The sequence below is a fragment of the Tachypleus tridentatus genome, chromosome 12, assembly GCF_004210375.1.
Source record: "Tachypleus tridentatus isolate NWPU-2018 chromosome 12, ASM421037v1, whole genome shotgun sequence".
NCBI lineage: Eukaryota > Metazoa > Arthropoda > Merostomata > Xiphosura > Limulidae > Tachypleus > Tachypleus tridentatus.
In genome coordinates this window covers 25,129,529-25,201,617 of record NC_134836.1, presented here as the reverse complement: position 1 = coordinate 25,201,617, position 72,089 = coordinate 25,129,529, and the positions used below count along the sequence as shown (strand labels likewise).

The following is a 72,089-nucleotide window of genomic DNA, read 5'->3' as shown; positions in this document are numbered from 1 at the left end:
TACCTATTGTATTACAATTTTTAATAAAGTTTGTTATATTGTTCTCTCGTGCGTCTTTCTTTGATCTACAAGTTTCAAGTTAGCATAGGACTTAATATGTAGTATTTTCTCTCTCCGCACGTCTTGCCATTATCAGACCTTTCCGAGTCCACACGTCCTTGATCAACTGTTTACCTGATGACGAGAAACCCACTTGAAATAAAAATGTTAATACCCATACCAGCCGTTCTGAGATACATGTTTATTTCAAGTGGATTTCTCGTCCGTCATCAAGAATTATTACAACACACCGATTATACGAGAAGTGTAAGTCATTTGTGTTTCTTTGTGTACTATGTTATCTGTTTAAACTCCATTATGCCTGAACTTACCTACATTACGCCATTGTCAACCGTACAACCTGAAGATGTTCTGTCCTTATCAATAAAAGTGTTAAAACCCATACCAGCCGTTCTGAGACACGTGGTCAGCTGTTTTGTTTCGAATAATAGTTTCTTTAATACTGGAGCCTGGTGTTCATATTCTAATAATCGCGTGATTGGAAAAGTGGAATGGATACCTTTAGTAGATTAACCTTTGTCTTCGAAAGTATTAATTCAATGCTTTTGTTTGTGTTTTTTCAGCCGACTAATTAGGTTTTCTGCGATTGAAGGCGGACATGAAAGGTTGTATGATTTTACACAGTGGGCAATTTGATTGTCATTTTGTCCTACTTGTAGTCCTGATTCCCAACTTGCCTGATGATCTCTACACATTCTGCTTTCTCAGCGACAGAAATGCCTACAACTTAAAAAATTTCCGATTCTATTTCTGTGCACCAGTAGTAGCATTATCTCCTCTAAGCTCTCTACTTTTTTTACACACTATTTTACTCCTTCAATTTTCCCTACTTCATGCCCTAAATTAACACTTGGTGTTTTCGACTGGATCAAAGTTTCAAATTCCGAAAACTTTATGTCCATGTTTGCTATTTTTTGCCTTCATATCTTTATTTCCATTATCTTCAAAATCTGTATAACTTGGAGCTTGATGTTTGGTAAATCTAGTTAACTTTTCTTTGCACCAAGAGTGACTAAATTCTCCACCGTTTTGATTCTAGTATATTTTGTACAAAAGTATTTAAAATAGTCCATACATTGTGTTATTTCTTTCGGTTTTTTTTAAACTCGTTTTCACACGAAAAACACTTTAAGACATCATTCGTAAGAAATTTAATTTTCAGAAAAATACAGTATTTAGGTGGGTGGGAAAAATAAATTTGTTACAACATAGCAAATATCACAAATGTAAGCCGAAAGAAAAAAACAGCAGTTTGAATAGTACATTATAATTATGAACTATAAACAAATGAACACATAACAAGTACGTGGAACCCATACGATATTAGGCTATATATTAACTAAGTAAGTAAATGTTTTACTACGCACTAAGTACATCGTGTTTTCTAGAGTCTGCCTCACATTTTAGAACACAAGGTTTTCTTAAAATTGTTACTGACGGAATCGATCAAATTCTGAAAATTTAGATTATAAGGCATCAAATCTTTCATTCAGCCATCTTTATACAAATGAATAGCATGGAATTATAAAAAGTGAAGTGGTACTTAAAATTTGTTAGCCTGGACGATATAGCACCTATCAATCACTGTCAATAAGTGTGGGTGACAGTGATTTGGGGTTCATTTATAGAAATACCTCCAGTGGAACAACAGACTTACATCGCTAAAAACCGGTTTTCGATATCTGTGGTGGAAGGAGCATAGATAGCCGTTTGTGTAGTTTTGTGCTAAATTACAAACAAAACAAAACATCATTTATAAAGAAAGACACACTGACGTATGAAAAGTCCACATCAACAGCCATACTCACTACAAAAAAATATTTATACCTCACTTACGATATAAATTCAGTTTCACCGAACTTCTGCTATCTTACATCTAGCCAGATTTTTATTCAGTGATCCAAACTATCCTTCATACATATAGAGATGTTTCAAACTAGTCTTATGTAGCATCTTGTCAAATATTTTGAAAATCTATATATACCATATTCACAAACACACTTTCGTCTACATAAGCAGTGACATTCTTCAAAGAATGTCAAAATATTAATGAAACAAGGTTTTCCCTTAGTTAAACGATGCTAACTAGTCGATACAATCTTAAACTTTGTTAAAATCATCTTTTATCACATTTTAAAAATCTTTTCCCACCAATAACGTGAATCTAATTGACAAATAATTACCAAGACAATTTTATCACCTCCATTGAAAAGAGAGGTACTATTACCCAGCTTCCGATCTTGTGGAACCTGCCTACTATTCAAGGACTTAGAAAATAGTAGCAAATGGCTCACGTATAAAATCCTTAACTTTTTTCAAACTGAGAATTAATGCAACCTTCGTCAGTCTTGTTCTAACCAATCAAGTGTTGAAAATGAGAGATATTACTTAAATCTTCATTAGTAAAACTTAATAAAAAGAATTTATTAACCTAGACAACCCATAGTCATCAAATATTAACTTTCCTTTAGACATTCTACTCCAACTCCAATTTCTTTATCCTTAATATATGACCAAACATGTTCGTCCTTTCAGCCGTGTGGGCATTATAATGTGACAGTCAATCCCACTATTCGTTGGTAAAAGAGTAGCCCAAGAGTTGGCGGTGGGTGATGATGACTAGCTGCCTTCCCTCTGGTGTTACACTGCTAAATTAGGGACGGCTAGCGCGTATAGCCCTCGAGTAGCTTTGCGCGAAATTCAAAAACAATCGCCTAGTTACTGCATGTACATAAAAATAGTCATACCTGATGAGTGCATTTCAATTTTCAGTTCCATAGGTCTACTACTTAGGTATCATCTAGAAAAATAACACCTTTTCATTTTTTAAAACTAAGATTAAATATTAGAGTAATTATTATATTTTCAAAAACTGTATTGAAATAATTTTTAGATCCTGATAGATCTCTGCTTAAATTTCAGGTGTACTTCAAGAAATATATTAAGAACGGAAATTGTATAGTTAGGAGTAAAAGTTTGTCAAGTGTGGCTTATCAATAAGTTTAAAATTTATAATGTTGAAAATCTGGATCGATAAATGCGGTGATTAAAGCTTACCCCAATGTTCACCCTTTACAACAAACATATTTTTCAACGTGAAATTTCCCAAGGGAATAGGTTTTTAATACTATTACAAGAGAGTTACAAAACCGTGCAAAAATCAGAAATTACAAATTGTAAAATCGAGACAATCATCATCAACGTTTGTTTACATTCCTCAGAATGTAATACAGTTTAAAATTCAAGTGACATAGGTAGCGTGGCAAACAAAATTTACATACATTGAGACTTAAATAAAATCTATGCTCAATCAAATTAGATGTTATCAGCATAGTAAAATAGATATTTTCAATTATGTTTATATATTATAGGGAGAAAAATAGTCACAAATTAGGCTTATCAGAATATCAGTATTTATTAAAAGTAACTTAAATAAGTGAAGAATATTGTCATAAAGAATTGGCTTAGTGTCGATTATTTCGTTTCCAAATATCTGTAATAAAATATTGGTTTGTTTTTGTCATACATTTTCCACAACATAAACTATTTTGGAAATTGTGTGAGCTTTAAGCGCCATTTTGGACCAAAACTATGCAATGAAATTGGGTAGCATATGTTGTCATCTGTTAAAGCAAAAACTATTTCGCGTAACTAGTTGTTTGTTGTTATTTTATGCTATGATAATTGTTGATAAATCACTTTCGTTTGTTTTTCTTCATTTAGTTAAACATATACACAAGAAAAGAAAGGTTGTAATCAAACTATTATTCTAAGAAATAATCAACTCAATTTTTTTTCGAAAAAAGATGAAAAGCCTTGTTTGTTTTAATTTTGCGCAAAGCTACTCGAGGGCTATCTGCGCTAGCCGTCCCTAATTTAGCAGTGTAAGACCAGAGGGAAGGCAGCTAGTCATCACCACCGACCGCCATCTCTTGGGCTATTTTTTTACCAACGAATAGTGGGTTTGACTGTCAAATTATAACGCCCCTACGGCTGAAAGGGCGAGCATGTTTGGTGCGATGGGGATTCGAACACGCGACCCTCAGATTACGATTCGAACGCCTTAACACGCTTGGCCATGCCGGGCCAGATGGAAAGCAATATTTAGAGTTTCATACAGAAATTTTTATTATTTTGCCAACTGTTGTCCATAAACACAATTATTTTATTCATTTTAATATAGTTTGATATTCAATTATTTCCAAATTACGATTACAGACGATACTACAAGGTAATTGTTATAACTTTCAATTAAATGCAAAACGTAACACTAATGATTTATATTCTGAATTAAAGTCTTGTGCCAAAACAATATAACTTCAGAAATATACTTCTCAAAAAAAGAAACGCAAAAGGCCAAATTTGAGACAGATTGTTAACAAGTTTATTCCGGGTAGTTCTGTATGACATGTGTGAAACTTTGCACATTCACTGCTGAACATCCAAAGTCTGCAAAGGCGAAGTCCACGCTCACTAGTTAAAGTTTAACGTCACTCAACGTCAATAACGAGTATGCCCCCCATGAGCATCAATAACTGCTTGGCATCTCCTGCCCATGGAACCCATGAGATAACGAATCACATCCTGTGGAATGGCTGTCCACTCAGCCTGCAAAGCTGCTGCAAGCTGAGGTAGAGTCCGCGGTTGAGGTTGTCGCCGTCGCAGACGTCGGTCCAACTCGTCCCAAAGATGTTCGATGGGGTTTAAATCTGGTGATCTGGAGAGCCAGGGAAGAACGTTGATGTTTTGGTGTCTCAAGAAGACAGTGGTGAGTCGAGCTGTGTGAGGACGGGTGTTGTCATGTTGAAAAACGTCGTTGACGTTCACCATGATGAGTTGCACATGGGGCCTAAGAATCTCGTCGACGGTTGCGTAGGTCTGATCGGAAATCCTACGCAGCCCTGGTATGGTTGAGGCAGTAGACGTCGCAGTGGTGGTCCTATCCCGAAGGTGACGTAACCGGATGTAGCGATCTTGGACAGTCACGAGTTGATCCATGTTGTTGGTGACGATTCCATAGCCTTGTTATGGTGCTTGGGTGGACATTCACAGTTCTGGCAACATCTGATCGAGATTCGCCTGCTTCCAAGCGACCAATGGCGTTGTTGCGTTGTGCTTCAGTCAGTCTTGGCGTAACTGTATTGCGTGTCGGTGGCTTAACACTGAGCTATGGAAACCTAGAACCCGTCACTTTTATAGGGATTTTGCACATGTTGTACTTCGAGAACATGCAGATCTCTCAAATAAATTTATTGGACACGCATGCGTTTTGGCGAAAAATCCGATGTTTTCCTCCGTTTTCAAAGTGCACAACGTTTATTGTCATTTTGGTCTGACAATCAGTGCCTTAACACGTGTAACATCACATACTCTGAGCTTGTAACGTTATTACATATATTTCTCTTTAAAATGACAAAAATATCCCTTTTCCGTTTCTTTTTTTTGAAGAGTATAGTACTTGTTTAAAACTTAAACTGTACCAAAATGCTTGCACAATAGTTTTATATTACGATTATTTGTGCTAAATAAATTGAACTTCAACAGTATTATTCTACGTCAAATATTAAAAACGTAAGTGACATATGAAAAAGCAGTAGTATTTTAATAAGTGAGATTAGTAAGCAGTTTTTTACCTACAGTTGAAAAAATATTTTTTTATATTTTTATCCTTCGAAAATGTGATCCCGATTAAATGAAGAAGATAAAATCAATTATATTCAATTGTGTAAAATACAAATTGTTTTAAAATGATTTTATATAAATAAATAGATTTTAATTTAACTTTACTTTCATCAGAAAATTGACATATAAATAGATAATCTGTATTATATATAAGCTCAATGTACAATTTTATTACTCTTATTAAATCGCAATTATATTTTCTGAAAAATATTAAAGACCGAAATTATATAATTAATTAGCAGTGAAAAATTTGCACGATATGGCTCCACGGTAAACCTTAAAGCTTTTAACGTTAAACACCGAGGCTTAATATTTGTGATGAGTGAAACATTGGTAGCCAAAGCTTTGCGCTTCACAACTAACATATAATTTGTTCAATGAGAAATTTGAGATGGAAAAATTTTAATACAAATGCAAAGGAGTTACGAAATAATTTACATAATGTCTCTTATTTACCGTACCAAAAATTACAAATTGTAAAATCCGGACAATTATCGTCACTGTAAAGTTCACTCATTCCTTGGAAGGTAATTGAATTTTTAATTTAATTTAAACTGAAATAGGTGACGTTCTAAACGAAAGTGGTATAGACGTCAACCTGAAAGCTTATTTTGAATAAAAGTCGATATTTCGTTATCAGCGTTATAAAATAAATATTTATAACTGTTTATAAATTATGAAAAAGTGCTAAATAATTAAGAGTTGAGATTAGTTCTCAAAATTAGAATTTATAAAAAGTATTTTAAGTAAATACAAAATAGCTTTATGGAATGTAATACAATTTTAATTATTACTGAATTATGTTTCATTATCAGTTTAAAAGAAATATTTACAATTTTGTTTATATATTACAAAATATTTGTTTGCATGTAGATCTGAAGAACGGTGGTAGCCTCAAATGTTATCTTTTAATAAATGATTTTGGCAAAATACAAACCGTTTGTGGCATTTATAATAGGCGAGGACTCGGATTCCGTTTTGATTCCATCAGATACATGTATCAGTGGACTCGGCAGATGGCCCGATGTAGCTTTGCTATAAGAAAAATAAGAAAACACACACACGCACAGATACATTTAATAAATTAGAAGTTATAATTAAATTGTTATTTGAAAATATAGACTGCACGTAAATTTTTAAAGCAAAGAAACTATATTAGTGTGTGTGTGTTTTTGTATAGCAAAGGCACATCAAGCAATCTGCTGAATCCAGCGAGGGGAGTCCAACCCCTGATTTTAGTATTGTAAATCCATAAACTTACCGCTGTACCAGCAGGGAACATAAGAAAAAGAGTAATATTTGAAGTAATTTTATTTTGAGATTGCCACTCGAGGAAAAAAAATTAAAATGTCAGTAAAAAGTGTTTAAACGTTTAACATTTGAAATTTAAAACTTAAAAATTCCAGTTCCTTAATATAAATATTGTACACATAAATCTTTTCTGTTCCCAATGCACAAAGTCTTAATTCGTCCAGATAAAGTTGCATCTTCTTAATCAGTCAGAATGTAGTGGTGAATCTTCAACTAAGAAACGACCAGCGGAAACACAAGACAAACAACCACCATTACCTCAGGTTACTTCAGCTATTTATATATCATTTATAATTAAAATTAAAAATACATCACTTCCATAATTTTAAATTATAAATATTTATTATATGCTATATTCGTTCTGTTGGAACACATTAAAGCTGGATATTGTACATTAAATGTTCACACTTTTAAATTATTCATTAGAAAAATACACACAATGTCTACTGGTTTACCAGCAGTCTCTGTTCACTGTCTAATGTCGTACAATTATTCAAGATCTATTCTTCAAACATTTCATCAAAACGTATTTCATATTACTGGATTACAAAGATGCATTTGATCTGGGATTTTCAAAACTGAACTATTTTCGCAAAACACTCGATACTTAAGCCTCGATTTGTCTTGAATATTCCAGTTTGCTTCAATTTTATTTTACTTCTGAAGAAGAGATAAACAATAAAATGACTTCAAAAATAGTAATTTTCAATCAAAATGCATTAGAATATGATATCATTGCGCCTTCTTTTCAAATTTAATTTACTTTGCATCTTAGAAAAGAGAAAACTGATATTTTTAGCTTTGGAAGCGACATAAAAGTTTCTACCAAAGTCCCGATGTTTCATTATGGAATTTCTCTACTAAGCAAACACAATCGCATATTTTTCACGTAATTATACTTAAAATACACAGTTTTTTAGGTGTTTCAAAACATTATTTTTATCAAAAGTGCCAACGTTATACACTTTGTATTTTTTAAAATTTAGTGTTATTTAACTGAAAAAATCACTTGATGTATACTTTTCAAAATGGAATTATTTTTATCAAAACTCTCAAGTTTTAAGCTTCAATTTATCTTGAATATTTCAGTTCGCTTCAATTTTACTTTACTTATGAAGACATTATAAAAACAGAAAGACTTCAAAAACAGGCATTATCAGTCTAAATTCCTAAATCTAGGAGATTGTTATGTCTGATGATTAGAGCGCTCGTCTCGTACTCTACGGGTCACATGTTCGAATCCCCGCCACTCAAAAAACATGCTCGACCTTTCTGCAGTGAGGTCTTATAATATGACGGTCAATCCCACTATTCGTTGGTAAAAGAGTGGCCCAAAAGTTGCCAGTGGGTGGTGATGACTAGTTACCTTCCCTCTAGTCTTTCACTGCTGAATTATGGACGGCTAGAGTAGATAGCTCTTACGAAGCTTTGCACAAAATTCAAATCAAAGTAAATTAAAAATTCGCGTATAGCTACACAAGCTCCAGCCATGCTCATTTTTCAAGTGAAAGGCAGTTATTTAACAAGACCCAAAGATACCTCTTAGACTCCTCTAATGGAATATGGTTATTAATCAACAAGACCCAACGACAACTCTTATTTATTGGTCAACAATCTTATAACGTACCTACAATTTCAAACTAAAGAGAGTATTTTTATGGAAAAGGGATCTCTCCAATTTACAGACCAGCGCTAACTGCTAGGCCAAATCCAAACTTTGTGATAATTGTCTCGATTTTTGCACATTGATAATTTTTGTGGTTAGTATATTAGTGACAATGCTCACGCCCTAGTCTTTAATAAAACTATTTATATTGATTATGTGATTTTTAAGCCTGACGACCCGCAGTAGAACAATCAAAACGTCGCTTTAGTAAAGCGGCGTTTCTAACTAAAGCAAAATTATTTTATGTCAATGACAAGGAATTTGTTACTCATTTAAATCTGCAGTTTCTTTTGATTGTGAAATATAAGTTCTTTTAGCTCTTGGTTCATTGAAATGCTTCAAAATTCTTAAACTAATTAAAACGTCTTCTAATTGGTAAATATTCAATCTGAAATTCACCACTAGAGAGAATTAATATCTTTTATTAGAATAATAATAATTAAATTGCTGAAAGATAATACTGATTCCTAATAATTACATTACAAACCACTAGATGGCACGAGAGTAATAACTCGCCACCAGCTGAAGAAATTTCTTTACCTTGTCGCTATACACGAATACACAAAAATATATAATAAATGTACAATCATTCTTTATGATGGATTTACTAGTTCTATGGTAACTTTAAAAACAAGTAAACATCTCTATCTTGATTCGCGAATTAATAAAACAAGTTTATATAAAATTAAAGTACAATATACATGTTTGTTTTGGAATTTCGCACAAAGCTACTCGAGGGCTTTCTGTGCTAGCCGTCCTTAATTTAGCAGTGTAAGACTAGATGGAAGGCAGCTAGGTCTCTCTCAACGTGCCATCGCTTGTGAGATTGGGCGTAGTAAAACTGCTGTTTTAAATTTCTTAAAGGATCATGAGTGATATGGAACGAGAATTTCAAGTGGTTGGCTCAAGAAAATTTCACCGGCGTTGAGCAGGAGGATTCGACGGGTTGTCCGGCAAGACACCAGCCGATCGTCGAACCAAATTTAGGCCCTTACGGACGCATAATGCAGCTCAAAAACAAAAAGACGGCATCCACGAGAGAAAGGCTTTAAAAACCGTAAACGTCTTCAAAGGCCATGCCTCTTTTCACACCACGAAACACCTCGGTTAAACTTTGCTGAGTAGCACCAAACATGGGACGTAGAAAAGTAAACAAAGGTTTTGTTCTTTGATGAGAAAAAAATTAACCTTGATGGTCCAGATGGCTTCTAAGGTTACTGGCACGATAAGGATATCCCACCGGAGACATTTTCTACACAACACAGTGGAGGAGCTTCCATCATGATCTGGGGTTCTTTCTCCTTCCATAGCCTTCCATGGAACAATGGAGCTTCAGGGTATATAGGGGCATCAAACAGTATCTGGCTACATTGGCATGTCGGAGAGAGCATCCTTATTGACTGAAGGCCCTCGCTTGTGTGGAAATGACTGGATCTTTCAGCAGGACAATGCTATAATCCACAATGCCCGCAGGACAAAGGACTTTTTCATGGCGAATAACGTGATTCTTTTGGACCATCCAGCGTGTTCGCCCGAACTGAACCCCATTGAAAATGTTTGGTGGTGAATGGCAAGGGAAGTCTATAGAAATGGACGTCAATTCCAAACAGTGCATGATCTTCGTGAAGCCATCTTCACCGCTTGGAATAACATTCCAACCAGCCATGCCAAAGCAAATGTTTGAAGTTATTCGTAATGACGGCCGTGCAACTCACTACTGAGACCTCTTGTTGGGCATTTCCTACCCTGTTTAGAATTCTTTTGTTGTGGTCTTAATCTTTTGACCAGCTGTTATTTAAGCTAATTTCATAGTGTTCACATTTTTCCTATTAAATGCTAAAAAGTTTTTATTTTTATTTTCCCTTTTCTTATTTTCATCTTTCGAAGCTTTACTCAAATAAGTGGTTGAGTTTAACATCGCAAAATGCATATTTTTTCTTTATGTTCACTGGCCTTAAGATTTTGACCAGCAGTGTATAAAGTTAATAATACGTCTGTACCGAAACTTGTATAAGTTAATATAATACAACATTATCCTGATATTATAAAACAGGATTTTCTGACTTCTTTGTCTATATGTTTGATGTCTATATATCGTCTATAAGTCCGAAATAACAGAATTATAAAAACACCCACAAAAAATAAACGAATCGCTACTTTTTATGTCTTTCATACGTAATGTACTTGTGTTTTAGTGTTTATCCTTAACAAGAGCTCTGAGAATATGCAACTATTTTAAGTAAGGTAATACATAATTATAGGAATCGACAAGGATTCTTAATAATTCATGCGCCGAAAAACCACCCTATTGAATTCCTTAGCGAAAAGCCGATCATTCACAGTATTGGTCACGATATATTATGAGCATATATACTAATATTACGCCGAATAGGTTTCTCCAAATTACTGGACTGGTCTGTAGGTATGTGCTTTTGACATTACGATACAAATCTATATATATACATACACACAGGTATAATATAAATGGGCACGGCAATGCCAAGGCGTGCGACTCGTAATCTGAGTGTCGAGCCAAACATGCTCGCCCTTTCAGCCGTGGGGGCTTTATAATGTAACGATCAATCCCACTATTCATTGGTAAAAGAGTAGCCCAAGAGTTTGCGGTGGGTGATGATGACTAGCTGCCTTCCCTCTAGTCTTACACTGCTAAATTAAGGACGGCTAGCACAGATGGCCCTCGAGTAGCTTTGTGCGAAATTCAAAAAACAAACAAACAAACAAACATAATATAAATGGTAGACATATGATACACGTATTTATAGGTTAATTACCCGGCTATGCTAAGCCTAGATAAATAAAATACTTCAGCAAGATAATTATAATCTTGATATCTATGCTACCATAGTTTTGAGCTTTGAAAAAGAATTAAATTCGAACATTTATTAATTTATGATAATTATTTTATAAACTGCTAAATGGCACTACAGGTGTCCGAGCGATCGAATTTTCTTTTATTTTAACTTTATGAGAATACACCGAAACCTATTTCTTTACTTTTTTTGTCTGTCTGTTTTAAGAGCAAAGTCACATTGGGTTGTGTCCATCGCGGAGAATTGAACTCCGGACTTTAGCGTAAGCTTACTGTTCAACCACTGGGGAACCTGACACTAATATAGAAACGTTTTCACAATGTAACGGATTTACTGATGTTTATTTATTTTGATATGGAGGTTTGTTTCAGCTAAAAATATATTTAGAAATGCACGTGACGTATAATGTTAAATGTGTACCTACTCGATCGTAAGCAGCAACAATATCTAGGTACATGTTATACTAATGCTTGGCAGTATTGTAACCAAGTGAACTGCCCAGAACGTCTTCTAAAAGTTTATAAATCGATGCTTCAAGAGGAAGTTTTTACATATTGTTGAGTCTTTACAGACGGTATGCTATAAATCTGGAAAGCTGTAATCGTAACAAGCGCTTATTAATCAGAAAACTACAGATATTTGACAAAGAACGTTTATGTGTTTCGACCATAACAACCGTTTAGTTTCAGTGAATTAACTTCCGGCGTTAAAATTACTATGAGGACATTTGGTATCACCATCGGTAAAAAGTGAGTTTGTAAACCACGTTAGACCAAACAAGAATAGAGCTTGCTGGCATTCCCGTCAAGCGAAGCGTGTCGGCGTATCAACGTAAGTTATTTGCGCCTCATGAACCTTCGACAACGTATTCAATTTCAAACCAGATAGAGGACTTAATATGTTTGTAAAGCTTTTGCGTATAAATTAGAAATAATTTGCTCTCCTTGACCCGGCTATAAAATATTTTGTTCCAGACCATATAGAAAACTCGTTATTGTTTGGAAGTTTGTAAAACTTTTGAAAATAAATCGTTATTTGTAATAACCGTTATTATAAATTGTATTGTTGTTTCTATATATCAAAAGCCCAGCATAGCCAGGCGGTTAAGGATTGAGGGTCGCGGTTCGAATCCTTGTCACACCGAATATGCTCGTCCTTTCAGCCGTGGGGCGTTATAATGTTACGGTCAATCCCACTATTCATTGGTAAAAGAGTAGCCCAAGAATTGGCTGTGGATGGTGACAGTTAGCTCAGATAACCCTCTAGTAGCTTTGTGCAAAAATTAAAACAAATTATATTAAAACATATTTATGTTACGAAAGAAAATTATGTGTATCAATTTTGTTGGCAAATATTACACAGCTGACGTTCAGTTAAATTTCAAATTTCAGTTACTATTTATTTGAAATTGTAATATGTAACATAATAAATCAGAGGCTCGTCCGAGATAAATTATAATACGAGACAACAAATATTCATCTTACTGATAAACTGAAGCCATTAGAAGTTTATGCCCAAATGTATGATCTGTTACTTCTAGTGTTCCAGAAATCTCAATAGATAATTATTGTTTGTAGTCTAGGTGTACATTTTGGCGTACTGGGTCGATAAAATCCTGATTCAAACCATACTATTTGGCTTGTTTTAAATTTCGCGCAAAAGCTACACGATGGTGCTAACCATCCCTAATTTAATAATGTAAGACTAGAGGGAAGGCAGCTAGTCATTGCCATCCACCGCCAACTCTTCAGCTGCTCTTTTACCAACGAGTGGTGGCACTAGGCGAACATTATAGCGTCTCCACAGCTGAAAGAACGAGCATGTTTGGTGTGACGGGGATTCAAACCCGCGACCCTCAAATTAAGAGTTGAGCGTGTTCACTGATCGTACGGTTTAGTGTTTTGAGGGTTACTTGGGGATTAATCGTCTTAACATATTATGAAATATATTGAATATAATAGACGAGAAATGACAGAATAAAAACGAATTGGATATAAGGTCCTAGTGTAGCAGATATAATTATTTTGAAATATGAGTTCCTTGATAAATGTTCCATTGTTTTGGTTTTGTTTGCTGAAAGGTTTACAATATACCATTAAAACAAGAAGAATAGAAAAGATCACGTTTATAATTCATCTAAACGATCTCAATCTGTCTTCAAATAAACTAAACAGTTGAATGATGCCCTTTAACATCTTTATTACGAACAACGATTCTTCACTTAAATATTCTGTTAAACGTGCTTACAAGTGAGCAACATCCTATACGAGTAGGACTTTTCTGAAGGCCCGGCATGGCTAGGTGGTTAAGGCACTCGACTCGTAATCTGAGGGTCGCGAGTTCGAATGCCCGTTACACCAAACATGTTCGCTCTTTGAGCCGTGGGGACGTTATAAAGTTACAGTCAATCCCACTCTTCGTTGGTAAAAGAGAAACTTAAAAGTTGGCGGTGGGTGATGATGACTAGCTGCCTTCCCTCTAGTCAATCTTACACTGTTAAATTAGGGACGGCTAGCACAGATAGCCCTCAAGTAGCTTTGCGCGAAATTCAAAGCAAACCAAACCTTTTCTTTAAATGGAAAATATACACAAATATATTTTATACGCTTTTCGCTAAGCAATGACTTTGGTCTCTCACACAAAAATTGAAATTCTAATTTTTCAATTAAAAGCATTATTTGTCATATTGCCATCTATAGATAGCAAATAAAGTTACTAAAATTTGAAGTATACTAAGCGATCGTTTGTGTAACTGTTTATGAACATGTAAGATCAGTAGCACAGTAGTGTCGTATTGTTTTATGTTTGTTTGTTTGTTTTGAAATTCGCACAAAGCTACTCGAGGGCTATCTGTGCTAGCCGTCCCTAATTTAGTAGTTTGAGTAAGAAAATACAAGTGTAAGACTAGAGGAAGGCAGCTAGTCATCACCACCCACCGCCAACTCTTGGGCTACTCTTTTACCAACGAAAAGTGGGATTGACCGTCACATTATAACGCCCCCACGGCTGGGAGAGCGAGCATGTTTAGCGCGACTCGGATGCGAACCCGCGACCCTCAGATTACGAGCGCATGCCAATGCGTTTTAACTATTATAAGTATAACTATAATATTAAGTGTATTCATAAGTAGGATTTTTTTTCTGATCTCTTAGGTAGCCTGTTTTCATCAGAACATCATATGATATTACGACAAACTAAGACGTTGAAATATGAAATATTTCTTCGTAGTAAGGTGTTATTAAAAATATGTACGTATTCATTAAGAATTAATATACTCGTAACCACGTTCTTTTACGTTTTGGAGCTAATTTCTTCACCGAATTCATGAACAGTCTCTAATGTGTAACTAACTGAACCAGAATAATGTATTGTAGGCGATAAGTCTTGCTGCTTACTGTCTCAAGTGTTTAAATATAGCAAAGTAAGGGCTGGGATCAGTGTTCCGTGGTGTTTGTGATTTCCACACAGTAGTCTACTTAAGAAACATCATGGCTCATCAGAGGACCCGAGGACTTACAACACTAAATTTCGAGGCTCGACCCGTGTGATGGAAACAAGGCTAATTGAACAAACACGTCTCCTAGCTCTTTTTTGCACTATTAATCGTATCTCGCCAAACGCGATGAACGACTTGATGCAGGAAATAGCGACGTCACCACCATGACTGAAGGTGAGCTTCGTGTGAATACTAGTTACAAGCGTGTATTGAGCTACGTGTCCTTCTGTCACGTGATAACTCGCCTATACCTCCTAGCGGTTTCCTTAGCAACACGCGGCGTTTCGCGGCCAAGAAGCTCATGCCACTTCTGACGACCTTCTTTCGCCGACTGTCCAGGTGCAGCACAGACACCACGGCGTCGCGGGATTCTTTCTAAACCAACGAGACCGATAGTATCGCCGTCACGTGCTCGGCTCCCTGACCTCTCACCCTCGATTAGCTGGACTTCTAGAGACCTGAAACATACAATCCACCATACTTGGTGACCCAGAACAGCCATGTTAGCTGAAGCTCTAGAAAGAATCCTCTTTCCTGCAAGTTAAACTCAAGACAACGTTAGGAGGTTTCACCACATTCAACTCTTCCTCAACACCAGAGGTCATTGTTATAGAACCAGTTTGAAAATAAATTTCATGACTACAGATGAAACACTTACATTTTACTCAAATATCCTAACTTGGGAAGCTTTGTTGTGGGAGCTATAAGTACCTTTTCATGTGTATCTGCTGACAAAAAGTACTATTAACTCTTTTATTTGTATATTGTAACAACCAGAACTGTTATTATGCACAAAGCTTCACAAAGAGCTATTTTTTGCCAACCACAAGTATCGAAACCTGGTTTCTATCAGTATAAATCCGCAGGCATACCACTGTGCCACTGGGGAGGTCAACCAGAACTGATAAATAACCCACTCGACAAAGACAACTTGTAGGAAGGAATATATATATGATGAGTGATGACGAGAAAACCCACTTGTAGAGAAATATGTATGTAAAAACGGCTGGTATGGGTTGAGAAAATTAATGTAGAGGAGCGAACAACGTTTCGACCCTCTTTGGTCATCGTCAGGTTCACATAAACAATTTTCTCAATCCAAACCAGTCGTTTTTACATATGAATATATATGTGGTTGAATTTCTGTGTCTGTCTGTATGTATAAGGCCTGGGAATCTGAGGGTCGTGGGTTTTAAGGTACCAAAACATTACAATCAATACTTAAACAATACTTGCATTGTTTTAAGGCCTCAGATTATTATCTTCTTTTATATGTTCCCGAATACTTTTTACTGTAGAATCGATATAAACGCCCTCACGCACTGGGCAACAAAATTATTTAACAGATAGTGCCTTTAAATCTCATTTTATTTCGACACTAAATGTTAACCTTCAAATTGATTAGTGAGCCATGAGTATCTAATGGTCAATCTCACCATTTGTTGGTAAACAAATAGTCCAAGAGTTGGCGGTGTGTGTGTGGTTTTGACTAGTTGCATTTCATCTTGTCTATCTCTGCTAAATTAGGGTTGACTGGCAGAGATAGACCTCGTGTAGCTTTGCACGAAATACAAAACAAACAATAATAAAGCTCAAAACTATTAGATGAATTTTGCGGAAACTTTATTTTAAGTAGTTGCAGATGTAATACCTTACTTAAATTTTTAACCAAACTTAACGTTACCACATGTAACAATCAAACGTAATTTTTTGCCAGTCCTAATGTTTCCATTTGTAACTTTGAAATAAAGCTTCTGAACCATATCTTACGCCATTTGAATAGTGAAACGTAGCATATTGATCAACTTGGAGGTTATAATTTACAGTACCGCAATGGACGTTTCTATCCAGATCAAAGGTTAGTTATTTCAAACGAAAACGAACTTATTAAACAGATTCAAAGTTAATATTGAAAATACCGTAATGGAGGTTTCTAACTAGATTCAAGGTTACCGTTTATAATACCATAATGAAGATTTTTCTTGTTGCCAGAAAAAAAATACAAAATATAAATTCCGTAAAAACCAATGTTTGTTTGTTTGTTTTTGAATTTCACACAAAGCTACTCGAAGGCTATCTGCGCTCGCCGTCCCTAATTTAGCAGTGTAAGACTAGAGGAAAGGCAGCTAGTCATCACCACCCACCGCCAACTCTTGGGCTACTCTTTTACCAACGAATAGTGGGATTGACCGTAATATAATAACGCCCCCACGGCTGAAAGGGCGAGCATATTTGGCACGACCGGGATGCGAACCCGCGACCCTCAGATTACGAGTCGCACGCCTTAACACGCTTGGTCATGCCGGACCTCGTAAAACCAAGATACACCTTATTAACCAGATCCAAGATTACATTTTTTTTCTATAGAAAAAGGAAACTCTAATATTTCCATCAAAACTGAATGTTGAAATAAAGCTCGCTAACCAGTTTGGAGGTTAACACTTGGTTTCGAAATAAAGTAAGATTTAAAGTTAAATAATTTTTGTTGCCCAGTGTGTGAGGTTCTACAATAAAAAGTCTTCGGGAACGCATAAAGAAACACAGTAATGTGAGGCCTAAAATAATTCAAGTATTGTTTAATATGACTGTAATATTTTGGTGTCTTAAAACCTGTTGAAGATCATTCATAGACGAAGAAAGTGAGACATTGCTAATATTAATGGAGACTCTTCATACTGAATATGAAAAGACAGCTTTGGAATACAACCGAAACGCTATAGAACACTTATTTGTAATTTAAAATATTTCAAAATTTAAGTGTTACTGTTTTTATTGTGTTTGTTTTCTTTTTAGTTTATGAGTTCCATGAAAAGTCGGGAAAGGTGAAAGGAACCAAATAACAGCAACTAGCTATGAAAATTATGCAGGTAGATTAAACTGATGAGAAGTGATTGAAAACACACATCATCTTAAGTCGACGGTTTACACCAGACATGTGGCTTTTGTTCTGATTGATGACGCCTTCCTGCTCATTAAAAAAAAATAATTTCACTTAAAGGTGACACGCGTTAACTACACCGTTTTTTACAGACGCAACTTTGTTTCTAGCAAATGGTTTTCTCCATTTTTTAATATTCTTGCCATAGCATCAAAATCATTCAAGCAGTACGTTAATTAAGCATGCGTTAAATTGCAAGCTAAATTTGGTTTTAGTTTCAGTTTAAAAATTTATCTCAGTAAACTTTTTAAACCTTAATCTCTTTTACTTATTTATTGGTTTCAGTTTAAACAATCTGTTATACTGATATTAAGCCTCACGCAATCGACTTGTTTGATACGGTTCACTACCGGTGGAGTCCACTTATTATATCGTACTGAATAATTTTGTAATGAACTGGCTGAAAAAATATAAAAGAAGAATAAAAATCACTGTGTATGACTTATGTTCGTTCGTCTGTATAGTTAGTTATAAAGTGAAGTGTGACCAAAACATGTTTATATTTTACTGAATGTCTAGTTATAAAGTTAAGTGACCTATACTCTCCTGTGTAGTTTACTGAATGTTTAGTTATAAAGTAAAACGTAACATATACATGTCTGTATATTTTAGTGTAGTTTGGTATTAGTGTATGACCTTTCAACCTTACTTTATTTTGAAAATAAAATGGTGAAGTTTATTCAAAGGTGGAATATTATCAGTAAACAAGTAAGCATTTTATTAAAACAAATCATACCTCCCTCGTGTGATCTCGTGGTTTGTGAAGATAACAAACATACATTAATTATTCCTTTTTCCAAACAAAAACCATGTATATATATTTTAATGATTTTTTTTTCCTATTTTTTTAACAAAGTAAAATTTCTGGTGCATTAATGATGAAGTTAAATGTATTTTCCTGCCATGTATATAATCTTTCTGTTCCCTTTAGCGATATATGTAACTTAGTTTTTGTGTTTAGTTTTTGTTATTTTTGGATCTTTCCTCAATTATATATAATTTTCAAGGTATTAATAAGTGAAAATATTCAATTCCTGTCCGTTTGACTGGTGGCATGACATGACCTGGTAATTAGGGCGCTCGGCTTCCATTCTGCGTGTGTCGAATTCGAATCTTCGTCACCGAATGTACTCGCTCTTTCAACGATGGGATCATTATAAAGTAACGATCAATCCCACTATTTGTTGGTGAAAAAGTAGCCCAAGAGTGGCGGTGGATGTTGTTGAATATTCTATTATTATCAAATTAGTAACGGGTTACACAGATAGCTCTTGTATAACTTTGTGGGAAGTTGAAAACAGACTGAACTGTCTGACTGGATTGTTTCCTTGTAATGTTCAAACTGTTTTAATACGTTTTGTTCATGACAGAGGGCAGTCGAGTAGTTCTACACGCACAGACAAAGAGATATTTAACAGACAAGTAAACCCAAGTTCTCCACAAAACAAAGAAAATTTATCACTTGCACTATCCCAAACATAGAAAATATCAGCGTACCTGTATCAAAATATTCAAAACGACTAGCATGTAAATATAACTTTTACATAACGATTATATTCGTTTTCGCTCCTGGAATGAAGAATTAAATACGTTAAAAAATTATATAATGAACCCACCCTACCAAGAAACATTTACAAAATAAAGTATAACAGCTGCCCAGCTTTTTATATAGGTGGAACAGGACGTAACTTAAAATCAGGTTAAAGTAACACCAAACAACCCGTTCCAAATTCCATGAATATATGAACAAAACAACCACAGTTTTCCAGAAAAGAATACCACAGTACTTAAACATGAACCTGAAAAAAGAAGAAGGAAAATCAGCGAAGTCTTATTAATAAACCAAATACTCTCACAATTAACAAACACCCAAATACACCTCTTTATGTCTGTGATCGTAATTTTCTCACACAGTCCTAATCTTATCCAAATATTTTGTATAACATGTTTTATAGTTTTTCTCCTTATATATATGTGTGTCTATATAAATAATATAAAAAAAGACATTTAAAAATCAAAGCAACCAACAATCATAATTAACCAATACTTTCAGAAATACTTACCAGTCATAACGTCCATAATTAACTCATAATTTCACGTAATATTTGCCAGTCATAGTTTGCATAATTAACCAATACTATCTTGTAACGCGTACCAGTCATAATATGCATAATTATGACTAGTCATCCATAATTAACAAATATTTTCTAGTAATTCTTATCAATCATAACATCCATAATTAACCAATAATTTCAGATAATACCAATGAGAGCATGTTTAATTCAATAACAGCTTCAGGTTACATTTAAATCTAACTCAGAAATTCCTCTTCAAAATTGTTTATAAATTTTTTATATTTACAAGTTTTCAACAGGTGTCGCCACTGAACTTCTTTTATCGTATATAAATATAGTATCATTTACTAAAGCCTAAAAAAAAATTCCAAATTTTTGTAAGGTTGATTTGTAACGATAGTACGTTTAAGAAACTAAAATGCTTCAGGGGTATTTTTTGGTTTAACTAATTTTAGTTTCCTTGATCGGACAAAAGAAACGTTTTAGTGTTGTTGTTAAAACTCTTATTATTCATTGTAGTTCTCAAATCAGTTACAGTGTAGTTGTTAAAGGTAAAGCAGTGTGGCCTGGAAATAACTTTGGAACTTTAAAATTTAAGAGCGAAACTTGCGAATTCCACAATAAGAGTGGATCGTTAGCAGCTCAAAATTGATATCATTTCTTGATGAGATTTACTTAACTGAACATCTAACAAAATTGTTTATTGCACTAAGTGACCACAAATTAGCAATAAAAGCTCTTTCACTCGGCATAAAGCACTTGAATATTTTATTGTGCATCAGGTGATACAAGTTTCGTTTGTTTTTGAAGCTATGCCCTGAACCTTCTCGAAATGAGTTACCGTGTCCCGATTCTCTTCTAATAAGAGCTACCGTGCATCAATCCTTCTCTAGCAGAAACTTACTGTACCAACATACTTTTCTATGGTGGTTACGGTACCCTATTCTTTCCCTAAATAATTAATGTGCCTCATCTTCCCCTAGAAAGAGTTTATGCGCCTGGTTTTTCTACAAAGACAGCTACTACGACTCTCTAAAAAAAGTTACTGTCGCCGATTCTCCTCTAAAGAGGGTTACTATTCCTTGTCCTTCTCTAAAGTGCATTATTATGCCCAATTCCTCTTGTAAATAGAGTCACTGTGCCCTTATCCTTGGTGCTTTGATCCTTATTTAAAGAAAGTTGATGCATTCTGATAATTCGCTATGATAAGAATTACTATATCCTTATCTATTTAAAACGACCAATGTGCCCCGACTCTTGTCTGAAAGATATCTGCTCTGATTCTTCTTGAAAACACATTATTCCCTAATAGTATTTCTCCAGTGGGTTATTACGACCCAACCCTTGTCTGAGGAAGATCTGTTCCTTTATCTATTTGCAAAGACTATACACTAAACGTAATAAAATAATTTATATGAGATTCCCTCCCGTGCGGTAACTCTGCGATAGCTTAAGGAGTAACAATATTAAAAATCGATCTTTGAGGTGGGATCAAAACGTAACATATCGGACAGTTTACAATTTACACATACACGATTTCTACTACGACCTACAGATACAGAAAACGAAAAATGACGGCTAATTCACGACTACATTTTGTTCTTATCTCTCGATATTTTTTAACGACGATAACAAGGATACATTTATCACACTAGTGTCTGATTATTCTATCACCTCTCACCACTAGTTCTCATTCAGGACGTGACTCGTCGTTATTGGATAATCTCATTACGCCTTCGTACGTTTCGACTAAGTCTTAGCGGAAATGACCGCGTGAGACGAGCACGTGCGGCACGAGGTCCAGGCCCAGGTGTGCTTCAGACATACTGGCGACAACAGCTCCCTAAACGCATGCCAACGCACAACGTGGCGCGTCAAGGGGCTCGACTAGGTTAACCCCTAAATCTGCTATGAAAAACCTTAAACAATGCAACAAGTGGCAAGGCTACTGTCCGTCCACACGGCGCCAGTGTGATTTCTAACCTGCACATACTTCTTCCTAATTCAGCTATTCTTAGAGACTTGAATCACTCATCAATTACCATAAAATCAGGACAATTTTCTACTCCACTTTAACCCACGAATTACTAATAACGTGATTTCTATCAGCTTTTTTCTTTTCTCTCAGCTACTTATACACCGAAATGTTTCCGTGTCACGATTTTGTTGGTTATAGAATCCTTAATAACGTTGAAACACAAAAGAAAAATATGAACTGAAGTACCTTCAATATTGTAATTAATCTCATTACGAAGAAAATGAGTGATTTGTTTGGTACCGATAATGAATGGTTAAAAAAACATGTAATTTGAAGGTTAAAAAAAGTTTGTTATTCTTCAACTCTTAAATCATCCAGTTCTTAGAATAATTCTGCCTCTTACTGTCTTCTTTCGTTATTGAGATAAAATTAGTAACTTGTCATAGCTAGATGAGATCTATTTTACCTCTTCTCCCTACCAGCACACCAATTCTAGAAACGGAGTTTCGATACTCCTGTTGAGTAGAGCACTGATAGCCCATTATATAGCTTTTGCTTATTTCCAAATATTTTCATCTATTTATTCAAATGTATTAGAATTCGGTATGTTTTTTTTTCGTTTAAATCTAACATTACCATTAGATGGCGCTACCACGTCTTGATGAAATAATAGTTTAACTTTTACAAAATAACACCTCATTTTAACAGTTTTACTTTCTCGATGTTTTTTGATGTGCAGTTTTCAACTTTATTTATTTACTGAACCTCACTGTTGTAGGAAAGTTTCACGATTTCTGTAGATCATTTTTTAAATCAATATAGCTTTGGAAAATTAACTCAATAACCAAAGCTTTTTGGAAAAGTGGAAGGAGGCGCGGCATGGCCAGGTGGTTAAGGCACTCGACTCGTAATCCGAGAGTCGCGGGTTCGAATTCTCCGTTGCTCCAAACCTGCTCGCCTTTTCAGCCGTGGGAGCATTATAATGTGACGGTCGATCCCATTATTCGTTGGTAAAAGAGTAGCCCAAGAGTTGGAGGTGGGTTGTGATGACTAGCTGCCTTTCCTCTAGTCTTACACTACTAAATTAGGGACGGCTAGCACATATAGCCCTCGAGTAGCTTTGTGCGAAATTCAAAAAACAAACAAACAAACTTACACTGATAAATTAAGGATGGCTAACGCTGATAGCCCTGGTGTAGCTTTGCATGTAATTGAAAACAAACCAAACCAATTTTCGGAAAGCGCTCGGGTTATTGTTTTATCTCTTTTCTTATCTGATCCTGCATGCCTTTGAATGCGTGAGATCGAGATCAGTATAGAAGGCTTAACAGCAACTTTTTAGGATAATGTAGTCACATTGTGCGTTAGGCATACCTCTTTGAATATGACATTAAATTTGATGTAAATATCTGACCATTAACAAGTTTAGTTACGTGATATGTGATATCTGTTAATGAATTGCACAAACAACTTGCCGCTTGAAACTCGATATAAAACGTTACTCGCTTCAATGCTTCAAAAGCACAAATAAACAAAATTGAAGCAGAAATTCACGTGCGGGAAGTTTGTGTAACGGTTGAGCGAAAGGTGTCGTAGAAAGTGGCGAAGCTGTGGTGTCATTGTTTTACAAGAGAACCGTGAAACAACATAACCATACTGTTCACAAACACACACAGAATATAGTTTAATGAGTTAACTTGGATGTGTTAAGACAATTATCTGCAGCTGTGCCAGTTTTTCACGTGAGCTCTTGATTCACCAGCTCGTTCAAAATGTAATACAGAGGCGCTCTGTTCTAAAAACAGGACGTTAAAAGTCGGCTAGTGAGGCAGTCGTCTCTTTATTTTTTGTCGGCATTAGTTAAATTAGACATAAATGAAAAATGAATTTTTTCGACTAACAAGATAGCAATCAAAGAAAAGGCAGACACAGGACTGGAGTTGACTGCAAACACTTGTCCTCGTGTTTTCTGTGTCGTGTTGAGCATATGACCTAGTGGTCTACAGTTTCACTCATTTCACGCCTTTATAGCGGTCAACACTGTGACCGCCCGTCTTCACCCTCCAACTCCAGAAATTTCCGCCACTCCTTTCATGAGAAGGAAAGTTAACGAAAACGTAATCCTACTGTAAACAAAACATATGTGAAATATCTGCGTGAAAAGCACAAGGAAGTAGGAGGTGAAACTTCTTAAAACACTTAAATGACTGTTGATGTTATGACGAACTATTCTTGAAACCTTTGGCCTCTTACCTCTCGTGCGACCATCTAGTATCCCTAAACTAGAGATAATTATATCGTCCCTCCATTGGAGAATGAGTTTAAATAAAAGTTCGATCTGAGCACAGTTAAAGTGGTATATAGAAACAGTTCGTCTTCATAATAAACATAAGCCTAAAGTCCAACCCTGGACTACCATCAAAACATCTACTACGTGTGTGAAATATAATACATACCTTCTCCATGATCTTCCCTAGAATACTATTAAGACACTTACCGGGAAGAAAGGTTAAAACTTTACGTCTTGTTTCTGACCAGAACTGGAATACTGTTAAGACATGTACTAGGACGAAAGTTTAAAACTTAACGTCTTTTTCCTGACCAGTACTGGAATACTGTTAAGACATGTACTAAGACGAAAGGTTAAAATCTTGTTCCTGACCAGTACTAGAATACCACTGAAACTCTACCACGAAAAAAGGGGGAAATAATCCGTCTTGTCCCTTACTACCCCTGTGGTAATACCAGTAGCACTAAATAAGAGACACAACCGATGATGTGAACTAGTAGTAAGTGAAATAAGGGACATAACAAATGATTTGAACTTGTAATAAGTTAGACAAGGAACACAATAGATGGTTTCAAAGTAAAGCGACACAAATATGATATCATTTTCCACGAGTATTTGTCTTCTAGCCTCACTTTTTGCTTTTACAGTATACCTGTTAACTTGACTAAGTCTTTTTACCGCATATGATGACGGCGGAAACCTAGGACGTTAAATTGTTCGCGAAGCTAATTTAACAGAGACGTTAACAAATAATCCTTTTATTTCAAGGTTGCGTAATTGTACAATATGGAGTACAGTCCTGCCATGTATACGCATTTTCCATCAAAGAATTTTAAAGAAACTAATACATTAAACGAACGCACTTGTGTAGCGATGACATGTAAGAAATGGTTTATTTTTAACAGTTGTAAACTCACTGTTAACAGCATTGTTTCATCTTTCAACATAACAGTCTCTTAACACAAGAATTATCCATGAGGCCTTCCTGATTTCGAATACGTTTTCTGAACTAGTTATGCACCAGATAACTTGTGGGTTACAAACCTTAATAACACGAACCAAACCAATGAAGAATATGTTTAATATTGTAATTAGTTCCGCTAATGATTGCTGGGGTTTTATATTTATATTTACATAAAAAATAAATTATTTATTTTTTTCTGGGTTATTTTTTTTGGGGGGAAAGGGGGGATCAGTTCTTTACAATAAGCATTATAACAGGGAAAAGCATAACTACTCAGTACGAAGCAATATGTAGGCAAGTCCTTAATTAGAAGCGTACACAAGGGGAAACTCAACTCATTACTTGCTATCTCTTTCTTGCAAGTAACACAACAAAAACTACGCTACTTTAACAATTTCTTTAGTCCCATTCAGAAAAACCTAATCTGATGAAACATATCACTCAATTTGATTATTTAATCAGGATAATGTAGAACCAAAACAGGCATAACCCTTCAAATATGATTTCTTATTTTCGTGGTTATTAATACTAAAAGTATTACTTACTGGAAGACATTGAATACAAACTAACGAAAACACTTAAAATGACTGTTTTTAAAATCTTTGCATCTAAGGTAGACATTTAAATCAATATCACTTTATATTTTTCAGACATGTTAGAAAGATGTAAAAAACCAACATAAAGTCATGCTAGTGTCCTCATCTTGTTAGTAAGATCTAACAAACCTAAATTAAGCCATGCTAGTGTCCTCATCTTGTTAGTAAGGTCTAACAAACCTAAATAAAGCCATGCTAGTGTCCTTATCTTGTTAGTAAGATCTAACAAACCAACATAAAGTCATGCTAGTGTCCTCATCTTGTCAGTAAGATCTAACAAACCTAAATAAAGCCATGCTAGTGTTCTCATCTTGTTAGTAAGATCTAACAAACCTAAATAAAGCCATGCTAGTGTCCTCATCTTGTTAGTAAGATCTAACAAACCAACATAAAGTCATACTAGTGTCCTCATCTTGTTAGTAAGATCTAACAAACCTAAATAAAGCCATGCTAGTGTTCTCATCTTGTTAGTAAGATCTAATAAACCTAAATAAAGCCATGCTAGTGTCCTCATCTTGTTAGTAAAAGATCTAACAAACCAACATAAAGCCATGCTAGTGTCCTCATCTTGTTAGTAAGATCTAACAAACCAACATAAAGTCATGCTAGTGTCCTCATCTTGTTAGTAAGATCTAACAAACCAACATAAAGTCATGCTAGTGTCCTCATCTTGTTAGTAAGATCTAACAAACCAACATAAAGTCATGCTAGTGTCCTCATCTTGTTAGTAAGATCTAACAAACCAACATAAAGTCATGCTAGTGTCCTCATCTTGTTAGTAAGATCTAACAAACCAACATAAAGTCATGCTAGTGTCCTCATCTTGTTAGAAAGATCTAACAAACCAACATAAAGTCACGCTAGTGTCCTCATCTTGTTAGTAAGATCTAACAAACCAACATAAAGTCACGCTAGTGTCCTCATCTTGTTAGTAAGATCTAACAAACCAACATAAAGCCATACTAGTGTCCTCATCTTGTTAGGAAGATCTAACAAACCAACATAAAGCCATACTAGTGTCCTCATCTTGTTAGTAAGATCTAACAAACCTAAATAAAGCCATGCTAGTGTCCTCATCTTGTTAGTAAGATCTAACAAACCAACATAAAGTCATGCTAGTGTCCTCATCTTGTTAGTAAGATCTAACAAACCTAAATAAAGCCATGCTAGTGTCCTCATCTTGTTAGGAAGATCTAACAAACCAACATAAAGCCATGCTAGTGTTCTCATCTTGTTAGTAAAAGATCTAACAAACCAACATAAAGTCATGCTAGTGTCCTCATCTTGTTAGTAAGATCTAACAAACCTAAATAAAGCCATGCTAGTGTCCTCATCTTGTTAGTAAGATCTAACAAACCTTAAATTATATAAAAACCTCTGCAAGAATAAATAATGATACTTTATCACAACACATCAAAAACTAGATGCTGACGTCCATGCAAATTCTAATGAGGTTATTATGTTTATTAAAAATAATGGAAACAATTACAACTACCTATAGCCAGTAAGAGAAGTTCACAATAAACAATGACAACAGTCATGAGTTTATAATCTAGTAAAGTTTACAATAAATAGTGGCAATATTCATGAAGTCAGTTTATAATCTAGTGAAGTTTACAATAAATAGTGGCAATATTCATGAAGTCAGTTTATAATCAAGTGAAGTTTACAATAAATAGTGGCAATATTCATGAAGTCAGTTTATAATCTAGTGAAGTTTACAATAAATAATGGTAATATTCATGAAGTCAGTTTATAATGTAGTGAAGTTTACAATAAATAATGGCAATATTCATGAAGCCAGTTTATAATCTAGTGAAGTTTGCAATAAATAGTGGCAATATTCATGAAGTCAGTTTATAATCTAGTGAAGTTTGCAATAAATAGTGGCAATATTCATGAAGTCAGTTTATAATCAAGTGAAGTTTACAATAAATAGTGGCAATATTCATGAAGTCAGTTTATAATCTAGTGAAGTTTACAATAAATAATGGTAATATTCATGAAGTCAGTTTATAATGTAGTGAAGTTTACAATAAATAATGGTAATATTCATGAAGTCAGTTTATAATCTAGTGAAGTTTACAATAAATAATGGCAATATTCATGAAGCCAGTTTATAATCTAGTGAAGTTTGCAATAAATAGTGGCAATATTCATGAAGTCAGTTTATAATCTAGTGAAGTTTACAATAAATATTGGTAATATTCATGAAGTCAGTTTATAATGTAGTGAAGTATACAATAAATAATGGCAATATTCATGAAGTCAGTTTATAATGTAGTGAAGTTTACAATAAATAATGGCAATATTCATGAAGTCAGTGTATAATCTAATGAAGTTTAAAATAAATAGTGGCAATATTCGTGAAGTCAGTTTATAATCTAGTGAAGTTTACAATAAATAGTGGCAATATTCATGAAGTCAGTTTATAATCAAGTGAAGTTTACAATAAATAGTGGCAATATTCATGAAGCCAGTTTATAATCTAGTGAAGTTTACAATAAATAATGGCAATATTCATGAAGTCAGTTTATAATGTAGTGAAGTTTACAATAAATAATGGCAATATTCATGAAGTCAGTTTATAATGTAGTGAAGTTTACAATAAATAATGGCAATATTCATGAATTCAGTTTATAATGTGGTGAAGTTTACAATAAATAATGGCAATATTCATGAAGTCAGTGTATAATCTAGTGAAGTTTACAATAAATAGTGGCAATATTCATGAAGTCAGTTTATAATCTAGTGAAGTTTACAATAAATAGTGGCAATATTCATAAAGTCAGTTTATAATCTAGTGAAGTTTACAATAAATAATGGCAATATTCATGAAGTCAGTTTATAATGTAGTGAAGTTTACAATAAATAATGGCAATATTCATGAATTCAGTTTATAATGTAGTGAAGTTTACAATAAATAATGGCAATATTCATGAAGTCAGTGTATAATCTAGTGAAGTTTACAATAAATAGTGGCAATATTCATGAAGTCAGTTTATAATCTAGTGAAGTTTACAATAAATAGTGGCAATATTCATGAAGTCAGTTTATAATCAAGTGAAGTTTACAATAAATAGTGGCAATATTCATGAAGCCAGTTTATAATCTAGTGAAGTTTACAATAAATAATGGCAATATTCATGAAGTCAGTTTATAATGTAGTGAAGTTTACAATAAATAATGGCAATATTCATGAAGTCAGTTTATAATGTAGTGAAGTTTACAATAAATAATGGCAATATTCATGAATTCAGTTTATAATGTAGTGAAGTTTACAATAAATAATGGCAATATTCATGAAGTCAGTGTATAATCTAGTGAAGTTTACAATAAATAGTGGCAATATTCATGAAGTCAGTTTATAATCTAGTGAAGTTTACAATAAATAGTGGCAATATTCATGAAGTCAGTTTATAATCTAGTGAAGTTTACAATAAATAATGGCAATATTCATGAAGTCAGTTTATAATGTAGTGAAGTTTACAATAAATAGTGGCAATATTCATGAAGTCAGTTTATACCCTAGTGGATTTTACAACATAATATGATAATAGTTATGAAGCAAGTCCACAAATTAATGAGAATTAATATCATGATGTGGTCATGGTCACCAGGTTAGTTCAGAAAGAATTTACAGCACATAATAATGATGATCACAAGGTTAGCATACTGATAGTGGGAATTAACAACATCCAGTGACCAGGATTACAACATCAGTTTATAATCTGATACAAGTTTCCAACAGACAATGGTGAAGGTCACTAAGTTATACAAGAAGCTATTGAGAGTTTACTGTACACTGTTGATGGTAGGACATAAGTTTACATTATAATATGACTATAAGGTCAGCACAGAAGCTATTGAGAGTTTATAACAGACGGTGGTCAAGGTCATGAAGTTACTTTTGTACTAGTTTAGAATTTTGCTGTGCCATTCTTTAGTTATTTAGTTTTATTACGAATTAACTGCCATTAATATAAGGATACCAGGTGTTGGATACGTCTGTTATAAAAGAAATAACAGCTTCCTGCGACTGTTGTGAGCCACACTTTTACTTATCCGTAACTGAACTCTTTCGGGAAGATTGCTAGTTATATCATTTGATTATTCTTCAAACCAGCTGTCAATGCACGTGGCCATCACGCACGATGTCCATGCCTTGTGCTGGCAGATCACAGAAAGCACCTGCATCATAGTTTTTTTTTTCATGATCCCGACTTCCTATGAGAACGATAGCAGTTACTACTCCAGAGTATGATAGAACCTTCTTCCACACACACACACGCATGATCTGTTTGCAAATTCACTTAACCCACCCACTAGGACAGAGAACAGTGAATAAAGGTAACTTGACGTATAGTGAGAAGCAGCCAGCCAGTAATGGCAGCCTTTCAGCTAGGGTCTCAAGGACATTCATTCACACAAAAGTTCCAGTATCACAGGTGAAACACAGATATAGAACCAACCCCTGTCATGATAGTAAAACAAATCCTACAATCATTGTAAACCAACACCTTAACTTAGTAAACCAATTCCTATCATCATGGTAAACCAGTCACTATCCGTAAAGTAAATTCAACACTATACTTATAGTGAACAAAGTCCTGTCGTTATAGCTAACCGATACCTATCCTGATAGTAAACCAGTCCCTATCCTGATAGTAAATCAATCCTTATCCTGATAGTACATTGATAGTAAATCAACTCCTATTCTGATGGTAAACCAATCCTTATAGTAAATTAGTTCTTATTCTGATAAAAAACCGACCTCTATCCCCATAGTGAACCAACCTCTATCCTGATAGTAAACCGACCCTTATCCTTATAGTAAATTAGTCCTTATCCTGAGAGTAAACCGATCTCTATCCTGATAGTAAACCGATCCTTATTTTTATAGTAAGTTATTCCTTATCCTGATAGTAAACCGATCCTTATTTTTATAGTAAATTAGTCCTTATATTGATAGTAAACCGATCCTTATCTTTATAGTAAATTAGTCCTTATCTTAATAGTAAACCGACCTCTATCCTCATAGTGAACCAACCACTATCCTGATAGTAAACCGATCCCTATCTTCAGAGTAAATCACCATCTAACTTGATAGTAAACCAACCCCTAACCTTGTTATTACACAAAGGGTTTGACATTTTTTCAATTATAGAAGGAACCCTTAAAATAGGATTCTAACGAACTTTTACTCCACCTGCCTACTCTTGTTATGAAGGGATTATTAACAAAATAGGACCATCGTAAAAAAACTAAATGAACCTTTTATTTTTCTCACCCGTGAGAATACTAATACTTTAAGTGCTTTTGTTGTTGTGAACTACTTTGATTTCACCAGTCCGTAGTCCGTACTTTAGTACATAAGTGGATAATTTTATTTCCGTACTAGCTTGAGACAACCCCCGTGAAATTTCCCAAGGAGTTCTCTTTGGAAGAGACCCAGGTGTTCCAGCAGTGCGGAAGTAAGCTTGGGTCACAAGAGCATGACGTGACCATTATTAGCAGATATATGGAAACAGTTAGTGATACGTGTAGCTCTGCATTTTTACATTCTATTTTTATTGCACTAGTGGTTTTATTGTTGGTTTTTTAATATTATTTCTGACACAGATTCAATAGAAAAATATCCTAAAGGTAGCTGGAAAAATGTTTGCAAAAAATAGAATGTGAAATGTAAGAATATAAGTCCTGTGGGAGGAACAAAGTAAGACGTGTGATGTTCTATAATGATTCGAATTTTTCAAACACAAGAGTTAATTATTTTATCATTCTTAGTGGCTATTAGAGTGAAAAGATTAAATAGAATGATGAAATATCTTAAAGAGATTATTTTTTTGCCCCAGTCTCAACGTAGGTATTCATCTCTTTAGTGTGAAAATGATGGTGGGAAAAGTGTTGAAGTGCTGTGGAATATTTTTTCGTGTTTTTATTTTAATTGCTTCTGGATGGACTTAAACAACTGGACGAGCTAATAAGTGTTTCTTGCAGATTCTCCATAGTTCAACTGTTGTTAAACACAAACCTGCACAATGGGCTATCTGGGTTGTGCCTGCCACAAGTACTGAAACGCGGGTTTTCAGCGTCATAAGTCTTCGGACGTACTGCTGAGCCACTGGTAGGTGAGGGCTCTTTTTTAGTAAACTCTTTGATTGTATTTTCAACAACGGGAATTTGAAACAAACAATAAATTTACCAAGAATTAAGTTATTAATATGCATTCTAGCATATGAAACAGGTGTGTTTTTTTGTTAGAAACACAAGTACAATAGGAATCTAGTTGTAGTCTTTTGTGTTAAGAAACATAAGAACAGTAACATTCTAGCACATACAAAACCAAAAATACAGTGGTATTTTAACACTTCGAAAAGCTATGGAAATATGTGTTAGAAACATAAGTATAGTGGAATTTCTAGGACTTCGAACAGCTGTGGTCTTGTATGTTCAGATACATAAGTATAGTGGCATTCTTACACTTCTAAAACCGTGGTCTGGTGTATTAAGAAAATAAGAATAGTGGCATGTTAACACCTAGAACAAATGTGGTCTTGTATGTTAGAAAAACACGCATAAAAAGTAGTGACATTCTAGCATTTGGAACAGCTATGGTCTTGTATGTTCAAACACATAAGTATAATGACATACTAGAACGTGGAACAACTGTGGTCTTGCAAGTTAACAAAAATAAGTAGAGTTGCATACTAGCTCCTGGAAGAGATGTGGTTTTGTATGTTCAGAAACATAAGAAATAGGGAATTCTAACATTTGTAACAGCTGCAGTCTTGTATGTTCAGAAAAATAAGATTAATAGCATTCTAGTGTCTTTAACAGCTGTGGTATTGTATATAGATTCAATACTATACTATCTTACTTTCAAACTTGGTTGGATTTCTAATAGTTACAGTTAAATTATAGTATTAGTGTTATAGTACCTTCAAACTCTGTTGAAGTACCACGGATCTAGATCAGCACTTCTTCACGCGAGCTACAGTACTAGTGTTACCTTACATTCAAACTTGGCTTGAGATACTTGGTTCTATAACAAAGAGTTATTGATTCAACTCCAGTACTAGTATCATTCTACGTTCAAACTTGGTTGTGATCAGTTGAATCTAGATCAAGAGTGTGGCCTAGCGGTTAGTGTATCAGACTGAGCTTCAAATACTACAGTACAATTAGGGACAGATTATGGCCTAGTGATTAGCTTCAAATACTAGAGTACAATTAGGAACAGAGTGTGGCCTAGTGAGTAGCTTCAAATACTACAGTACAATTAGGAACAGACTGTGGCTTAGTGATTAGCTTCAAATACTACAGTACAATTAGGGACAGACTGTGGCTTAGTGATTAGCTTCAAATACTACAGTACAATTAGGAACAGACTGTGGCTTAGTGATTAGCTTCAAATACTACAGTACGATTAAGGACAGATTGTGGCTTAGTGATTAGCTTCAAATACTACAGTACAATTGGGAACAGACTGTGGCTTAGTGATTAGCTTCAAATACTACAGTACAATTAGGGACAGATTGTGGCTTAGTGATTAGCTTCAAATACTACAGTACAATTAGGGACAAATTGTGGCTTAGTGATTAGCTTGAAATTCTACAGTACAATTAGGGACAGATTGTGGCTTAGACATATGATTAGACATAACAAGCCACAAGTCCTGATGACTAGTTGCCTTACTTTTTATAATGTAGTATGCAGTTAAACGTTATAAACAGCTGTGCCATGTTATGGCTCAGACATCTTTGTCGTGTTATGGAAAGTTATGCTATGTTATAGACATCTATACCATGTAATGGACAACTTCATAGTGTTATGGTAAGAACAGCTATTTTGTGTAATGGATAGCTGAGATGCTTAGCTTTTAGTGTCTGTATCATGCACTTGTGTTTGTATCCTCAGCCACATTGTGTCTCGATGAAACAAACAAGAGGTCCTTATTAGATTTATTGGTATTTGTTATGCAACTACTGTATGTCTGTATCTCATACAAGGCTGGTAAAAATCTATGTAACTAATGGAAACGGTAACTAAGTAATAATTTGTGTAATGATTACGATTGAAACTAACGATAACAAAGTAATCTCATTTACAGAAATATTATGTGTATTTAATAATGAACGAAAACTTTATTAGTACAATACATATATATATATATATATTAACATATCCAGTAAGAATGACTTCATCCATTAGTCGAGTGGCTACACAACTTTAAGAGTGATGGTGGCTTAAATCTAAATATCAACAATATGATTGTACAACTTCAAAACAACATCAGTTTGCAAAAATAGTGGGTAAAACATTACGAATAAAGTTTGAGGAAAGAAGGTGAACAATTGTTGTATAATTTATTTATCTAACAAAGAGTAAAACAGTCAGGCGAGAAACCTCTAATTTTGAACTTGGGACGAAAGGCAAGAAGACGGCAGCGTCTATCGCCTGAAATGACTACTCGGAATCGAATAATGGGATTTACTGTCACTCTTATAATGCACCAAAAGCTGAAAGTGCAAAGCATATTTGGTATCACAAAGTCTCGAACTGAAGACCCTCTAATGTCCATTTCGATATGTTAATCACCAGACCACGCTTAAACTTACACAAGTAGGTAGTTGTAGCTTTGTGCCATAAAACACTAAATCAACCAACTAACGTAGTTGTTTGTCCAATATCGTCCAAAAATATGTCATTTATAACATTATGTAGAACATCCTCATGAATTTTTTAGACACTCAGAAAGTTAGTTACGCCAAGCTAAAATGGAACACTAGACAAAGTGGATTAAAAGAAAAGTCAAACTTTGTAGTGAACTTTGAGTAATCATTATTGAGGTCTCGTGCTTGATACGGATCTAAAGCGGTTGCGTTCATCCTCCCAAGGGCAGGAAACTCCTGTTGCATCAAAAATAGCTGAAAGTGGCGACACGCAAGTTCAACTGCGCACCTGTCCTGCCTGTCTAATGAGTGATGACACAACTGGAACTCTCCAAGAGAGAAATTATTTTTAGATTAAGGTAAGAACATTACAGTGGTATCTACTAACGCATGTAAGAAGACTTTAAGTCATTACATTTGGGTATAATATTGGATAAAACAGTCGACACGGAAAATATTTTTATATCATCAAGCACACAATGTGACTTTTGTGAACCTTGAAGAATATCATTGCCATTCCATGGACATTTCTACACAAACACCCGTCTCTACCCTAGTGACACGCAATCACCTAAATGTTACTCCTTAACTTCAGAAGATTAGTACAACTGATAAATGCAACAATTCTCTGTATCTGAAGTCTGTATTTCAGCGCTGCCTAACACTACACGTGAAGCTGGAAATATTACCGAGTGTTTTACTTTCACGTTTACTCACCAGTAATATTTTGGTGAGAGATTTCAGAGAAAAACAAAATATATTTATATTTTATAATTTTAAAACATAAAAAAATGTTCATCCAACAATATTCCGTTTACAAAAGTAATAAGGAACTGATTAGAGACAACAACGAAAAACAGGGGGGTTTAACCAGTATGGTTGTACCATTATGTTTATTTAATTATAGAACTGTGTTGGGTAACGAAACAGAATCTTACAAATTCTTGATTTACGGTATCATTTTATATCAAAACGTAATATCATGGAAATATTATATATAATCTACTTTTTGGGTGACTCAGTAATCCAATATATTATCGTACACAGTTAAGCTCATTTGAAGTGTTACGTTTATAAACACATCCCTATTCTGAGAGATAAATCACTAGCCTGACAGAACGGAGTTACAATGTTTATAAACGAATCATGGTAGTGACAAATTGGAGTTATCTTTATACAAAACTTACTATTCTGACAGATTATAATTTTTATTTTTATATACAAACCACTATTCTCACAAACTGGAGTTTTCATATTCATAATCGAGTCATTAATTTCATGGATTGGAGTTGTCCTCTTTATATACAAGTCAATGTTCCGACACACTGATGTTGCCATATTTATACATAAATAATTATTTGACAGATTGTAATTACTATCTTTATTAACAAATCACTATTCTGAGAAGTTGTTCTTACTGTCTTTATTAACAAATCACTGTTGTGACAGATTGAACATGCTATCTTTATAAAGAAGACACTATTTTGACAGATTGCATTTGCCATCCTTATAGACAAAATCACTACCTTAATATATTGGAAAGTCATCTTTATACAAAGAGTACTATCCTGGTAGACTTAAGTAGCCATCTTTATAAACAAGTCACTCTTCTGACATATTGGAGTTGCCATTTCAAACAAAAACACTATTCCTTCAGGTTGTAGTTGCCATCCTTATAAACAAATCACCATTCTAACATGTTGGAGTTGTTGTGTATATAAAAAAATACTATTCTGAGAGACTGCAGTTGTCATCGTTATATCTAACTCACTATTCTGACAGGTTTGAGTTCTCAGAAAACAATTATTCTGCCAGATTATAATTGCCACGTTCATAGAAAAATCAATATTCTGACAGATTTATAAACAAGTCACTATTCTAACATACCATTATCATAATTATACATAACTCTTTATTCTGACAAATTGGAGTTGCCATCTTCATACACAAATCACTATTCCGTGAGGTTGGAATTGTCATCTTTATAAACAAATTACTATTTTGAGAGACTGATGTGGTCGTCTTTATACACAAATCATTATTCTGATACATCTGAGTTTTCATCTTTATAAGCTGCTATTCTGACCCTCTGGATTGCAATATTTATTATAAAATCACTATTCTTTTCATACAAACCAACACACAGATAGCTTGGTCTGCATCAAAACCATTTTAATATGATTCTACTGAACTAGCACGTTGAGCAAAGAAAACTTTAAATGTATAACCTTATTTAATGTTATCTCCACGTTTCGTATTGTTCGTTGACACACCAATGTAGTCCTCAGTGATCGGTCGTACATTGCAGAGTGTAGGTTATCGGATAATGTATCGGATCTTGTAACAGACATTTTAAAATAGTGTGAAAGACGGTAAAGTTCTAACAACGAACCAGTGAGATCCACACACTCTGCGAATTTTTCGTAAGAAGAAAAGTGAAATTGACGCAGTGCATTGGGGTGAAACACTTTACGATTTCACATTTAAAAATAATAGCTTGACTTTTCTCGTGGTTCGAGTTGAGAAAAATCCAGCTCCCGCTTAAAGTCCCAAGAACCTGAGATCCAGGTGAGCAGAGCGAGGTGATGACAGTGAAGGTAAGAAGTGTGTGGGAAAGTTCGTGCAGCGACAATCACAAAGTTCGCATTATTGTGTTCACGCTACAGTCAGTCGCCTGTTCGGTTGCCGTGAGTGTGCCAGCAGATGTTTGGGTTGCAGTGGTTCACCTGTCGGTCCGCAACACGGCACAAGCCACGGTGGGAAAGTGGCCAAACGCGGCTCCCGCATGAAGGTCCGGCACGTGGCCCTTGCATTCACTAGCACGCGGAAGCACCACTATGATCGAGCATATGTTCTCTTTTTTGATTATTCCAATCTGTTCCCTTCTCAGCAATTCCAGCCGCTTTGATGGCCTTGTTAGTGTTACGTTAACGACAAAACAGATTGTGTGTGGCACGTGTTATCTTGTAAGCACGTGACAAGACAATTGGTGAGCAGATGGAGGTACGGTCCACTGACAACGAGCAGCCAGGATTCACAAAAATGACTAAGTCAAAGAATTTGGCGGTTCAACCTTTCTCTGATTCAGCAGCTTTCGTTAATAGTTGTTGTGAATGCGAAACGAAACCAAAACCACCTCGCACGTTAAATACTTTCTGGAAATGATATAAAACTAAATATATATCATTATCATCGCGGGCCCCGGCATGGCCAGGTGGGTTAAGACGTTCGACTCGTAATCTGAAGGTCGTGGGTTCGAATCCCCGTCGCACCAAACATGCTCGCACTTTCAGCCGTGGGGGCGTTATAATGTGACGGTCAATCCCACTATTCGTTGGTAAAAGAGTAGCCCAAGAGTTGGCGGTGGGTGGTGACGACTAGCTGCCTTCTTTTTAGTCTTACATTCCTAAATTAGGGACGGCTAGCGCAGATAGCCCTCATTTAGCTTTGCGCGAAATTCAAAAACAAACTAACGATACTAATTTTTAATTAGATAAATATGTTAAACATGAGGCCCCAATTTATTATGTTACATATTCTAATTTATCACTGACGAATCTTTGATTTATCATGTTACGTAGTTCAATGTTACGATTTCAAATAACCGAAAATTTTAATTTTAATTTAGAAGTTAATTAAATGGAAATATATGATATTTTTGCCAACAAGACTGATACACACAATTTTCTTTTTTAACACAAATATATTTAAATAGAAATTATATTAATAGTTATTAGAAATAGTTAGTATAAATAATATTATATACAAAAGTTTTACAAACGTAAAAACTATACTTGAGTCTTCTATCTGGTGTAGAACTGAATGTTTCATCGATTTTCATGGAAAGCTAATTAATTCTAGGGCCCGACATGGCCAGGTGGCTAAGGAACTCGACTTGTAATCCGAGGGTCGCAGGTTCGAATCCGTATTACACCAAACATGCTCGCCCTTTGAGCCGTGCGGGCATTATAATGTGACGGTCAATCCCACTATGCGTTTGTAAAAGAGTAGCTCAAGAATTGGCGGCGGGTGATGATGGCTAGCTGCCTTCCCTCTAGTCTTATCCTGGCTAAATTAGGGACGACTAGCGCAGATAGCTGTTGAATAGCTTTGTGCTAAATTCAAAAACACAAACAAACGAACAATTATCATCGCGAATATATGATTGTGGCATTTCTAAAGTGTATATGAATATGTTACCTTAACCAACTAATACTGGATTTTTAAACAATTTTTTACAAATTATTTGTGTGCCAAACTGCTTGTGGGCTAAAGAATTTGTTGGCTATGAAGTTCCTAAAACACACTGGTATCATAAACAATTTAAACAAAAATAGTATTGATACTGCAATTAATCTCACTAACAACTGTTTAGTTTTTCTGTGTATTTTGCGTAGAAAAAAAAGTGATTTGACATATTTTGTTTAGTTACTTCTTTAAAGTTGGAGTTGTAACAGAAAAACTATAAAATATGATACAATATGTAGACGCCACCGGCAATGAACATAAATAAGTGAGGTTTGTAATGAGGTTTGAAATATTTGTTTGTTGCGGGATAGAAAATAAGGTTACTGTATATAACACGATAAACATAGGTTTTGAACTCTACAGCTCCGTATGTGGTTACTAGCATCACGTACCGACAAATCGTTTAGTTGTGTAAATTTGTAGGACCAATAGGGCTAAACATTACAAATAACGAGATCTTCAGTGTTCCAAGAGGAAGCGAGAACAACAACGAGCTCCAAAACGCCCTCATCCACAACCGAAGGACAGGGTTACGAGAAAGAACCATTCGAAACAAATAGCTACTGTGATAATGCAAGGTCTCCTGTTGCTATAAAGTAATAACAAAATTGCCAAAGCAACTGGAATCACAACAATTCTTGTTACACCAGAAATCGAATTCCCCTGAGATGCTTAATAGATTTTTTTTTTTGTTTTGTTTTTAGCCGCGGCAAAGCGGCTCATAGAAAGCCTTTGAGTTTCGTTTGTTTGCTTTTTTTCCAAGCATAAACATTTACTTCACAGGTCCTTAATCTCTTGACCGATTTGAGGTCTAATTACAGTTTTGGACAGGGAGGAGACATCGAATGATATATTTGACCATGCCCAAGGTCTCATACATTACTTTATTCCAATCCTGTCTAAAGTAATTTCAAGTTGAGGGTAGACTGGTAGAAATCCTGATGAGTAATAAAAATGAATAGGGTATACGGGCACTTCATTTTTGGTATTACTGGCGCACAAAAATATAGCTAATAAAAAGGATTAAACATTTCCGTAAGTTAATTTACTCTAATCCTGAATAACATAATTTCAGTGCCGCACATATTGAGGGTTCACTCTTGTTTGCTTTTGATCTGCTTAAACCTGATTTTAGAAGAGGACGTCGACAACCAGTGGAGGTTTATAACGATACTGAACCTTATTGTCCTAAATAGTAATTTCTTACAATGGAAAACACGACTTTGAAAATGTTGAAGGAAGAAGTAGTTCTAAATCATCAGAGGACTTGGAAACGTTGTTATTCCAAAGTGTGACTTACCCTCAATAGATTAATTATCATCATAGTTCATAAACATTCAAATGTATAAAAAGTTCCAGACAAAATCCTTTATTGTAAACATCTAACACACTTGACAAATCAGTAGCTGTAGAAACATTTCAGCAATACCTACCATGATAACTAGTAACTTACAAACATTTCATCAATATCCACCATGATAACTAGTAATTTCCCAAATATTTCAACAATACCTACCCTGATAACTAATAATTTTCCAAAATATTACAACAATACATACCGTGATAACAAATAACTTTACAAACATTTCAACAATACTTACCCTGATAACTAATAATTTTACAAACATTTCAACAATACTTACCCTGATAACTGGTAATTTTACAAGAATTTCAACAATAAGTACCATAATAACTAGTAATTTCCCAAACATTTCAACAATACTTGCTTCATGACTTTGAAGGCACATTAACAAGGTTTCTTTGTATATTGTTATTTAAAAAGCTTCACAAAGGACTATTTATGCTGTTCCAACCATTGATATCGAATCCCATTTTTTAACTACTAAGGGGTATTTCAACAAGGGTCAGTGTTTATCAGTACTATGAAGTAAAGATCACAGTATCTACCACTACTGTAAAGTTAGGTTCACTTACAGTATATGTTATTACCGTAAAGTAAGGTTTGCAGGATCGTGAACTTCATAATAATAAAAATAACTGGCTTCGAATTCAGATTTATTACGTAAAAACACAAACTAATTTGGTTCTAAAAGCCGATTTGTTCTTAACGTATCAATCTAATCTGATTCTAGAAGGTGATGTTCTTATCAGTCTAATCCAGTGGTTTTCAAACATTTCGTTCATAAGCCGCCTACGACCCTTCTTCATCGGTTTTGATTTACCACCGCAAAAATATCCTGAGAATTAATGAGAACAATTGCGCTACTTTTGATGTGACTTTCAATTTAGGCCGGTGCGCGGACCACATTTCGAGAAACATTGATCTAATCTGATTGTAAAAGTCAATCTGTTCTGAACGCACCCATCTATTGACAAATAACGATAGAATAACACATTTTTTTTCTATACTAAACATTAAGTAATAATCAGTTTCTGTAATAGATACTTCGTAATATATTTGTTTTATATTAAAAACTTCTTAACAGGTTTGCATCTACAGCAACGTTATTCCAAACTTCGACAACTTTATTAGGTCAACCGAAACACTATTCTGCATCTCAACAACTTAATATCATAAGAAACTAGAACTATTGGTTTTAACCTGAAGTTAATGCATTCAAAATATCGAAGGAGATGTAGCTTCACTACATGCCGTTTATTGCTACATTGTGGGGAGATGGAATTCTGCGTTATGTTGAGAGAAGATGACCCCTTGTTTTCCAGCATAATTAGGGTAGAAGGGAACACCTTCACTGTAGATACAGTTAGCATGGGTAAATTAACACCTGTATTGTAATGGGGTAACTAACAGTTGCTCAGAGAGATAATCCCTTGTTTTGCGTTGGCAGTTGTTGTCAAGAGTTGAGCCCCTGCTTTGTATGGGCTAACTATCAGTTATTGTGGGAAGATCCAAGCACCGCATCTTAGTAGAACGAGGTATATATGAAACAATTCACAAAGAACACCAGTATATTTTATTCAACGCGTCGATACAAGAGCCACAGTGCTATGGGAACATTTGATACAAACTGAATGATATCCGTATGTGCTACTCCAGACACAGCTATCCTAAGCCACACTTAATGTAGTAAGTTTCGCTCGTGACAGTATACTTACTACGTCCAATTGAATGTGTGGGCTGCAACAACTCAGTACAACACAAACCAGTTACTCCCTTCTCGCGTGTCACACTGGCGCCTTAAGAAACAAGAGATTGATGTGCGCGTGACATGATACCGTTTCGACACCAGTCTGAGTTGATGTTTTATGTTCTAATAAAACATTATAAGAGAATATATAATTTTTCAATACACTGATTACAGACCTGTTTATCGTATTAAAACTCATTTTCAGATGAATACCACCTTATTAGAATTCTAAACTCCGCCAACTTATCCCTAACACTTGTATTTATGCTTATTAAAATATTTCTGTTATTAAAGATGCTAAAACTATGGTTCAATAAATTATTTTTAAATGCAAGTTTTTAACGAACTTATTTATGGTATAAATTATTGCCAGATATGTATCAAGTACGTGTTTTGTTTGAGTACAAGGCTACATAAAGAGCCGTCTGCGTTGTACATCATAGGGAATCGAACCCCGAATTTTTGCGTTATAAATAAGTAAGCTTATCGCTGAAAGACTGGTGAATCTCAGAATTATACCAGAAAATATCAAAAGGTATTCTACCACCAGTACATTTTAAAGGAAGTTAGAAAATATTTTGTAATCTCACATTTCTTGCGTCAGGACCCATAATTGTATGTACTTTTGAAGCAAAAGCTACAAAAAATAAATTTAATATTCTATAACCTGTTGTTACGAATTACACCAAACATGCTCGCCCTATCAGCCGTGAGGGCGTTATAATGTTACCGTCAATCCCACTATTCGTTGGTAAAAGATAAACAAAAAAGTTGGCGGCGGGTGGTGATGACTAGTCTTACGCTGTTAAATTAGGGACGACTAGCGCAGACAGCCCTCGTGTAGCTTTGCGCGATATTCAAAAACAAACAAACGTATTACACTTTATTTTAGATGAATCTTCGATTTATTATACTACGTACGTTACGTATTACTATTTTAAATAACCGGAAATTTGAATTTAGAAGTTAATTAAATGTTAATAGTATGGAATTTATGTTATTTGCTAACAATATTGATACAATTTTCTTTATAATACAAATATATTTTAATATACAAACATAAAAATAATACAAGTTATAATAACATTTATTACTAATAGTTTTTACAAATGATGGTTTATATACAAGAGTTTTACAAACAATACAGAGTCTTATATGCGGTCTAGAACTGAATATTTGATCGACGATCCAGGTTCACCACGAGAAAATTAATTCTGAGTTGGTATTGTCCCACCTCGCTTAAGCTAGCTGGTTCGGTTGGCCTAACGACGCAACATTTTTACCGAAGGAGATATTTAATGTCCTCGTTGAAATACTAAACTCCGTAGTTATTCACTAAAATTGAACGGTTTGTAATGTTCGAAATATATAAACGTTTCTGTTCCAGTTCCGTAGTTTTACAAGTAATAGCCATTAATCACAATTATAGCACACTGACTGTAGCTAACAAATAATAACAATTTTTTTCTGTTTCTCGGCTAGCCGCTTCTTATATGAATCATGCGGGTTTGTAGAAATTTCAACAACATTCTAGTACATTTTTAAACCAATTACTGTTGATTCTTACTTTCAAGTGTGTGTTTGTCTTGCAGCAAAACCACATCGAACTATCTGCTGTATCCACCGACAGGTGTCGAACCCCTAATTTTAACATTGTAAGTCCGAACCTACTGCTATCTCAGCGTGGGACATTTCTCTCAAGAATCTTATATAAATTTCGAGAACAAGCGGGACTTGCGCAACACACAGTCAAGAATATATGCCATATGCAAAAAAGAAAACTATACTGAAACAAGCATAGGTATTAAAACAAACGTACAACGATAAATACATTGTGTTTAAACAAAACATTACTGGATATTGAATTTCGTGCTTCTGAAGTATATCTTCTAGTTCAAGTATATCTTCTTATGGACTTCTGTTAAACTACTAGTGTTCTGGTGTTAGCAGTAGTAGCACCTTATGGACCTCTGTTAACCTACTAGTGTTCTGGTGTTAGCAGTAGTAGCACCTCACGGACCTCTGTTAAACTACTAGTGTTCTGGTGTTAGCAATAGTAGCACCTCACGGACCTCTGTTAAACTACTAGTGTTTGGTGTTAGCAGTAATAGCACCTCACGAACTTCTATTAAACTACAAGTGTTCTGGTGTTAGCAGTAATAGCACCTCATCTACTTCTGTTAAACTACAAGTGTTCTGGTGTTAGCAGTAATAGCACCTCATCTACTTCTGTTAAACTACAAGTGTTCTGGTGTTAGCAGTAATAGCACCTCATGTACTTCTGTTAAACTACTAGTGTTCTGGTGTTAGCAGTAATAGCACCTCATGTACTTCTGTTAAACTACTAGTGTTCTGGTGTTAGCAGTAATAGCACCTCATGTACTTCTGTTAAACTACTAGTGTTTGGTGTTAGCAGTAATAGCACCTCATGTACTTCTGTTAAACTACTAGTGTTTGGTGTTAGCAGTAATAGCACCTCATGTACTTCTATTAAACTACAAGTGTTCTGGTGTTAGCAGTAATAGCACCTCATGTACTTCTGTTAAACTACTAGTGTTCTGGTGTTAGCAGTAATAGCACCTCATGTACTTCTGTTAAACTACTAGTGTTTGGTGTTAGCAGTAATAGCACCTCATGTACTTCTGTTAAACTACTAGTGTTTGGTGTTAGCAGTAATAGCACCTCATGTACTTCTGTTAAACTACTAGTGTTCTGGTGTTAGCAGTAATAGCACCTCACGAACTTCTATTAAACTACAAGTGTTCTGGTGTTAGCAGTAATAGCACCTCATGTACTTCTGTTAAACTACAAGTGTTCTGGTGTTAGCAGTAATAGCACCTCACGAACTTCTGTTAAACTACTAGTGTTCTGAATTACTGTTCGGATGATGACAGTAGAGATAATGCTCTTACTTTTATTATTTAACATCTGACTTTCTGGTGATTAAAAGGTTGTTTCTGGGCTGAAAAAGGAAAAAAATCACTGTTTCTGATCCAAATGTGCTGACAAAAATGTAGCGGTTTTTTAATCATTTTCACATCCCGATTTTCTGTTCCACAAAAACGATACCAACCTTTCTTCAAAACTATAAATATAACACATCAAGTAGATTTTATCAGTATAATACTGAACACTTTAATTTCGATGTCAGTAATATTGGACAAAACATTCAGCTGGTCGATAGGGACGAATACAACTATTACGCTATATAAATTTATTCTGAAAAATTCGACGAAATCAAGGCTTGAAATAATCTCACTAAGTGCTACTGTTTCAAGTGATTAACGACAGATGGCAGCAGCTCCAAGTAATGGAAACATGGCAGTGATTGTAACGTTGTTCTGAACCTGCGATTGGCCACCTGTTCTGGATTTACTTAAGCTCCGCCTTCTCTCCTATTTACCAACTACTAGATACGAAAGTTCTGACTTTCTATTCGCTACCAGTGCGATTCTGCGTACTGCCGCTTATTTATAACCGGCACTGTTGAATAAGTGGCACATATTAGTATTGAGTGAGAAGTGGGTGTTTGGAAGTTGTTCTGATATTGGTTATTACTGTTTTTATCGTCTGAGGTTACTAGGATAAGTGAAACACTTTTGAAGAAATTTTGTCATCAACATGAAGGCCACAACTGATACTTCCAGTTGTAATAAAGTTGGTAAACCATCAAGGAGAGACCGTGAGGGAATTCAGGACGAAATGCACCAACTTCTCACCAAACTGAAGGAGTTGGTTCCCAACATGCCGAGAAACAAGAGGCTTTCGAAACTCGAAATAATCCAGAATGTGATCGACTACATCGTAGATCTACAGATTGCTCTGGAAACTCACCCGGCATCCAGACCTACAAGAACCGTCAAAAGTCCGAGCCGGCAGCCGCTCGGCGTTCTTTCTTCTTCGAGTAATCCCTGCGCTGCTCATGAGGTACGTTTGTAGCGCTGTTGTAGTTGGGGATCTGTTGGCTGTATTTTTAAAATGCCAGTCACATTTTCTTTTAAGCCACACTCACTTGAATCAGTTAACCCTTAAACTGACTGACTTGTTCCTAAACAGTTCGCTCGCACTGAGATCCCCATGTTGTATCACTTTAAGTAATTGTCCCCCCCTTCCACAACAGTCGATGTAAAAATCAAACCAAACAGTTTGAATTCACTGTATATCTGTATAAAATACGTGCGAGTAACTACTGTGATTAATAGGAATTAGTGATATTTATATCTTGGGATTGTAGGTAGCGAATCCACAAGCAACTTGGTGCAAAAAATAGTTTAGGAAAAATTAATTCAACTTCGTTACTTCTAGGGTATGATATTTTGCATTGTTTGTTTCGAATGTTGTCCGGAATGTTATCTGTGAATTTTCAATATAAACATCAGATTTTGCTTTACTCTTATTCAAACTTCTGAACTTAATAAATCGTTCATTATCACACGTGTGTAAGGATATGCTACCCCTCAAAACTCAACAGTTTAACCAGCCTGCAGTTTGTAATCATAATGATATCATTCAGTTGTTTAATCCTAAAACTTTCATCTCCTTAGAGTGGTTGTAGGAGATCGTACAACTTGTATAACCTTTATATTAAATTTAATAATAATTTCTGATCAGTACAAGAAATGTACTTAAAAGTAGAGCAAATCTAAATATCACTCCAGCTACCAGCATAGCTGAGTATACGTTTCTACTTTTAAAGAATAGAATACAATATTTCATCAGATGGAACCCTCACTTTTAACAATAGTTTTGGCCGTTATCCCAATAGTATACAATATAGTTTGGCCAGTTTAGAAAATTTGGGTCAGTCATAAATACATATGTTAAGCTAACAACACAAAATAATCTCCATAATTATAATATAAAACTTTAAATGTAATGACGTTAGATATATTAAATAGTATAATCAGCATTGTTAATAAAAGTAACAATAAATAAACAATATAGTCCATCTTACTTGCAGAATATAGAAACACTAGCTCTTGTCTTGAACACGTTGCTAGTTCCAGCTGCTTATGTTTATTGTAGTGTTTGTGTGATAATAAACCACAACGATATCACACAAACATTTAACCCCAAAATTTGTATATCTACCACCGTACTTTGGGATCACTACCAGTTTATAGTTGTTGTAATCTTTGTTTGATAATCTACCACAACGACATCATACAAATGTTTAACCCCACAATTTCTGTGCAGACTTACAGGCCACATCACGTATACGACGACATGAAACTGTAGTTTGTCTATATATCAAGATGCATATCTCTAAGAAGCCTAGGGTTGTAACTATATTATGCACTGGTTTATCGAGGACCTGAAAGACCGTAACAGCTGTTGTCACCCCTATGTTAGTATATTACGTAAGGTAGACAAACCAACTTATCATGTAGGTGTTATATTTCTTCGTTTTCTGATTTCAGGCGATTCACCCCGAAAAGGCACCAAGTTACCTCAGCGACCTTGTTATCGGGCCGAAGAGGCCCGTTTCTTGTTAGACCCACTTTGATCGAGTTTGGCCTTGGTTTCGAAGAAACTTATTACTAGTCCTAGAGAGTATTGCACGAGCTAAGGATGTGACGTATCACCTGTGATGATGACAAGATCTATTTGTATGACGTCAAGCGACACAATACTGTAAACTTATCAACAGGGTACAGAGCTATGGGTGTCAATGGTGGTCCAGAAGGTTTAACAGGGAACATGTATATATATAACAAAACACACCTTGTAGAACTTTTAATGTGGCAGTTTTATTTTATCTGCTTACTTACGTTTTTAATTTCTTTGCGTCGCGATTCTTGTGTATTTCTTTTTGAGAGTGAAATGTGGTCACAAAAGTAACGTCATGATGTGAAATACAAGCCCGGAACTGTGATTATTTCATTCGTTTAAGCTCTGTAAAAATGTGTGAATATTAATTGGTGTGTACACTTTGTACGGTATACCATCGCAGCACTTTTGATCTTTGTACAGGATATCACGGGGTTAACTTGTACCTCATGTTATTATCGAAATCCTTTACTTGTTTACCATGTACAATGTTTGTGATAAAAATCGCTGGCAAACTGCCAAGTGTTTATGTATATACGTGTAGTTAGGTCAAAGAAAGATTTAAGAAAGTGAAAAAAATAAATATTTGAAACTTCCTTAGTTGTATGTTGTGCTATACGTACATAAACACTAACAGCAGTGCAACATCACACGTATAAAAGAGTGATGGGCAGAGTATATAACGATGGGTAATACGTACAACTGTACTTACTTCAGTATTTCGTTATCGGCGAAATTTAGGGATTAATTTTCCATGATTAATGTGTATTTTTCTTCCAGCAAAGCTATACACGCTGCAGTTAAAAACAAAATATTATGTCTGTCAATCACTTGGTTTACACGGACTGCTCTGTTACAAGAAGTAATTCAGGGTTAGTTGAGGACAAACACATTATAAAATAAACATTGTCCATGTGATTTCAGAATAAAATTGAAGATTGTGAAGGAGGACTAACAACTAAAATAAAATCCAATTAATTATTCAAATACCTTTATAATCACTGGTTGGTGGATATTTAAACGATTAATAATAAGTAGGTGTGGCCTCTGAGAAATTCTTGGGATATTTGAAATTTGATTCCAAAGAATTCTGGCCTAGCGCGTTAAGGCGTGCGCTTCGTAATCTGAGGGTCGCGGGTTCGCGCCCGAGTCGCGCCAAACATGCTCGCCCTCCCAGCCGTGGGGGCGTTATAATGTGACGGTCAATCCCACTATTCGTTGGTAAAAGAGTAGCCCAAGAGTTGGCGGTGGGTGGTGATGACTAGCTGCCTTCCCTCTAGACTTACACTGCTAAATTAGGGACGGCTAGCACAGATAGCCCTCGAGTAGCTTTGTGCGAAATTCCAAAACCAAACAAAAAAAAAAATCATCCAAAGAATTTCATTATCGAAAGCTCTAGGGTTCGAAATGTAAACTCTTCCCACTTTGGGTTGCGGGCGTTATATATTAGAGAATCAGTTCTGTCATTTAAATTATGTTCAAAGTCTTGAGGCAACGGGTGTTGCTGGTCGGTAATTAAAAATTAGGAACGGCCTTTCGTAAATCCTAAGTTTCAATTTATTTTTTTTTACTCAGAAGATGTAAGATGATGTTATTTAATTTCTATGAAATACTAAAAATGCAAACAGAGGTGAGTTATATTGCGAGAGACGGGTTCACAGAAACTGATTTATTTCAATCGGTCAGATAGTGTTGTTTGGATGCGGTACCGTAAATTCCGAGAGCACGTAGGTAAAGTTCGAACATTGTTGCTTGTACTTCAACAGAAATAGGTATATATCGTCCGATAGTGTTCCACTAAATATATTGTAATTAATAAAGATAATTACGTTTGAGTTTAAATTGTGTAAAAAAAAAAATGTGAGAACAAACTTTGGTTTGTGGACAACGTAAAACTTTCAGACACTAAACGCACAACTTTATTAAACCATAAAGTTGGAAGACTTAATTTATCACGCGCAGTTTTCAGTACGCCGAAGATTACAAAAGTAACTTAGTCCAGCTATTATAACAAACCACTAGAGTTTCTACAGAACGTTGTAAGAATTCTAGACTGTGTGTGTAATATAAATACATATATACTCGTGGTTTTGAAAATACATCTTTGTATACTACAACAGAACTGGTAGTGGTGTCTGGCCTAAATCCAGTGTTAGACTTTTTGAGGAAGGTTCTGTTTTGATTGGTATTTTCATTGTTTCTAAATTGCTTGTAGCGACAGTTGCATATAACATTCTCTTGTTCAGAATAAGAATCTTAAATAAATACGTTTCTAGTTTGTCCTGGCTGTTTAAACAGCTTGATGTCTACTGTTGTGTCACATCGTCTTGTCCACACCATCAACAGATGTCAGAGAAACCTGGCTGTGATGGGAACCCACACGGTGAACATTGAGATAGTTTTTATCGAACACAGCTGTCGTTTTGTTCGAATTTCTCGACTTATAAGATCTAAGTAAGGGCCTGCCGTGACCTTTTTATACGGGAAACATCTCCAAGAATCATTAATAGTTCATTTTGAGAGTTATGAATACGACATAAAAACGAGACTCGTAGCACTACAATTCTACGTGCATTATCGAGAGTACGTTTCCTTGCCAGATGGTGGCAAAGGTGAATAACGCGAATCTACCCGTGCGAGAACGCGTCGCACGTGTGGAACCGTCGGCCAGGTAAAAGAAAGGACTAGCCTTAGAAAAGCAGGTGTTCCTTGAGAATCGGCCAAGCAGCTCGCCGGTATGTAGAAGACAGTTAACCAGCGAGGGAAACCTTTTGATGAAAGGCCCTACACATAAAGGGAACAACGGTTACGTGTTGTTGAGTCTCTAGATTATATAATTACCTACACTCTCGCACTCCGTCATCGTCTTCCGTTAGTTTATTTGAAATGAGGGGCCAAATATAAAATCACAGATATATATATATATAGCTTATACACTAGAGGAAAAGGGAACAAAATAAAAATTCATATACTCATAACTTCTACTTTAAAGATGAGTCCATTATTAAACAAAAGGAAATATATATGTTTGCATTTATCGATGCTACAGAAGCTTGGTTTGTATGTGTTTATTGTAATCACAATGCTTTAAAGTTATTCAGCTAATGTTTGTAGTTCTATTACAGTGATTTAAGTTTAGGTAAGTTTTCACCCATCTATAATAGTCTTCTGAGAGCGCCTAATCTTTGGAATTTATTTATACACGAGTTATGCTTGGTGACGTCACATTGTTTATCATAAATAGTAACATTTCACGTACACCGATAACTTTGTTCATGTGTAAAAATGCCGCTGTTAAACGATATACGTATAAAATATAAACCTCTCATATCGAAGTAAAAACTATTAAGTAATTGTTCACAACAAAATATAATTATTTTTTTTGGTTTTCCTCAGTGCTATCGACGGGGTTGAGTAATAAAACTTTATCAACTGACCACATTTAGAAAGTTCACAAACTAATCACATTAACTACATTTATCAACTGACCACATTTAGAAAGTTCACAAACTAATCACATTAACTACATTTATCAACTGACCACATTTAGAAAGTTCACAAACTAATCCCGTTAACTAACTTTATCAACTGGCCACAAGTTTTAGCTGGGCTTTTGCAACGACTCTGAGTTGTTTGTTTGTTTCAAGTACAAACTTGAAAGTCGTGGCTTTATCACCTCTTTTCAGATTTGAGGTTTAATTAGTTTTGGACTCGGGATGTCAGACCCTTTTTATTAATGTACTTAATCACGACCAAAGTCTTTTAGTTGACAGCTGTGACATTTTTATAAGACCCATACACACAATTGAAAGCTAATAACGTTTTAAAAGCTCATCGCATAGACATTAAATGCTTTTGAATGAATGTCTCGAGCTCAAAGCCACTAACTACTCTGTAGCCTTATTACGACCTCTCATGTACGTAGCTACCGCTGCATAAAATTACATCAACAGATTACGAGAATGTAGGTAGTAGAACCAGGGAGTGATGGGTTACCAAATTCAGGGAGCTGTGGATTACCAAACCGAACAAGTTGTGATGGATTGTTAAAGTTGTTAATATATAACAGTGTAGTTACATGAGTGAACAAAATTGTTTTATCCTTTCTTAACGACCAGTATAGCTTTGGCCCAATAAAAGTTAATTATTTTTTTATTTGCATCAGTGCCAATAAATATTTTATAGGCCTTCTTGTTTATCGTAAATTTGGAATAGATGAATAAAAATTAAAGCGATCAACCTTGTCTGTCTGGTTTTACTTTTGCAAAGCTAGGTTTAAATATGTGACCGATGAGAGATTCTGCATATGTAATATATGTTCCAATATAACATCTGATCTCTCCATGACATCACCCTTGGAGTGGTCACAAGATCTCCTTGTATATAATTACTCATAGAGGCACGTGAGCTACGGAACAAAGCTCTTCGATTCTGCCAGGTGTTGTCCTCAAGAAAGAATGAGAAACGAATGCAAGGCTCTAACAAGCTTGTACCCAATGTGGACAACTATTAAGCCATCTAAAGCAGAACCACGTGGTCATACTTCTTGGACACCTGAAAGTTTTTGCTTCTGCTAACAGTTTAAAATGGACAGCTGCCGTGATCACGTGACTAATTTCTTATGTCTTCTTTGTTGGTTTACTCCACCGGAAAAATCATCTCAGATCTTCTGTTTTTTTTTTTAATGAATTGTTTGATGTCATAGGATTGAGTGCGCTGTTTAGTTATTCTTGATCATACGTTATGTCGTTCCTCGTGTGTATGTCCAATATCCATACACAGTATATCCTGTTTTATTTTGTTGTTGTTGTTTTATGGGGGTTGAATGGGGGAAAGGTCAAATATTGTTAACACAAGTAGATACGAAACAAATTTTGATTAAGTACAAAGTTGCCCAATGGGTAGTCTGAACTGTACTATGATAACCTCGTGGATCGAGCCCTAATTTTACTGGCATGTGTTCTCAAGCCAAATGTTGAACCATCCGGAGTTCCGCACCAGGTCACATGATATGAGATAAACATATTTTCATTTTTGTTTATTTGCGGCTCTCTCACGGAATTTACCAGAAGTAAAACTAAACTATATTGATACTGAAACTTTTTGATACACAACGCTGTCTTGTTTCGTAACAAATAGTAATGTCTTCTTATTGTGTGACGTTAAAGTTGTTTACCGTTCACAAAAATGTACAATACGTCATCGCCCTTCCCATCGTGTCTCAGTACATTGGCGATTCGTGCAGAAGAAGTATCTGATACAGACAGGGATCCCAGGATTAGCGGGATTAACTGAACAGTTGATGACATGATCCCTTCAAGAATTTTTTCTTTAGTGTGTTATTCATATGGGGGGGTTCTGTAACAGACAAAAATAATGGTTATACACGCAGTATGTTGTATACAAACTCTATAAAGCCAGTATCTAGACATACCAGTAATTCCAAAATTAAGAAAAAGAAGTGAAAAATAAAACCAATAATCACTAGATCAGAAAAAAACCTTTGACACAAAATTTGTAATATCATAAAGATTCACATTATTATATGATCAATTGATATTTCACTCCAGAGAGTTAGCAGTAAGTTTATCGACTTACAACGCTAAACTTTGAGGTTTGATTTCCCATTATGGACAAAGCGTAGATAGTTTTGCGTTAAAGCAGACAAACAATAAGTTAATAAGTAAATTACATAATTACGTATTTAGAAAGACTGAGAATGTCGTACATTCAACTAGTCCTTAACACAAAATATGGCACATCAAAGTATGTGTGTGTCATACAAATGTTATCGTCTGCTATTTTGAAGACTACTAACTTTGTCAGAATTTCTTGTACACAAAAGCAGAAACAAGTAATCAAGATGAGGAACAGACGCTATACAGAGAAGAAATAAACAACTTGTATAAAGGAGGTAAAGAGAGGAGAGAAACAAATGCAGCAACGAGGTAAAACAGAGACTTTGTAGAATGGAGAAGAAACAACTTGGTAAAACAGAGAGTTGAGGGAAAAACGTGTATAATCGAGGTAAAAGAGATACTATGTATAGGGGTGAGGAACCAACTTGTAGCAATGAGGTAAAACAGACATTGTGTAGACGAGATAGGAAACAACTTCTATATCAACTGGATAAAACATACATTATACACAGGAAAGAGCAAGAAATATTTTATATCTACGAAGCAAAAGAGACATTACGTAGAGGGAAGAGGAAACAGTTTGTAGCCATGAGGAGAAACAGACACCATGTACGTGGTAGAGGAAACAACCTGTAGCAACAACGTTAAAGACACACTATGGAGAGGGGAGAGGTCAGAATTTGTAGCAAAGAGGTAAAAGACACTTTGTGGAGAGGAGATACACAACTTGTCGAAACGAGATAAAAAATACACTATATAAAGGGGAGAGGAAACAACTTGTAGCTATAAGGTAAAACAAACCCCAACGAGGTAAAAAGAGATACTATGTAGCGAGAAGAGGAACCAGTTTGAGTTATCAAACAATTAGAAAAACACTGTGTAGAGGGGGAAGGAAAAACAACAACTTGTGTTTCCTGAAGGTAAAAGAGGGATCATGTACAGGGGAGAGAAAACAACTTATAACAAAATGTCAAAAGACACTTAGTAGTGGGGAGAGGAAACGGTAATTGGTATTAACGAGGTAAAAGAGACATTTTGTAGACGGGAGAAGAAACCACTTCTAGTAACAAAGTTAAAAAGAGACATTTTGTGGCGGGAAGAGGAAACAAAATTTGTAGAAAACATCTTGTAGCAACGAGGTGAAATAAACACTATGTTAAGAGAAGAGGACGCACAGAACCATGAATTTTAGTGGAGACGAAACCAACAAAATCAAGGATTCATATCACATTCAAATATAACATACGTATAACGCAGTAAGGAACAAGTCATAATATCACTTACGTATAACACAGTAAGGAACAAGTTATAATATCACTTACGTATAACGCAGTAAGGAACAAGTTATAATATCACTCACGTATAACGCAGTAAGGAACAAGTTATAATATCACTCACGTATAACGCAGTAAGGAACAAGTCATAATATTACTTACGTACGTACAGTAAAAAAATATACAGTTTTTCTTTTTTGTACTAATTGACAGAGTCGTCAGTCACGTGGTCACGGCTAGTAACCTACTTAACAACTTAACTTGTGCTGTGGTTTGGGCAACATCTAGTATGCTGTGAGAGAGACATGGCGGTTTTATTGACTTCAAACTGTAAACCAGAGCAGAGAGGAATTTTACGATCTCTTGCTAGTATCCTTCAAAATAGAAGTTGTATTTGTTAACATAATAGGACCATTATGTGTTTATTGAGTGGAAGATTGTTGGGTACGCTTTGGAGTCATGACGCCACAAGGTAATGATATGCAAGATATATCTTAATCGTCAATGAGTGTTTGATAATTTACGGCAACAAGTTCAATTAGTACCGAAACAACATTAATTTTTACTATCAGTTAAATTAATAATTTCTCAAAAGAAAAAGACAGAAAGATAGAGAGCTGAAATTATTCTCTTGGCAGTTTTTAAAATAAGACGGTATTTTATTTTTACTGTCATATGCTTCAGTTAACACGTCAACCGGTAGGAGATACAACTAACTCAGTCACAGGTTAACATAGCACATAAATGTCATACATGTACAGTTCAGTAAATAACAAGACATAGTCAACTGAGCCCTTATTTATCTTACAGTAAAATAAAAGCCTGTATCAACTAAGTTTTAGTATTATTCATGCCACAGTAAAATATGACACCGAATCATGTAAGTTATTGTATCATTTACGTGACAGTAAAAGCCCGGATCAACTACATTCTAATATAATTTACGTCATAGTAAAAGTCCAGGCCCGGCATGGCCATGCGCGTTAAGGCGTGCGACTTGTAATCCGAGGGTCGCGGGTTCGCGCCCGCGTCGCGCCAAACATGCTCGCCCTCCCAGCCGTGGGGACGTTATAATGTGACGGTTAATCCCACTTTTCGTTGATAAAAGAGTAACCCAAGAGTTGGCGGTGGATGGTGATGACCAGCTGCCTTCCCTCTAGTTTTACACTGCTAAATTAGGGACGGCTAGCACAGATAGCCTTCGAGTAGCTTTGTGCGAAATTCCAAAAACAAACAAACAACAAACAGTAAAAGTCCAACATTTTCAGTCATACACAAGACAACATTCGCGACTAGGTCTAACGATAGATATACACAGATCAGTAAAAAAAAAGCAAATCTAAAAATTAAGGGTTAAAGTAGAAAACAGAGGATCAAACCGACTTCTGCTTAAGTTTAATGTCTTCTCTTTTTTTTTATTGCTTTTGCCCATGTTTCTACGTCCTTCCTAAAGTTATATTGTTCACCCCCACCAGGGGTATTTTATTAGTTAAGATAAGCCTTGGTGCAATGGTCGATCGTACAGGTCTACTATATTAATAAAGCCACTTTTACGGTACAATGAATAACATGTTAATTTCAGGTGATTAAGTTACTGTATTCAGTGTATGACAGCACATGTTATAATTATATTGACAGAAAGAAGAACGTGCAGCTGGTATAGTGATGGAAGTACAAGAAGAGCGTGAGATTTCTCCCCACCAGGAGCCACTGACTTGGTGTTTTGTTGTAACTTCTCGCTTGAGTTACTTTATTCATGATGCAAAACCGTGAAGTTAGTCGCCAGAAATAAAGAGTGTTAAAGAATACCGGCCCAGGTGTGATGGCGAGGAATAGGAGTAAGCTAAAAAAAAACCAACAAAGTCAACACTAAGACACTGATTAGTAAAGTCACAGAAAACGGCTCAAATACACGTGGACTTAGATATTGGTGAGAAAACACTCACGCGCCAGGAATCTTCTTGAAGATATGACCATTTTCAATAGGAATGTTGCTAACAAGCTTTTACATAGGATATATTTGTAATTATGAACTAATAAAACAAAGTGAGAAGGAAAATAATCTGAACTAAAGTAGAAAACTATAGGAGAAAAAAATATATATCGAGTATATAACTCATATGTCATCTCAATATTTTCATATTTATTTTTAAATTAACTCTATGATTTCAACATTTCGCTTATAGACCTATAGTAAGATTAACAGACAAAAATTATTTCATAATATAAAATTACTTACTTACACACTAAACCAACCAGTTTGTTAACACTCTGAAGGAGTGGATTACTTACATACCAAATCAGCTCATTTGTTAACATTCTGAAAGGACTGGTTAGTTACACACTAAACCATCTGACTCGTTAAAACTCTACGCGAACAGATTAGTTTACACATTAAACGAAGTGATTTGTTAACATTCTGCATGAGAACGGACTAATTACACATTAAACAAGCTGATTTGTTAACACTTTTAACGAGATGAACATTGAAGGTCATGGGTAGGTTACATTTAATCTAATATTTAATTAGTTTAGATATATGTATTTTCTTTATTCATTTACACTGGCTACTATAATTGCAGCCCCTGTTGCTTGGTTACGACTTGAAGTTACGGTATCGAAGTTCTAGTACGTGCCTTGGTAGCTTCCAGATACCAGCCAATAAATACAGGTGCAAAGGGTACACAAGTGTGGAACAGAGGTATTGTGTTCATGGACACAAGAGACGGAAACAATCTTATCCAAAAACTTGAAGACAGCCGGTAAACGGATATGAATCAGCTAGCTAAAAGAAGAAAAAGGAAGAATGACATTGTATAGGTTTACAATTTTCACTGTCTTAGTCTGAAACACTAGAAAACTGGATAATGGAATGGGTTTAATGTTCCATGAAATAGAAATCAGTTCTCTGGATCCAAAGAGGACAAAGGTTTGAATTGGTGTGAAAGGCTTTTTATGGAACAGTGGTTTCGCCTAGTCATCATTATATCTCTCCTATTATTCGCTGTCACAACACTGACTACTATTCTCTCTTTCTGTTTTTGTTTTGTTTTTCTAATTGTTACGGTTGGCAGCAGAGCAAGAATTGTTCAGAAAATTACCGTCCTATTTACAATCCAAGTCAAGCGTAGAAATATATATACATGTGCAGAAAAGTTCACATGAGCAGAAAATGATAAGGTCTTGACACATTTACACACTTTCCCTCCGTCAAACAAACAAGTTTTTGATAAAGTTTGTCATCATGGTTTTAGTGGCTCACGCGATAACTGATGAAGTGTGTCATCATGTGCCATGTTGTTTATAAATTGAAGAACGTTACAATATTTCATCATATTGCTTCAGAAGGTTTGCACTGAGTTGCATCAGGGTAATTAACACAAAGCCATCCCTAATTTTGAACTAGAATGAGATAAATTACACAAATACAAAGTGTGGAGTGAGATTTTACGGCAATGATACTTGAACCATGAATTTTCTAGCTTACAGTTCGAGCACGCTAACCACTATGACTGGTCCCTAGCGGTATCAAGTTGTTACATAATAGCCTAGTAAAGGAGTAACTTTGGTTGAAGTTACTTTATTATATTTACAACCTTCTACCTGGTACCTGATTGCAACTACTAATTCAGTCGAATTAAGTCAGGCTAACTATAGTTTTGGGGAGATTTTCATTTACTTTAATTCCAAACAAAAGCATTTTAGAAACCAGTATTTATTGGGTACATAACGCGCCAAATATATATACGATTGTTTTATTCATTAACAATAACGAGCAAAGTCCTTCAGTTAGCATCATCAGTAAGGACTTCCGATGGTTATATATATTAAACGACTGGGTGGATGTCACACCTTTAATGATAATTCTTATAAGTAGTGAAATTTAAAGATTTAATATGTCTCTCGTAGAAATTAGGCTTACTAATTCGACATCCATCTGTACATGTTTTCACTATAAACCATCCTGTAGTAATGTTACTATTTAATTTAGTTTAATCAATAATGTTAGCGTTTGACTTGATTTCACCTGTAACGGTCCTGTGGTTATCAAAATGTTTTATTTATATCAGCTAGTTTCATCAGTGATCGTCCTGTGGTTATGAAACTGTTTGATCTGTGTCGTCTGGTTTCATCAGTAATAGTTGTGGTTATATTAGTATTTTATCTGTGTCTTCTGGTTTCATCAGTAATAGTTGTGGTTATATTAGTATTTTATCTGTGTCTTCTGGTTTCATCAGTAATTGTTCTGTGTCTTCTGGTTTCATCAGTAATTATTCTGTGGTTATGATACTATTTGATCTGTATCATCTGGTTTCATTAGTAATTGTTATCTGGTTATGATGCTATTTGATCTGTATCATCTGGTTTCATCAGTAATTGTTCTGTGGTTATGATAGTATTTGATCTGTATTATCTGGTTTCACCAACAATGATAGAATTTGATCTGTTTAATCTGTTTTCATCAGTAACGGTCCTATAATTATGGTAGCACTTGATCTGTGTCATCTGGTTTCACCAACAATAATCCTGTGCTTATGATAGTGTCTGATTTGGTTTCATCAAGAATGATCTTGTGGCTTTCACAGTGTTTGTGTGGTGTGTAAAACATTCTTGCGGATTTAACCATTTGCCAAATTCATAACCTATACTCTGCCGATAGTGGAAGTGAAAATTAAACGATGTTTTGATTTCTAATGAGCTCGTTTACAACAAATTATACAGTTAACACACCTGAATAAAATACTGTTAGTTCTAATTACGCCATGTATGATTGTTAGTTTACAACCTAATTTTTAACTGCTGGTCATTATATGAATGACAGATTATCAACTGCCCCACCAGTCACGCGGTTACTATCAGCTAGATAACGGGATAGACTATAGTGTTTGTAAAGCTTCTAAAGTGAAGAATGTTGAGCGTTATATCGATACTCGAACCTTGGGCCCAGCGATCCGGAGTCTGGAACGCTATTTACTAACCAAAACAACGTGACAAACAAAAATAATACATAAAACTTCTGTGACAACATTCTAAAATCGTTGGAGAATATCGTTTTGATTATTAATCCTAATGTAGTAGTTTCTCCATAGTGACTATGCTATAAAACTTTAAAATGCACTCCAAAGCCATTGTGTAATGAGTTGTGAAGATGATTTTTCGAAGTCAAACTAACATAGAGTTTTAGATAACTAATTCTAAACCATGAAAGCTATTTTACCACTAACAATCCCTCTCAGGTTTTGTCCGAGAACTGATTAAGACTTCAATGCTACGCTACAATCTTGGTTTTAGATATCAGTAATGGCGGCTTCTTCTGTCGCTATCCGTGGGAACTCGGAAGTCCACAGGCACAGTCATTACCCGCCTCCAACTCTTTCCAATGAAAAGACTCAGATTTCATACAATGAAAGAGTCGCACTTGAGCCATCTATAACAACAGTTTCTATGGAAACAGTTGCCAATTCCTCGTGGATACTGCACGTGCAACGTGATCAAGCGCTTTAGGCTTTCACCATAATATAGTCAGTCATCAAGCAGTCGTTCATGATGCGGAAAGTGGTTGACTTTGGCCGTACCTGAAACAAGTAGGCATAATAATGCTTGCATTTTCTGGAATAGTCCGCGAGAGTTTTCTTGTACGTTACGGATTAGGTTTTAGTTTCGATTTACATGCGATCAACGCTTTAGAGTATGTTATATACAGGAAATTGGAAAATAAACTTATAAACGGAACACAATTTATGAGACGTGGGCTAAACAACCAAGTCACAGGTATAGTTTTCACAAGGTTAAAACTAATGACCAGATTGAGCAATCACAACGTTTTGTCTGGCTCCTGTAACAGAATAACAGGATTTTCCACGGACCGTGTCCAACAGCATTACGCCTCGAACCTCAACAAAATGTTAGTGTGGTATAAAATAGTTCATGTGAACAGTTTTTTTCTTATAGTAAAGCCACATTGGGCTATCTGCTCAGCCCACCGAGGGGAATCGAACCCCTGATTTTAGTGTTGTAAATCCGGAGACATACCGCTGTACCAGTGGGGGGCCCATGTAAACGGACTTTAATACACAATTAATTCATATGCGTCAGAAACAAATCAAGCTATACCATGCATTGTAAACACACAGATAACTCAAACAATATTAAGAAGAATAAGGAAACAGACAATACATTGTTTAACACAATAGAAAAAGGATACAATTAAACCTACACTGTGCAGAGTAAATACACAAATAACTAAAAAAAATACCTAGAAGAATAAGAAAACAGACAAGATAATATCTAAACTAGTAAAGACACTAGCAAGTCAACCTATACCATACAGTGCCATAAAAAGGAGAACAAAACAGACAATACACTCTTTAGCCTGCAGATTACAGATACAACTCACTCTTCACCTTGCATAGTACGGACACAAGTCCCTCTTTACCCTGCAGAGTACGGACACAAGTCCCTCTTAACCCTGCAGAGTACAGACACAAGTCCATCTTTACCCTGCAGAGTACGGACACAAGTCCCTCTTAACCCTGCAGAGTACAGACACAAGTCCATCTTTACCCTGCAGAGTACGGACACAAGTCCCTCTTAACCCTGCAGAGTACAGACACAAGTCCCTCTTAACCCTGCAGAGTACAGACACAAGTCCCTCTTTACCCTGCAGAGGACGAACACAAGTCCCTCTTAACCCTGCAGAGTACAGACACAAGTCCATCTTTACCCTGCAGAGTACGGACACAAGTCCCTCTTTATTCTGCAGAGTACGGACACAAGTCCCTCTTTACCTTGCATAGTACGGACACAAGTCCCTCTTAACCCTGCAGAGTACGGACACAAGTCCCTCTTTACCCTGCAGAGTACGGACACAAGTCCCTCTTTACCCTGCAGAGTACGGACACAAGTCCCTCTTTACCCTGCAGAGTACGGACACAAGTCCCTCTTAACCCTGCAGAGTACGGACACAAGTCCCTCTTTACCCTGCAGAGTACGGACACAAGTCCCTCTTTACCCTGCATAGTACGGACACAAGTCCCTCTTTACCCTGCAGAGTACAGACACAAGTCGCTCTTAACCCTGCAGAGTACAGACACAAGTCACTCTTTACCCTGCAGAGGACGGACACAAGTCCCTCTTAACCCTGCAGAGTACAGACACAAGTCCCTCTTAACCCTGCAGAATACGGACACAAGTCACTCTCTACCTTGTTCAGTGTGAACATAAGTTATTCTTTACTCTGTACAGCATAGATACAAACAATTCACTCTTTATGTTTCACACTTGAGGTACAAGCAATTCACACTTTACTCTGCACAACGTAAACAGAAACAATTCACTCTTTACTCTTCACAGTAAAGGTACAAACAATTTACACTTTACTCTGCACAACATAAACAGAAACGATACACTCTTTACTCTGTACAGCACAGATACAAACAATTCACTGTTTCCTCTGCACTGTATATACACAAAGAAGTCACTCGTTATCCTGTAGAAACATACATGCATGTTACAGTTGTTTCTCAAATAAATCTCTTAAAATACCGCATATAATTCATCACTGGAATAGTAACTATGCATTTGTTGTAGGTAAGATATTTGTTGTTAGGCAACGGTTTTTAACCTAATTTATTCTGGAATCTGTATATTCACATGTTCTTTGATATTTTTTCAAGCGTTACGTTTATTTCCAGTGAGCTAATTAAGCGTCTTGAATGTGGTTCTAAACTACTATTTTATCTCGTGTCAAAATCTCACTCAAGAGTTTTTTTTGTTGGTTTCTGTTTTTGTTTGTTTGTTGTTGTTATGTTGGCAAACGAGAGAGAAGGGTCAACGTGAAATCTCAGATATCCGATTATCTAGCGAAAATTAAAATATTTTTATTTCTTCATGGAGTATAAAAAAAGTTTCTCTAAATTAAACACCTTTAGAACTATATACGTGTAAAATGTAATAACAACAACAGTAAAAGCCCGTGCATAGGTGGAAAAAACAACATTAAATCTTTGTTGCCTCAAGTCAGTAATGAATGCCGAGAAAAACTATCTTCACCAAACATTTGGTTCCAAACCCTAAGAAAAAAAACTACAATCAAATAGTTCTTATTTCCATTTAATACCAAACCACATAATATTAATTTATTATATCACTATCACCCCAAGATACCCACACCGAACCAACTAATCTTAAATGATTATAACACTGTCACCCCAAGATACCTATACCAACTCAAATAATTCTTAATTTGATATATCACCGTCACCCCGAGACACCTGTACCAAAGTAAGTAACCATTCATTTAGTATCCCATTTCAAACCAAGTAATCCTTCATTAAACGTTTCGCAATCACTCCAAACGAAATAATTATTTTCGTATATTCTCAAAATCTTCATTTGATGACTAGTTATATTTGTCCTCATGGATTACAACATGTGAATCATCGAGTTTCAACTACCATCATGTCAGCAGGTAGTGGTTCTGCTTCTGAGCTAATGCTGGCAAGTAATGTGCTACTTCTCTACCACTACTGACAAACAACAGTCCACAACTTTCCGCTACTTACAACTGATGATTCAATTTCTCACTTACTATTCATAAAAACGCTTATACGCTTCACCTATTACTTACAAATTTTGATTTTATTATCCACTAACAATTCACAAATAATAAATTATTCCTAATTTAAATAAACATTTACTGCTCACCTACTGCTTATTACCCACTGTTGACAAATAAAACCTATTTATCACCCACTACCTATAACTATTGGTTCTATTTCCACCCACTACTAAGAAATGATGGTTCTACTTTTCATCCACATTGCTGACAAATAATAGGTTTCTGCTCACCCATTACTTACAAAAAATGGTTCTATTCTCATTCATTACTTACAAATAATGGTTCTATTCCTCACCCACTAGTGGCAAATAATGGTTCTATTCTCATTCATTACTTACAAATAATGGTTCTATTCTCATTCATTACTTACAAATAATTGTTCTATTCTCATTCATTACTTACAAATAATGGTTCTATTCTTCACGCACTACTAACAAATAATGGTTCTACTTCTTATCCACAACTGGCAAATAATAGTTCTATTTGTCATCCACTACTGAAAAGTAATAATTCTATTTCTCACCCATTACTTACAAATAATGGTTCTGGTTCTATTTCTCACCCACCGCTAACAGTTAATAGATTATTGTTCACTGGTGATAAGTTAAGTTTTACTAACTACCTCTTCTGAAAAAAAAAAAAAAAATCCCAAACCAACATCTTATGAATAATTCCAAAAGTTATTACATCATTTCACTTCCTACTCGTGAGTTAGAAGTCACCACCCACTTCTACAAATATATTCATAACACGCTACGTATTAATGTTTCGCTTCGTAAGACACTAGGAGACCTTGTCTGAAGTTGTTTTTTTCATAAATATTGAACAGTCCCGGAGACGAAAAGAACAAAACAAAACTGGTCCTGTTAACAAATCTCTGCATTGTTTCCACACACCTCTAGCGGTTATTTAGAAAGGTGGAGCGTAAGAAATATGGCGTTCACTCATCTAGCCATTCTCTCTTGATGAAAATACTCCATGTATCGGCGTCATCATCCACCTGTCGGCGCCACTAAACCTGCTCTCACGTCAGGCAAGATGAACTGTTAAGAGCGAAACGTTCCCGAGCTGTAGTACTGTTGTACACTGTAAAGCATTATTATACTCTAGTAATTCTTGAAGCGTCGAGTCTACCTGGCCCCCACTAAAGCAAGAGATATAGTTCTACAGATAAGCCTTAATCTCTAAGCAATGAACTGATCTATAACCTCTCGTAAAGTTCCATTTTAATTATTGTTTCCAATAATTACTCGTCTTCTATAAACTACGAAAATCGTCCACGATTGTAACACGTACGGACATTACAATCCTTATAAATTATATAAATACCTGGTACATGTACCGACAGAACAATCCTTATAAATTATATAAATACCTGGTACATGTACCGACAGAACAATCCTTATAAATTATATAAATACCTGGTATATGTACAGACAGAACAATCCTTATAAATTATATAAATACCTGGTACATGTACAGACATAACAATCCTTATAAATTATATAAATACCTGGTACATGTACGGACAGAACAATCCTTATAAATTTATAAATACCTGGTACATGTACGGACAGAACAATCCTTATAAATTATATAAATACCTGGTACATGTACCGACAGAACAATCCTTATAAATTATATAAATACCTGGTACATGTACAGACAGAACAATCCTTATAAATTATATAAATACCTGGTTCATGTATGGACAGAACAATCCTTATAAATTATATAAATACCTGGTTCATGTATGGACAGAACCATTTCTATGAATTGTATAAATACCTGGTTCATGTATGGACAGAACCATTTCTATGAATTGTATAAATAAATGTATATGTTTGGCAGTTTCCGTTTTCTGAAAGTTTACTTCATATATTTCGCGATTCCTCAATTCGATAAGCCTAGTTATTACACATAACATCGTCCTTTGAAAACCTTTGCTTTATTGGGGAAAGAATTAGAGCAAATAAAAAAAAAGACAGCTTATCTTCTAAAGATATGGTAAGATATGGAGTTATATCTAGACAAGTGATTGTGCAAACAGTGTGATCTTGCGTTTTAATTAAATCTTTCAAACACGTGCACTCTACAAAGAACGACAGCTTATGAGATATGGCTTTAGATAAATCAAAACAAATAGCATTTACAATGCAAAAAAACAAAAACAAAATCAGCTTTAGTTATCAGTAAATTTATTTAATACCATAGGCTTGTTTGTAATTAAGCACAAAGCTACACAATGGGCTATCTGGGTTTTGCCCTCCACGGGTACCGAAGCCCGGTTTATAGCGGTGTGAGTCCTGTTACGTATCATAATTTATTTCGGACGAGTCTCCGATTTATTATGTTACGTATTATGATTTCAAATAGACGAAAATTTTAACTTTACTTTAGAAGTTAATTAAATATTAATGTGTATCAACTTTATGATATTTACCAACAAGATTGATACACACAAATTTCTTTCTTAACACAAATATATTTTAACATACAAATAATAATACAGTTTATAATAACTGTTGTTACGAATATTTACTAAAATATTAGTTTATTTTACAAGAATTTTACAAACTTACAAACAATATTCAGTCTTTTATATGGTCTGCAACTGAATATTTAATCAACGGCCCAGGTTCACGAGGCACAAATTACTTTTATGTCGATACACAGATACACTTAGTTGGCGGGGATGATAGCTAGCTGTATTCTTGTTTGGACTAATGCGGTTTATAATCTTATTTTTCCTGTAAAAATACTAACGTCAGAAGCTAATTTGTTGAAGTTAAAAAGGCTGTAATGTTCAAAATCTATAAACATTCCTCTTCCAATTCTGTAGTTTTCCGATTAATAGGCATTAATGATAATTATAGCTTCCCCGGTTTATAGGATACTGACTGTAACAAACTAATACATGTTTCTGTATTCTGTCTCCCGGCGTTTTGTGATAACTTTCTTTTATATAATCACAGGAGATTCTCGAACATTCAAAAATGTTCGAAGACATGTGAACAACATATTGTTTATTCTTGCTCTCGGGAATCTTCTACAAATTTGGAGAACGGGTGTAACTTGCGCAATACACATCCAACAATATACGTCACATGCGTCAAACTGAAACGATAAATTCGTCACAGTCCGGAAACATATCGCTGTGTCACTGGGGGACAATACCGTAAGTTTATTTCAGATATTCGCGCAAGGCTAAAAAAGAACTATCTGTTCTTAGTTTTAAATTGACACACCAGAGTAGAGACATCTAGTTAAGTCTTGGGCAATTACAATCAAACAGTGGCATTTGGCTGTCACCCCTCGAGTGTGATTTCTTTTCTTGAAACGAGTTGTGAACCATGAATGCTCAAATCACGTTCTGTACGTCGACTACTCGACCACCTTTGTTGTTGTTTTTTTGTACAGGAATTGTTTCCTGGGTGAAATGTGTTACATAACACCAGTTTTCAATACTACCCTTCGATCAAAAAGATACCGTTCTCAATCGTTAAGATCAGAACGAATTATTTTAATAATAGGATATATAATATCCGTCACGATTAATAACCACAACCTAATCTTTGGATATTTTAATTAATGAAAACAAATTTAATACTGCTGCATATTAATATTGAAGTAGTGTCAGTTCAGGTGAATTATTCACTTGAAACTGTTAACCAACGACCGTTTCGAAAGTGATTTGTTTGGAAGATCTGAAGCAATGAGTTAAAGTAAAACTTCGGTTAGCAATAAAATCCTGACATAATCACAAGTGCAAAGTCACCTCGCTGATAATGTTATAGGGATTACACACAAAACACAGTGGAAGTGAACTTAATTCATTACTCGGGAACAATGGTATCAAGAAGATAGGCAACCGCAAAACGATTCTACTAGTATATCAATCTGAATATCATTATAATGCTATCATCAAGGAGACATACAATTTCAACATGATCCTAATACTGTCGTCATGGAAACATATAATCTCGACATGACTCAAAAAATTTCATAATGGAGACAGGTAATCCCAATATTATTCTAATAGTATCATTAGGGAAACATGTAATCCCAATATTACTCTAATAGTATCATTAGGGAAACATGTAATCCCAATATTACTCTAATAGTATCATTAGGGAAACATGTAATCCCAATATTACTCTAATAGTATCATTAGGGAAACATGTAATCCCAATATTACTCTAATAGTATCATTAAGGAAACATGGAATCCTTATATTACTCTAATAGTATCATTAGGGAAACATGTAATCCCAATATTACTCTAATAGTATCATTAGGGAAACATGTAATCCCAATATTACTCTAATAGTATCATTAAAGAAACATGGAATCCTTATATTACTCTAATCGTATCATTAGGGAAAAGTAATACCAATATTACTCTAATCGTATCATTAGGGAAAAGTAATACCAATATTATTCTAATACCGCCATCAAGGAGACATACAATTCTACCAGGTCTCTAATAGTATAATAGGGAAGACATTTAATCTTGATATTACCCTAACAATATAATCGGGAAACGCGACTCTAATATTATCATCAGGGAGACACACAATCTTGATATATTTCTAAAATTCATAAACTATTTTGATATTTTAGGCCTTTCACAACATACAATAGATAATTGGTTTGGTAGAAAATTCTTTAGAATTGAGGTCACGTTAGTTTGCGTAACTTTCACAATGCTGTCTTTCTAATAAAACTTTTTTTCGTTCTTGAATTCTTGAAGTTGAAGACGGAAACAAACTATAATTAATTACAGCTTGCACGCATGCGTCACCTTGAGTAACTGATGCGATGTGATAACATGTTTAGAAATGTCTGCCTGACTTGGAGGGGGAGGGGTTGTTGATAGTGGCACAAGGAGATAGAAAATTAATTTGGACTTGAATATCTTGCATCAAAATGCGTATTATGCTGGTTTCCTATGACGAAAGTGTTACTTAGATAAAAGTTGTGTATAATAAATAAGTAAATTCAAAGAAATACTTAATTTTCCAGGAGTAAATTGAAAATAATTAAACATATCAAAAATAAATTCATGCAGAAATAAATACTGTCAGCACTGTGCTTTTACTTTTCAAAAGTATTTACAGTCGTAACCTTGACATCGAGTCGAATACAAGCAAATTTTCATGTGTTAACTCACCCACAGAGGCTATTCACGGGTCGAGCGTAGCCAAGTCCAGAATATTAGTCAGGAGTTTTGGGTTTGCACAAAACACCAACAACAAGAAAAAAAAAAACATATACACCTGGGCTTTAGGTGTGTAATAGGAGCCGTAGCCAAATCCCGAAATTTTATGGTAGGTGTTGTTGATAGACTCAAGACTACTTGTTCAAAAACTGGGGGCCGAAGCTTGGCATCCCTTCTCGCTGGACTTCTTCTGGTCTGTTCATATAAGAAACGTATTACCACAAGTACAAGAAATAACGCATTAGATGTCCGCCACTGATATTTATTATGTTTTAATAGCATATATATATATATATATATATATATAGAACGATCCTAATAGAAATTTATCAAAATTAATAAATTATAATTGTTTGAATTATCTGTTTTAACTATTATGCTAACTACACGATCGAAATTAACACATTTCTATTGTTTATATTACCTCTTTCAATTATTATTTATGTTATTAAGATTGCATACGCAGTAAATGTTATTTTCCGTGTCCCCCTCTAACGGCAAGAAAACAAACGATCCAATTGTTTGTCGTACAAAATGCTAGACTGATAACAATATTATATTTATGTAAAATAGTCTGAAATAAACGAAATAATAATCTTCAAAATTAATTACAAATTCTCGGGACAATGCAAAATATTCAGATCCAGATTTCGGCAAACTACTTATTATTTTGTTAATATTTTATATTTTAAAATATTATTAGTAATTGCAGTTATACAAGGACACATTTTTCTGTTCTAAATACACTATGTGTATCATATGGCATGGCCAGGCGATGAGAGTCCTTAACTCGCACTCTGAGAATCTCAGGCTTGAATCTCTGTTGCACCAAACATGCTCATCCTTTCAGCCGTGGTGGCGTTATAATGTTACGGTCAATCCCACTATTCGTTGGTAAAAGAGTAGTCCAAGAGTTGGCGGTGGGTGGTGATGACTAGCTGCCTTCCCTCTAATCTTACACTGCTAAATTAGGGACGGCTAGCACAGATAGCCCTCGAGTAGCTTTGTGCAGAGTTCAAAAACAAACAAATCAAAGTTATGGTGTTTATTTCATGGGAACTCTCGCTAAGACATCGGTAAAACATTTCTATTCTAAAGTTATGGTATACGTCACAAGGTAATACTCACTAAGACAGAAACACAGCCTTCCCATATTAGTTGTTTATGACATGGTAATTAATTCCCGCTAAAACAGATACACAACCTTCTTATTCTGAAGTTCTAGAAGTATGACCTTTCAATTAACAACTGAAACACTTCCTCTTGTGTGTTGTACATCTGAAGAAACAATTCTGCAAGTGAAGGATTTTGTCAGTAGTTCCTAGTAATATGTTCTTCTGCAGTTACAATTAAAATATCTTGTACTTTGTTTAATTAATCTGTTCTGAGTAAACAGTTATCTCATTAATCCTTTGATTACTTCGAGACGTCCATCAGAGAGGTTGTTGATGTTTCTAGACTAGTTGACCTGACAATGCTATAATTCATGGGTAGTGTTTTAACTTGTTCACATGCAAATTTACTTAAATGAATTGTTATCGTGAACTGTATAGCTACATTTAAAGATGTACCTCTTTTTTACTTGAAACTAATCAATTCGTATGTCCTCATCCACTATGGCATCAGTAAATTGACCACATGCGAGCGAAGCCATCATTTCACGTGAAGCATACAGACGAGTCATTAAACAAGTCTTTTCATATCTTCCTCATGTTCATTTGAGGTCTTTTTCTCTTTTCTCTTCTTAACCTGATTCTGAACTTTGTTTTGAAAACTTCCTTCTGGTGTGTCAGTCTAAACCTGATGGATAAGGCAGCCACCAGTTGGTAGTTGTTGCAGCTTTCAGCTGAAATATTATTAATGTTGTTAGCCTGATCCTTTTACAAGGGTACCAAGATGAAATGCTTGTTTGTACAATTCTATCCATACCGTTTGAAAACTGTTTCAAGCTGAGCCTTTTACGCTTTTATTGTAGTCTCTCAATTGGTGACGTTGTTGAGCAGGCCAGCTAAATTCTGGAACTACATAAGCTGGTGTAGTCCAAGAAAGTCATTCAGCTATAAGTAGTATTGTATTAGTGATAACAGATTTAGTCCAAATTCGTTCTAGTATTCCCTATATTAATTATGTTTTAGATTGAATTTCTTAAGCAAATGCGGACACAGTTGTGGTTGGTTTGATCCTTGTAGTATCCTGTTCAGTTTCTGTATGTTTTACCCTGCCCTTGAAGTTTTGTATTTAAATGTGGTTGATTTGTTTTTTCATTTGCCCCAATTCTGTTTCCAGATGCTTAATCCAGTAGTTGATGTTCTTTTGTACTTAGGTGTGTTTAGTTTGGTCTTTGCATTTGTCAGTTCAGTTTCCAGTTGTTTTATACTGTCGTTGAAATCATTTTGTACTTAATTATTGTTGGTTTGATCCTTGTAGTTGCCAGTTCTGTTTCCAGATTTTTTTTTTTTTATTATCGTCGAAGTTCTTTCGTAATTAGCTATTGTTGGTTTGATTCCTGCAATTGCCAGGTCAGTTTCGTCGATTCTTTTATACTTGGGTGTGATTGTTTTGATCCTCGTATCTTTTCACTGTTTCATCATTTGACTTCGAATACATGTCATCATCTTGAAGTTCAGTCTGATATCTATCTTATTTTCACCAAAATAATCAACCCCGCTTCTGATACTAATACTGTAATTTTTTCTTGTTTGTTTGTTGGACTCTTTGTACCATTAGGTAAACGTAGAGAAAAGTCCACCCATTTTATGAAATGGAAGGCGTTTTATTTCTTGTATCACAGGTTCTTTAAGTTCACAGAGCAATAAGTAAGAATTTAACAGTCACTTGTTAATTTCCTTTCGTCTATAAACTAATGTTGCATCTGGCCTTTAACAACAAATGAAAAGTTTTATGTATGATTTTAAACTGTTTATGCTATAGCTATCTTCTATATTTTTATTGTCAATTTCACTTTTGACAAAAATATATTCCAATACAGAAGTAGTTTAAGGATACAGGTGGTATCTAATTACTAGGATGAACGACGTTTGTGTTAAAAGACTTGGGCGCCTTATAAGAACGACAGCCAATCTTTTAATGTGCATGGTCGTGAGTATTAGGGTAGTGCTGACTAACTGTCTGCAAGTTGGTCATTAGTTCATAATTAGGAATAGCAAGAGATAGCCATAAATACAAAATACGGCTATAAACCCTCTACTATACTTTTCAAATGACTACACTGCGCCATCTAGTGGAAAAGCGGTATTTCTGCAGGCTCGCACTGGTGGAAACAGTTTCAATACTCGTGGTTGGCAGAGCACAGATAGCTCATTGGGAAGCTTTGTGCTAAACTTACAAACAACCATACAAACAGATTAAACTTTGAAATGAATATTTTTTAAAACTCAAGAAAATCTTTGGGCCTTTAAACAACCTACCAATCATTGGTAGCATAAAATATTGAAGTTGATTTAATGTTAGCTGATAAACTAGGTATGACATAAAATATGCTGTATTGCAGAACGTTCGAAAGTTAAACTTAGACACCACCTCAATGCTAACTGCTGGTAGTATCTGGATTGGTAAAACGAATAAAAGATTACAAAGCTGTATGTTTTACGTATTTATAAGTTTGTAACTTGATCTTATATTGTATGTCCCAGCTAACGAACAAAAAGGTACAACTGAATATTTAAAAACAAAATCTGTTCTTACCCAAAAGAATCTGGATATATATCATCCTTTTTTTTGCAGTGCCAAGTATAAGACGGTGAGGGAATGTTACGTTAATAATACTTAGACTAATGATAGACGGTTTTGGAGCATGCGCGAAAAAAAATGACAAAAGCTAAATAAAGATAAGGATTCTAGTAATA

The 72,089-nt window shown here is 35.1% G+C and overlaps 1 protein-coding gene and 1 long non-coding RNA gene across 2 annotated transcripts; both read left to right on the top strand.

The window, feature by feature from the left end:
* Positions 1-45,389: 45,389 nt before the first annotated feature.
* LOC143235252 (DNA-binding protein inhibitor ID-2-like) lies at positions 45,390-48,066 on the top strand. Its single transcript, XM_076473212.1, has 2 exons — positions 45,390-45,847; positions 47,341-48,066. The coding sequence occupies exons 1-2, from the start codon at positions 45,542-45,544 to the stop codon at positions 47,413-47,415; spliced, it is 381 nt and encodes a 126-aa protein (XP_076329327.1). The 5' UTR covers positions 45,390-45,541; the 3' UTR covers positions 47,416-48,066.
* A 6,564-nt stretch (positions 48,067-54,630) lies between these two features.
* Positions 54,631-56,189, top strand: LOC143235248 (uncharacterized). Its single transcript, XR_013018985.1, has 2 exons — positions 54,631-54,855; positions 56,022-56,189. It is a non-coding gene; the product is annotated as an uncharacterized LOC143235248 (long non-coding RNA).
* The last annotated feature ends 15,900 nt before the right edge of the window (positions 56,190-72,089 follow it).

What these genes read in the sequence shown, in the direction of transcription:
- LOC143235252 (XM_076473212.1), top strand. Translation starts at nt 45,542, where the DNA reads ATGAAGGCCACAACTGATACTTCCAGTTGTAATAAAGTTGGTAAACCA. An exon ending in ATCCCTGCGCTGCTCATGAG is followed by an intron (nt 45,848 to 47,340) that starts GTACGTTTGTAG and finishes TTCTGATTTCAG; the next exon opens with GCGATTCACCCCGAAAAGGC.